This window comes from Chlorocebus sabaeus, chromosome 27 (genome assembly GCF_047675955.1).
Source record: "Chlorocebus sabaeus isolate Y175 chromosome 27, mChlSab1.0.hap1, whole genome shotgun sequence".
Classification (NCBI taxonomy): domain Eukaryota; kingdom Metazoa; phylum Chordata; class Mammalia; order Primates; family Cercopithecidae; genus Chlorocebus; species Chlorocebus sabaeus.
This window is the reverse complement of record NC_132930.1, coordinates 1463477-1524424: the sequence shown is the minus strand read 5'-3', so window position 1 is coordinate 1524424 and position 60948 is coordinate 1463477. Positions and strand designations below refer to the sequence as shown.

General features: G+C 41.5%; 1 protein-coding gene, 1 non-coding gene and 1 pseudogene across 3 annotated transcripts; 1 reads left to right on the top strand and 2 right to left on the bottom strand.

Annotated features, from left to right (window-relative positions):
- Positions 1-10097: 10097 nt before the first annotated feature.
- On the bottom strand, positions 10098-27057 carry OCIAD2 (OCIA domain containing 2). Of its 2 annotated transcripts, XM_008017431.3 has the most exons (7): positions 26713-27057; positions 24466-24602; positions 20105-20201; positions 18107-18160; positions 14291-14338; positions 13066-13183; positions 10098-10282 (listed from the first exon to the last, which is right to left on the bottom strand). In XM_008017431.3, exons 2-7 carry the CDS (start codon positions 24529-24531, stop codon positions 10201-10203), a joined length of 465 nt encoding a protein of 154 aa, XP_008015622.1. In that variant the 5' UTR covers positions 24532-24602; positions 26713-27057; the 3' UTR covers positions 10098-10200. The 2 variants fall into 2 exon arrangements, with proteins under 2 accessions (XP_008015622.1, XP_008015623.1); XM_008017432.3 differs by lacking the exon at positions 13066-13183.
- Positions 27058-48270: 21213 nt separating this feature from the next.
- LOC119627824 (U6 spliceosomal RNA) lies at positions 48271-48373 on the bottom strand. The gene has a single exon (XR_005244047.2). It is a non-coding gene; the product is annotated as a U6 spliceosomal RNA (small nuclear RNA).
- Positions 48374-51671: 3298 nt separating this feature from the next.
- Positions 51672-51813, top strand: LOC119627762 (small nucleolar RNA SNORA70; annotated as a pseudogene).
- Positions 51814-60948: the final 9135 nt, after the last annotated feature.

Genomic DNA, 60948 nt, shown 5'->3' with positions numbered 1-60948 from the left:
TCTGACTCTTGCTCTGCAAGCTTCGTCTCAGGGGTGTATACTGCCATGTGAGGTGTGAGGTATCGGTCTGCAGCTAGTGGCAGATGTCTCCCATTTAGGCTACTCAGGGATCAGGGACCCACTTTAGCAGGCAGTCTGTCCGTTCTCAGATCTCAACCTCCGTGCTGGGACATCCACTGATCTCTTCAAAGCTGTCAGACAGGGGCATTTACCTCTGCCAAGGTTTCTGCTGCTTTTTGTTTAGTTATGCCCTGTCCCCAGAGGAGTAGTCTACAGAGGCAGGCTGGCCTCCTTGAGCTGTGGTGGGCTCCACCCAATTAGAGCTTCCCGGGGGCTTTGTTTACCTACTTAAGCCTCAGCAATGGTGGGCGCCCCTCCCCTAGCCTTGCTGCCACCTTGCAGTTAGATCTCAGACTGCTGTGCTAGCAATGAGGCAGGCTCTGTGGGCATGCGACCCTCTGGGCCATGTGTGGGATATAATCTCCTGGTGTGCCATTGGCTAAGACCTTTAGTAAAGCGCAGTATTAGGGTGGGAGTTACCCGATTTTCCAGGTGTTGTGTGTCTCAATTTCCTTTGGCTAGGAAAAGGAATTCCCTTCCCCCTTGCACTTCCCAGGTGAGGCGATGCCTCACCCTGCTTCAGCTGTCACTGGTAGGGCTGCACCTGCAGACTAGCGCCAACTGTCTGACATGCCCCAGTGAGATGAACCCGGTACCTCAGTTTCAAATGCAGAGATCACCCATCTTCTGTGTCGCTCACGCTGGGAGCTGGAGGCTGGAGCTGTTCCTATTTGACCATCTTGGGCTAACCCCCCCCAGATGATTTCTTATTGCTCATTAACATCCTTTTCTTTCTAATTGAAGTACTACCTCTAACATTTCTTGTAGGGCAGGTCTGGTTTTGATGAAATACCTCAGCTTTTGTTTGTTGGGGAAAGTGTTTATTTCTTTTTAATTTTGAAGGATATTCTCACCAAACATACTAATCTAGGCTAAAATATTTTTCCTTCAGCTCTTTAAATATGTCATGCCACTGTCTCTTGGCCTGTATGTTTTACACTGAAAAGTCTGCTTCTAGACGTGTTGGAGCTTCATTGTATGTTATTTGTTTCTTTTCTCTTGCTGCTTTTAGGATCCTTTATCCTTGACCCTTGAAAGTTTGATTATTAAATGCCTTGAGATAGTCTTCTTTGGGTTAAATCTGCTTGTTGTTCTATAGCCTCCTTGTACTTGGATATTGATCTCTTTCTTTAGGTTTGGGAAATTCTCTGTTATTACGTCTTCAAATAAACTTTCTACTTCTATCTTTTTCTCCACCTCCTCTTTAAGAACAATACCTCATAGATTTGCCCTTTTGAGGCTGTTTTCTAGATCTTGTAGGCATGTTTCATTTTTTTTTTAAATTCTTTTTTCTTGTCTCCTTTCACTATGTGTTTTCAAATAACCTGTCTTCATGCTTACTAATTCTTCTGCTTGATTACTTCTGGTATCAAGAGACTCTGATGCGTTCTTTAGTATGTCAAAATTTGCATTTTTCACTGCCAGAATTTCTGCTTGATTCTTTTAAATTATTTTTATCTCTTTGTTAAATTTATCTGATAGAATTCTGAATTCCTTCTCTGGGTTGTCTTGAATTTCATTGTGTTTCCTCAAATCAGCTATTTTGTATTATCTCTGTGAAAGATCACATATCTCTGTTTCTCCAGCATTGGTCATTAGTGCCTTATTTAGTTCATTTGGATGGTGTTGATGCTTGTGGATATTCACTGGTCTCTGGGTGTTGATGAGTTATGTATTTATTGTAGTCTTTGCAGCCTGGGTTTGTTTGTACCCGTTCTTCTTGGAAAGGCTTTCTAGGTATTCAAAAAGACTTGGGTGTTGTGATCTAAGTTGTATCTGCATTAGAGGGCACCCCAAGCCCAGTTATGCTATGGTTCTTGCAGACTCATAAAGGTATTTCTTTGGTGGTCTTAGATAAGATCCTGAAGAATTCTCTGGATTACCATGTAGATACTCTTGTTCCTTCCCCTTACTTTATCCCAAACAGAGTCTCTCTATCTGTGCTGAACCTCCTGGGGCTGGGGATGAGATGATACAAGCACTCCTGTGGCCACCACCACTGAGTCTGTGGGTTATACCTAAAGCCAGCACAGCCCTAGGTGTAATCTAAGGCTTGTTGTAGTCACTACTTGGCTATTGCCTATGTTTGCTCAAGGCATTAGGACTCTACAATCATGCAGATGGTGAAGCCAGCCAGATGTGTATCCTTCCCTTCAGGGTGGCAAATCCCCCGAGGCCCTAGGCAGGTCCAGAGATGCTGTCCAGGAACCAGGGACTACAGTTAAAAATGAAAAGTCTACCTGTGTTCTACTGCAGCTGAGCTGGCCCTCAAACCATGAGACACAATCCTTTCCACTTTTCCCTCCCATTTCCACAGGCAGAGGACCCTCACCTCATGGCCACCACCACCATGTGCACACAAAAGATACTGCCAGACTACCACCAATGGTTCTCATTCAGCTTGTGGTGAATGCTGCCTGGCCTGGGAGTCACTCTTCAGGGCAGTGGGCTCCCCTATGGCCCAGGAAAGGTCCAGAAATTTTGTCCAAGAGCCAAATCCTGGAATTGGGGATCCCAAGAACCTGCTCAGTACTCTTTTCCACTGTGGCCGAGCTAGTACTAACATGCAAGACAAAGTCCCCATTACTTTTCCTTCTGCTTTCCTCAAGCAGAAGGAGTCTCTCACTGTAACCACTCTGGCTGAGAATATGCTGAGTATCACCTAAAGCCAACATGTCTCAGAGTCTCACCAAAGCCCCATGACGTAATATTTGGGTATCACTGCTGGTTATTCAGGGCCCAAGGGCTCTTTAGTCAGCAAGTGATGGATCGTGCCAGGACTGGGTCCTTCCCTTCAAGGCAATGGGTTCTCGTATGTCGCAGGGTGTGTCTAGAAATGTAGGCCAGGAGGTAGGTGTTGGAATAGGGACCTCCTGACTCTGAGTGGTGCTCTATTCTACTGTGGCTGAGCTGGTATCCAAGATGCAAGACAAAAGTCCTCTTTACTCCTGCCTCTCCTCTCCTCAAGCAGAAGAAAGGTGTCTCTTTTGGAGCTACTAGCTGTGCTACCTGGCGTTGGGGAGAGGTAGCGTAAGCACTCTTTTAGCTGCTCTGTTGGTATCTCAGTAGTTGCACTCCCCTGACAACTGCTGGCTCCAAACACAGCCTAGCACTAAGACTTGCCTTGGAGTTGCAGTCCTTGTGGCCTATGCTGTCTTTCAAGTTTACTTACGGTTTCAGAGCACTTCAGCCCATGGTGGGAAGGCTTGCTGGAACTCCACGGGGATGGATGATTCCCTTCTGGCTAGGGATGGTCTATGCTGCCTCCGTGGGCAGGCATCAGCTGAGTTCAGCCAATTCCCACTGTGACAGAACAGCTCTGAGTTTAATACAAAGTCTCACAGTTGTGCTCTCCCTCTCCCAAGCACACAGATTCTCTCTCTTTGCCACGCAGGTGGTTCAGGGGTATAGGAGAAGGGTGGCGTTGGAAATTCAAGACTATCTTTCATCCTTCTTCAGTGCCTCTTTCAGTGATACGAAGTTAAAACTAGGTATTATGAGTGCTCACTTGATTTTTAGTTCTTATGAAGGTGCTTATTTTTGTGTAGATAGTTATTACATTTGGTGTTCCTGTGATGAGAGGATGATCAGTGGAGCCTTCTATTCTGCCATCTTGCTCTGCCCTTCTACCAAATTTTTGAATTAAGATTTTATAGAACAGCAGAACTGCTGTCAATGATATAGAGTAAGGGATTTATTACAGGGATTAGAACTTAGGCAACAGGTGATGGATCATCATTCAGGCTATTGCTTTTGTATCTAGTATTGGGCATGTTTTTCTTATGGCCATGATGGAGACAGAAATGGAAACAGAAAAGGTCTCTTTAAGCCTAAGTCTGGAACTTCAGCACACCTTCATTTTGGGCCTATATTTTGCCTAAAGTCATATCCACAAGCTGAAGGTCAGGAATATAGGTAAGTATGCCCCTGTTCACAGTAGAAAAGTAATGCAAAATTGCATGGCAAAAGGCATGGGTATAGGAGAGATAAGTATTAATAATTAGGGCCAGTAACAATCTACTATGCAATCTAATTACATATTCTTAAATTTCATTAATAGTAGTAGTAGTAATAACTAACATCCATTGAGTGGTTACTCTGAGCCAGGCACTATTCTAAGTAATTTGTAAGTATCAGCACATTTAATTCTCGTGAGAAACCTATCAGGTAAGTCTAATATTATTTCCATTTTACAGAGGAGGAAAGTGAGTCCTGGAGCAGGTAAATAACAACCCAAAGTCAAGTAGGTAGTAAGTGGTGACGTCCGGATTTGAAGCACAGGGCCTGATTTAGAGCCTCTTTTGCTAACAGTTCTGGTGCCTAAAGCAAAAATTATAATAATCCTGCCCTTTTCTGAACTGGTCAATCCATTTATGGAGTTTTTGTGTATGAGGACACCATAGACCAAAAGCTGTCCCAAGACCAGGTTGTGACAGGGCTGGAAACCCACTCCAATGGTGAATAAAACTAGGGCCCTTTAGCCAAATTCCAGGAAGCATGCTTTCCAGTATTTCAATGCTGTTTTGTAAAAGAGGAATGAGAATTGTGTTTTGTAGCCATAGGCAAATTACAGGTTTAAGTTGACAAGCATTTATGAAATGCCCATCTCTGCAAGTATGCTGCTTGAGGATTCAGAGATAAGAAAAAATGAGTACACTTTCTATCTTGGAGGAATTTCCAGTTTAGAACAGGAAGGAAGCAAACTTGGGCTCTCCGTAAGACTTTCTGAAGAATTTAACAGCTGGGCAGCGTACTGGGTTGCATTGTTGAGCAGTAGGTGTCCTTTCCTTGGAATTACATATGTGGGTCCTGAAATCTCACCTCCTGGGACAAAACAGAGGAGACTACCACAGTGAGTGCTGCCGATTGTGGGGGTCGGGGTTGGGGTTGGATTGGATCCCAAGCCACGAACTGGTGATGAGAATATAAGTTCCAGGAGGATGAGATTTTGTTGGTCGTATTCACTGCATATTCCTAGGACCTAGGACAGTTCCTAGTACAGAATAAGTGCTCAATATTTAAATATATGAAATAATGTGAATATTTTAAAAACGGGAGGTTTCACATAAAAACTTGCATTTGCTTGCATTGAATATTGAACAAGTGGAAGATTTGGCAACAGTGGGCTTATCTATTTTTGTGTATGGAAGTGAAGAATACACCTTTGTTTAATATGCACTAGCTCAGCTTCACTCAATTACATTGTCCATCTGGTCCTGTTCTTTGCAGCCTCTGAGTTAATCACTGAAATCTCTGCCAACTCCAAGTGTCTAACAAAACTGAATTTTATAGTTGAAATTTGGGAGCAGAGTTCCAAAATGGAGAGGTTTTCTGTCAATTAACAGGTTGCATTGTTTGAATATCAAGAAAATTGCCTACACAACATTTACATTACATTTCGTTACTTAATCAAATCATTCAAGATACATTTTTATTACTGTTACTAAATCACTCAATATATTTTTATTACTTTCATAATGTTAAACTAGATGAACTATTCAACAGCAAAGGAAGAGAATATCTTTGTTTAAATGAGAATTTTAAAATATATAATAAGCATTATATATAGTATATTATATGCTACATATATTATTTATACATGTAATAATATATAGTATAATATCGATAACATACGAATCTTTCTGGAAACACTGATCTATTTTGATAAGAGAAACAAACACAAAATGATTATGCTAGTATTTTTTAAATTATAAAACATACATTTCATTAGAATACAGTTTATAGTAATAACTTTTGAATTCCAGGATCACACAAACTGAGGCAAAATTTAGAACAAATGATCACCATAGCTAATGGTGGGATGTTTGGTTAATGCCTTTGAAACTAAAAATATCTTGAAAGCATCCTTTCTAGTTATCCACTTGTATGTAAGCCAAGAAAGAAACACATTTCTAGGTGTCACAGGAGTGCCACAGGGGTGCATGGAGTCAAGGAAATCATTTTGGTGTTTTCTGGTTGAATCTTATTTTCATTAGTGTCATTACCCTCTGTTAAAAACATTTTATTATGTTATCTAGAGGAACTACAATGTGTTAGACAAGGTTTGCTGATTTCAGATATCAAGTTTGTCTCTTCTTATAAGTGCATCCATGGACAAAGTAATGTTACATTTTAAATTCCATTCATCAAATTCAAAATAAGGGGATGGTTTGCATTTTCTTCACTGTAGAATGTCAGTCCATATCATCCTAGGGAAAGTTTGCCAATAAAATTGGTTAGACATCCAACTTTTACTACCGTGTAGTCTCATCATTCTTTCCTTCACGTGAGTTTATCTACAATTTTATTTTGCTGTTCTTTTCCAAGGCTTTTTTTTTTTTAAATCATGAAGATACTGCTTTCATAAGCTTGTGACCAGCATTGTGATGAGTGTTGGTAATGGTGAAATGTCAAAAGGCAGGTGCTGTTCCTTTAACACAAGAAACAGACATTCTCCACCAGGTACTAGCTTTCCAATATGCACAATACATAGGCAGCTGGGCGTGGTGCCTCATGCCTGTGAGGTCAGGAGTTGGAGACCAACCTGGCCAACATGGTGAAACCCTGTCTCCACTAAAAATGCCAAAAATTTAGCCGGCCGTGGTGGTGCGTGCTTGTAATCTCAGCTACTGAGGAGGCTGAGGCAGGAGAATCACTTGAACCTGGGAGGCAGAGGTTGCAGTGAGTCGAGATTGTGCCACTGAACTGCAGCCTGGGCGACAGAGTGAGATTCTGTCCCCCTTAGCAAAACAAAACAAAACAAAACAAAAACCCCCCAAAAAATAGGCAGCAGAATAATCAAAGCCTCTTGGATGAACTTCCGGTTTTTTCCTTATTGATTTTCTTTCACTGTAAGATAGATTGCCATGATAAAATGCTTCAATGAATAACTTCTGTACGTAGGAAAAGTAGAAAGCCCAAGCAATAAACCCAATTTGATTGAGAAGAAATACGAAGATGTCAGCAGTAAAAACAATGCTCCTTTAAACAATAATAAATGTGTCAGCTGGGCGCAGTGGCTCACCCCTGTATTCCCAGCACTTTGGGAGGCTGAGGCGGGTGGATCACGAGGTCAGGAGATCGAGACTATGCTGGCTAATACGATGAAACCCCATCTCTACTACAAATACAAAAAATTAGCCGGGCTTGGTGGCAGGTGTCTGTAGTCCCACCTACTTGGGAGGCTGAGGTAGGAGAATGGCATGAACCCGGGAGGCAGAGCTTGCAGTGGGCTGAGATTGCACCACTGCACTCCAGCCTGGGCGACAGAGCAAGACTCCGTCTCAAAAATAAATAAATAAATAAATAAATAAATAAATAAATAATAAATAAATAAAAATAAATAAAATACATGTATCTTTCCCGAGTACCTTGGAATAGATTTTTTACATTGATTTGCTGTGCTAAGCAACGTGAAATGTTCTGATCCCTGGGAAATCATTTTCTGGCAAGTAGGAAATAAATGTGCCCAATTCTGAATTTTTGACAGTAGCTGAGATGACAAAGAGTCACCAACTGCTAGTTATCAGAGCCAAGAGTTAAACTTGCATTTAAGATACTAGGATATTGGCTTTGCATTCCGATTTACAGAAATAAAACTTAATGGACTGAAAAAAATAGGATACGTAATATAAAAAGAGGCTTACACTTAATGTTCATGTAAAAATTAAAACTTCTGTATAATTTGAGGTTTAAAAAAAAATATTTCATGTAAACAATTAACTTTTAATAAAGTTTCTCTTTTAACTTCCAAAATACATGTTCAAGATGTATTAAGTAAAACCCAAACGTGTACATACACGCACCCCTTATATATATCCCAAACATGTACGTACACACACCCCTTATGTATATAAGTGTGTATATAAATATATTTATTTATTTATTTATTTATTTTGAGATAGAGTCTTGCTCTGTCACCCAGGCTGGAGTGCAGTGGCACTATCTGCTCTCTGCAACTTCTGCCTCGTGGGTTCAAGCAATTCTCCTGCCTTAGCCTCCTGAGTACCTGGAACTACAGGCATGTGCCACCACACCCGGCTAATTTTTGTATTTTTAGTAGAGGTGGGGTTTCATCATGTTGGCCAGGCTGCTCTCAAACTCCTGACCTCAAGTGATCCACTTGGCCTCCCAAAGTGCTGGGGTTACAGGCGTGAGCCACTGCACCTTGCCTATATATTGATATAAATGGTGACACATGTATAAAGTATTCTTCTGAGAAGTTGCAAAGAAGCAAGAGTAGTGTTTCTGTAGGGCTCAGACAACCTGTCACATCTAAAACAAAAGGTTCCCACATGGAAGAATTTCTTTTTTTTCCTAATTTTTTTTTTTTTTTTTAGACAGTCTCACTCTGTTGCCCAGAGTGGAGTGCAGTGGCACTATCTTGGCTCACTGCAACCTCTGCTTCTCTAATTCAAGAGATTCTCATGCCTCAGCCTCCCCAGTAGCTGGGATTACAGGCATGCACCACCACGCCTGACTGATTTTTTGTATTTTTAGTAGAGACAGTGTTTTACTATGTTGGCCAGGCTGGTCTCAGACTCCTCTGGTGATCTGCCTGCCTTGCCTCCCAAAGTGTTAGGATTACAGGTGTGAGCCACCACACCCTGCCGGATTTTGTTGTTGTTATTTTCATGCAACAAATCTGACAGGAGAATAGGAGTCCAACTCCTGGAGTTGCACTGGCTACCTCTGAACTCCCTAGAATTCTAAATTTATCATTCCATGTATTAATTATTCCAGTGATTCCTCCCATAAATAAGCTGTTCCTTGGGCGCAATGAGAAACAGTTTGGGAAGCTGTGTTTTTTGTTTCAGGCAACTAGTAGTATATAAAAGAACCCCATTCTTGAGGGCTGCCCATGAGCATGTGCCCATTAGCTAAGCAGATAACCTAAAGACAATGAGGCCAGGCATGGTGGTTCACACCTGTAATTCCAGCACTTTGGGAGGCAGAGATAGGTGGGTTGCTTGAGCTCAGGAGTTCAATACCAGTCTGGGAAACATGGCAAAACCCCATCTCTACAAAACTACAAAAATAGAGGGCATGGTGGCACACACCTGTAGTCCTAGCTACTTGGGAGGCTGAGGTGGGAGGGTGGCTTGAACCTGGGAGGTCGAGGCTGCAGTGAGCTATGATCATGCCACTGCACTCCAGTCTGGGTGACAGAGCAAGACCCTGTCTCAAAAAAAAAAGATAACAGTCACTTCCAAACTCCACTGCTGAACCATACTGTCAAACCATAAGGTCACCTGGAGCACTGAAAGGATAGTTGATTCATATTATGACACTTTCCAATGAAACACTTTTCACTAAGTTAAAAATGTTGCCCCTACATTTTAGGAAGCACTCCTCATAGCTGTAAGACTGTCTTGACCTGTTTCTATCTCCATACACATTAATTTTCTTGGGGTCATGACTTCCTAACTTCTTCAACATTAATTCCAGTTCTCTATCAGAGAACTTAAAACACTGGGAAAAAAAAGCAGAGTAAAAGAAAGGATAGAGGCTAATCTGAGAAGACTTAATTATCTTATTTAGCTGTAAGCAAGTTGGTGGGGGGGCAATGTCATTTGTATGTGTGAGGATTTCTAACATGTTTTGCGTGTGTGTGTGTGTGTGTGTGTGTATGAGATGGAGTCTAGCTCTGCCACCCAGGCTGGTGTGCAGTGGCACAATCTCTGCTTACTGCAACTTCTACCTCCCAGGTTCAAGCGATTCTCCTGCCTCAGCCTCCATCTCAGTAGCTGAGATTACAGGCATGTGCCACCACGCCTGGCTAATTTTTATATTTTTAGCAGAGACAGGGTTTCACCATGTTGGCCAAGCTGGTCATGAACTCCTGACCTCAAATGATCTGTCTGCCTCGGCCTCTGCGCCATGCCCCAACATGTTCTTAAAGAGTAGAAAAACATGTAATGTTTAGTTCACTTCAGAGCCTTCCATGGAATACATTTCAGTGAGTGACAGACACGATATTTTTGTTCCATTAGAAGTATTTTATTTTAAAGTACACTTGAAATTTTAAATGTTTACAAATTCAGAGGTTTAAAAAAACTTCGAAAGTCACAGACACAGAGTTTAGGAAGCTGAAGGCTGAGAGTCTCCCTTCTCACTTAATCCATGCTTTATTTTGCATTCCTCACAGGTAAGCAGGCAGTGCCTAGAAGAGAAGCAAAAATAGACAGTGGTTTGTACTTTGACACTGGAAGCTCTAGTCTTTACATAATATTATTATTCTTATTATTTTAACATAATTTTTAAAATAGAGATGGGGGAATAGTCTGTCTATGTTGCCCAGGTTGGTCTCGAGGGCTCAAGGGATCCTCTCACCCACCCCTCTTGAGTAGCTGAGACTACAGGCATGAACCACTGCACCTGCCTTTAAAACAATATTAGATATATAGTCTATGCTAAAGTTCACTAGTCTTGTTTTTTCAGAAATAATAGGAGTTGCTTGGTTTATGGCCCCCAATATTTCACCCCCCAAAAAGCCAATAATGAGCTTTATGTTGAAACAGATGGTTGTATTTGTGGTCAGGGTCAGGCAGGGTTTGAACATCTTGATTCTTTTTGAATTCAAGTAATTTCTAACAATAGCATAAAAATTATAAACACAGTGCGTTGATCCAGGATTAAACTATATGCCTATGGAGTTAGGTTTGGACACACATGTGCACATATATATACACACACATAATTTTTTAAATTAAAAAAATGATACTTCCAGAATTTCTGGTTTATAGTTTGCCGAACTTGTCCCAGTTTCCTTAGGATACCAAGGAAAATGCACAACTTCATTCTAGAATAATATTCACATTTGAATATGGAATAGATGTCGAGTCCCTTCTTGCATTAAAGTTTTATAATCTTACAAATTCAACAAACATTTACTCCTATGAGGAGTTGGCAACAGGATAACTTTATGCAGGACAGTGATAGGATGTGTTTTGAATGATAGAAAACTCATTCAATCTGGCCTGGGTGGGAAGGATTACTTCGAAGGTAGCAAGGCCAGAAACTGCTACTGTAAAACCCTGAAGAGATGGATGAGGAACCCCTTTCTCTCACTTATTTCCCCCCATTGCTTTGAGAATGAAGTGAAAATCCTTAGCATGGCATAAATTCCTTCAGGGGCTGACTTCTACCTGCCTGGACTTCCAGCTTGTTCTCTGCCTTTCCCAATAGCTCTTTATGCTCCAACCGTAGGATGTATTTATGGTTCCCTTTAAAAATGAAAATTTCTCTTCTCTACATACTATTCCTGGCCTGGAATCCCCTTCTTCAACCCTGCTATAGCTCCTACTATAGCCATAGCTCCTGCTATAGCTCCTACTATAGCCATAGCTCCTGCTATATCTCCTCTTGTCATAGCTTCTGCTGTAGCTACTACTACTTGAATCTATTAAGATTCAAGTCAAGCATCATCACCTACTCCAAGAAGTCCTTAATGCCTATTCCTTAACGCTCCCCTCCACCTCAACTTAGTTAAGTGCCCCACTCTACTTTCCCTTAATTAAGAAATCAAATAGCTTTGTGAATTATTGCCTCTCAGATTTGCTGGTAATGGCCCTTCACATAGGGCATAGCAATTGGTTATCAGCTATGAATGCAAGCCCAGAGTGGGGCTGCTGTGGCTGGCAGTGGGAAGGCAAAATGAAACCACAGAACGCAGAGCTTAAAGGAGCCCTGGAAACTAGTTACTTCAGTCACCTCCTTTCACAATGGACATTGTCTGAAAAATGTAGATTTCAGTCTTGTGTTCATAATTATTCTGAAATCCAAAGTTGGTTAACTGCAAAAGACACTCCTGAAATTGAAGAGGAAGAGGAAGCAGTCAACAAAATTCTCTCCTTTACTTGTGATACTTTTTCTTTCTTTTCCTACACAGACCAGAATCATGTGGTCAATTCCTCCTCAGCAAGCTGACTCTAAAACACAACTTAGCAAGGATGGACTTAAGTTGGTGTTGTCTGTAAAAATGGAATTAATGATTCTCTGGTGGCCTTGCTTCTGCAATGGGAAGAGTAAGGGTTTGGAAAACAGATGATCTGAGGTGAAAGACCCTTTTCCACCCACTGCTAATGATGTCACCTTCAGAAGGTCTCTACAGCTCTTTGGGTCTCATGCAGCTCATCAGAAAGAGACAGTATTGAAGGGCCCATCTATTACTACAGGACTAGGGAACATGGCTTTCCAAAGTCACATAGTTAGAAAAAGAACTTGAGTGTTTTGACTTCTAGTCCAGTTTGTTTTCATCATATTGTGCTGCTTCTCAGATAGAACCCACTGTGACCAGTGAGGGGTCTTTAGAGAAATGTGTTCCCAACACTAATCTGGTAACTACTATAGTAAAAATAGCTAATGTTTACTGAGCACTTACTGAGTGTCACGAATAATCATTTCTATTCTTTACATCTCATAAAAACTATCCTGATCACTATTTTATACAGATAAGGAAATTGAAGATCAGAGAGCTTAAGAAACTTGCAGGGTCACACAACTTATTTAAGCGGTAGAACTGGTTTTCAACCCAAGTACTATAACAGCAGAGGTGATGCCATTAACTCCAAAGTCATACTGCCTATTTCCCCTATAGAGAATCATGATATATGCAGTATTAACATAGAAAAAGCTCTGAGAAGCCCTGCAGTAAAGAAACCTGTTAAAGTTTTGTGTAACTCTGTGATGGTGGAAGCCATAACTGCTCATTGAGGAATTCTTTAGAAACTTGTACAATGTTTGAACACAGTAGGTTCCCGTTAAATATTTATCAAACAAATGAAATTGGTAAGTGTAGTAACAAAGTCAATGCTAAACTTGAGGATTAAAACTTTTTTAACATGTGAATTTTAAAAAGTGTGTTTAATATTCTAAATAATGAATAATCTTTCATTTAATTTCTTATAATTACATTACAATCCCTCAACCAAACAGATTACAAACCTGTTATGCTGTGGACCAAAACCAGCCCCACGAAGCTGATCTTCAAAAAAATAGAATTTACTCTGGCATACTCCTATGTATGATACCTTTCCAAGGCCAAATCCCAAGAGACCAGCAACTGTAAAAGCAGGTTGGGAGAGGTCATTTAAAGGTTGAGAATCTTCTCCATTAGTTATCTTCCAGAGTTTTAAAAATTAACGCTGGTAATTTTAAAATTAAAAGGACCATGCTAAATCAATGAATGAAGACTCTGAGAAGGAAGTCTCTATTAGAAAAGAACAGGATTGGGAACTGGAGACTTCCCCATCTCAACTTTGAACTGGTGGTGGAAGGGGCAGGACAGAGCAAGCCACAGTGCTGTCCTGGAGACAGATGGCCAGAGAGGGCCTACCTGTCAAGCAAATGGTTGAGGCCACTGGGGCAGGGGAAGGTGGCTGGGTTGTGGCTATAGGCAGCTTCCAAATCACTGGGTAGAAATGCCCCTAATCTTCCTTATGGCCTTGGAGTAGTGGAGAGTTTCAGTCTATCTTGCCTACGAGGGAGAGGGACCCTCCTATGGAAGAGATCTCAAATCTGTTCCTCCTGCTAGGAATGAATGCGGTTTCAGACTATCAACTAAAATGTGTCCTTTTTGTACATAAAACATCTGTTGAAACTAGGTGAAGGAAGATGAAACCCCAAGTTTGTGGTTACTCTATTATTAGAAATCCCCTGATTCTTAAAAATTACTCATTTTTTATATCCATTGTAGAAAACATTTTGAAAAGACTGGCCAGGGCAAAAGAGGAAAATAAAAATCCATAAAGGATCTATCATTCAGAGGCTCTGCTACTAATAATCTCATTATATATCCTTCCAGTCCTTCTTAGTCCATGCTTTAAGGATGGTCTAAGAAGAAGTCCCTACTGCTAAGCTGTATATCAGAAAGTGTTGAGGGAACTAAGAAATGCAGAGTAGCAGAAAATAGAGGTTGATTTTTTAAAAAGTCAATATAGGCAGTTTAGTTAAGCTGGACATTCATATCTCCAGTTGCTAGTAATGTCTTTTTTTTTTTTTCAAAATTTTATTTATTATTTTTTAAAATAGATACAAGGTTTCACCATGTTGCCCAGGCTGGTCTGGAACTCCTGGACTCAAGCAATCCACCCGCCTCAGCCTCCCAAATTCCTGGGATTACAGATGTGAGCCACCACACTTGGCTTGCTTTTTTATTTCTGTGACTTACGTGCAACTTTGGGCAATGATCCAAATCTAGGATTAGCTGCCAAATAACCTAAGGAGTAATACAGAAATACATTATTATTTCATTTTATAACTTAAATTATAAGTTATTCTTAAAGTATAAAGAAGCCTCCAAAATTTAAGACATATAATTTCTTAAATGTATACATATTCTGACTTTAGAAAGATGATCTTGGCCGGGCACAGTCACTCACACCTGTAATCCAGCACTTTGGAGGCTGAGGCGGGCAGATCACCTGAGGTCAGGAGTTCGAAACCAGCCTGGCCAACATGGTGAAACCCCGTCTCCACTAAAAAAATACAAAAATTAGCCAGCCATGATGGTGGGTGCCTGTAATCCCAGCTGCTTGGGAGGCTGAGGCAGGAGAATCGCTTGAACCCAGGAGGCAGAAGTTGCAGTGAGCTGAGATGGCACCAATGCACTCCAGCCTGGGTGACAGAGCGAGACTCCATCTCAAAAAAAAAAAAAAAAAAAAAAAAAAAGGAAAAACGAAAAAAAAAAGGATCTTAAAGGAGTTATGATTCAACTCTCAGTTGAATTTAACTGCCAGATAGTCATTTTAGGCAAATTATAAATATTAGCTGTAATGTGTAGAAAAATAATATGAAACAGACAATTCAAGACTGATTCAAAGACATCAAGCAAAGGTAGGGCTGACAACAGTGTTCAAAGAGATTAGTCATCATCCTCTTTTTTTAAAAAATTATACTTTAAGTTAGGGTACATGTGCACCCTCTTTTCTTTTTAAGTAACTCAACATAGAGAGTTTCCATTTGGAGATTCACAGTGTATATCATTATTTTACAATGCAAACAGTACAACTCGTGGTAGTTAGAATAATGGCCTTTTAGAGATACCCACATCTGAATTCCTGGAAAAGGTGAATGTATTAGGTCCCAAAAGGGGGATTAAGGTAGAAAATGGAACTGATGTTGCTAATCAGATGACTTTAAAAGAGAGAGATGCTCAACGTGGGCCCAATGTGATCCTTCGGTGTGGAAGAGGAAACGTGACAGGACAGAGAGATGGCAGCAAGAGAAGAACATGGCTCAATGTTGCTGACTTTACGGTCATAGGAAGGGGCCACCGGTTGAGAAATATGCATGGTTCTAGAAGCTGGAAAGGAAAAGGATGCCCACGAGCCTCCAGAAGGAACACAGCTGCGGTGATGCCTTGATTTTAGCCCAGTGAGACCCATTTCAGAATTTTGATTTCCAAGAACTATAAGATAATACATTTGTGTTGTTTTATGTCACTCTGTTTGTGGTAATTTGTTAGAGATGTTATAGAAAACTGATATTAAACTCCGAAAAAATATGTTAGCATAGACGCAAAAAATGGTAGATGTCTTGGTCTGTTTTCTGCTCCTATAACAGAATATCACAGGCTGGATAATTTATAAAGAACAGAAGTTCACTTGGCTCACACTTCTGGAGGCTGAGAAATCTAAGAGCATAGAGCTGGCATTTATGAGGGTTATCCATGGCAAGGAAGTGTAGGAAACAGAGAGCAAGAGGAGAGGCTGAACATATCCTTTTTATCAGGAACTCACTCCCATGATAATGGTATTAATCTGTTCATGAGGGTGGAGCCCTCATAACCTCTTAAAGGCTGCACCTCTTGATACTGTTACAATGGCGGATAAATTTCACCCTGAATTTTGAAGGGGACATTCACACCACAAGCAGTAGATTTGGAGTAGTTTAATAGTTATAAAACATAATCTGGGCCGGGTGTGGTGGCTCTTGCCTGCAATCTCAGCACTTTGGGAGGCTGAGGTGGGCAGATCACTTGAGGTCAGGAGTTTGAGACCATCCTGCCCAACATGGTGAAACCCTGTCTCTACTAAAAATACAAAAATCAGCAGGATGTGGTAGCACAGGCCTGCAATCCCAGCTACTATGGAGGCTGAGGCAGGAAAATTGCTTGAACCCAGCAGGTAGAGGTTGTAGTGAGCCCAGATCATGCCACTGCACTCCAGCCTGAGTGACAAAGTGAGACTCCGTCTCAAAAACAAACAGACAAACAAAAAACTCATAATCCCCATAGATGTCCCAGCCCCAATATTTTTATCTGTGTCAAAAATGATCTGAAAAATGCTATCTTCAAATTGTAAAAATACAATCATATTTAATACATGACCTTTATGGACAAGAATGATACTGGTCAAAGTGGGATTCTCCTAGCTATGTGACATGTGGTTTTTGGGACTCAGAAAAGAACTAGGACTTCTTCCCTCATATTTACTGGTACAAATGTTCCTTTTAAGATCCTGGTAATCAAGCCTGGGTGTGATGGCTCACACCTGTAATCCCAGCACTTTGGGAGGCTGAGGTGGGAGGATCACTTGAGCTCAGGAGTTTGAGACCAGCCTGGGCAATATAGTGAGACACTGTCTCTGCAAAAATTAAAAAAAAAAAAAAAATTAGCTGGGTGTGGTGGCATGTGTCTATAGACCCAGCTACTTGGGAAGCTGAGATGGGAGCGTCACTTGAGCCCAGGAAGTTGAGACAGCAGGGAGCCATTATTATATCACTGCAGTGGATGAAGGCGAGACCCTGTCTCAAAAACAAACAAATAAACAAAAAACCAACAAAACAAAACCCCAAGACCCCCATAAAATCCTGATAATCAGAAGCCAGGCATGGTGACACGTGCCTATAATCCCAGGTACTCAGGAGGTCTAGAGGGGAGGATTGCTTGAGCCCAGTAGTTTGAGGACAGCCTGGGCAACATAGCAAGACCTTGTCTCATTAAAAAAAATAATAATAAAAATAAAGCAAAATGGTGTTAATCAACAGTGTTTGATAAAATGGGCTTAAACAGGATAAGGTGCCTTCTTGCCACCTGTGGACTAAGGAATGTCTCTGGGTTCTCTGGTCAGGTGGAGACAGGGAGGAGATGAAGAAGAAAGAACAGAGAGGAAAACAGGAAAATGCTAAGAGGCAGAGAGAGGTTATGAGGGGAGATGCAAGGCAGCTGCTGGCCCTTACGGTCTCTTGTATGGAGGAGACAGGGTGCCCTCCTCAGGCAGATGCAGCCTCTTGCCAAAAGAAATGGCATGGTGGACACAGCTTAGGGTGGATTTCAGTTTCCCCCACCTTCTCCCTGGAACATCCTTATTTGTGCAGGGAACCGTCTGTCTAACCATATACAGAGGCCCTGGGAGACACTGGACTCCGGCACAGAGAAAGGCACAGGATTGCTTCTCTGTTGTTCCTGTAAATGAAGCAAATTTATTATCTTACAGTTCTTGAGGTCAAAATGGGTCTCGCCGGATGAAAACCAAGGTTTTAACTGTGTTCCTTAAATGGGCTGCATTCCTATCTGGAGGCTCGAGGGTTTCTTGCCTTTCTAGCTTCTTGAGGCTGCCCACATTCCTCCACTAATGGTCCCTTCCTCCATCTTCAAGGCCAACAATGTTGAGCTGAGGCCTCAAATTGCCACCTCTCTGATTCTACCTTCAGATCCTGCCTTTCACTTTTAAGGACCCTTTCAATTGCACTGGGCCCACTTGGATCACCCAGGATACTCTCCCTATTTTAAGGTCAGGTGATTAACAACCTTAATTCCATCTGCAACTTTAATTTCCTTTTGCCATGTAACCTAATATATTCACTAATTCTGGGGATTAGGATGCTTTCTGGGGAGATAGGAACTTAGGCTGAAAATAGACAGAAGTCTGTGGAAAAACATCCTTCACCAAAAAATAAATGTCAAGAGCCAAAAAGCTTCCAGGAGGGTCACAGAAAACTGGGCTCTCTGAAATTAGATTATTTAACAAATATAGAATCTTACCTTGGTAGACTAGTCCCTGGGTGACAAGCATGCTTACAAGAGAAAAAGGCAGAGCTGTAAAGCAAAAATGTCCTTCAATATTGGTATTTTAAAAATTGGCACCTCACCGAGAAGTTAGGGAGAATGATTCTGAGTTTTTTCTCTTACTTTCCTTGGCAGTGAATTTTTGTTCATTTGTTATTTTACTTATTCAACAAATATTTATTAAGTGCAGTATGGAGAATTTTCTTGGAATCTTCCCCAGTCACTTACCCTGAGGCACAGCATTAATTTGAACCCTATTCTACTTCATGTCTAACATCCACTTGTACTGAATGCCATCATGCACAAGATTCTAAGCACTACATATAATAAAGGCATCTTAGGATATATGTACATTTACCTGTTGAATTTGGGAGTTGCCTTTAGCTATGTGTGTATTTTGAAATTTTCAATCCTACACAAATGTTAAAAAGCAATACAATAAACTCCTACATACCTTTCATCTAGATTCATTAATTGTGAACATTTTGCCAAATTTGCTTTATCTAATTTTTCCTTTTTTGTCTGAGTCATTTGAGATTTGCAAACATTATGACTCTGTCACTAAATACTTCAGCAGGTGTCTTCTAAAAACTAGAATGTTTCCCTACGTAATTACACCACCATTAGCATGGTCAAAACATTTATATTTCTTGAACACTCGTACTCAAAAAATTATATTAACTTATACACAATCATTATTCAAATCTCTCCAACTGGCCCAATAGCTGTGGGCTTTTTCCAACTCAGAAATTCAGGGATCATACATTACACATATTCTCCTATTTGATTTAGTCTAGGACAGTTCCTTGTCTTTCTTTTTCTTTTTCATGACATTTTGTCTTACAATTTGTATTTGCCTGAAGATCCAAATTAAAGATCACAAGATGACTATGTTCATGTTAAACATGTGTAATGTTTAGCTATAATTTTAAAACAGGAAATTTAGTCTGGGAAAGGCAGTTTCTAGTTCTGTCCATCAATATGTGTCAAATAACTTCTTTCAAAAGCAGAGAGTAGTGATAAACATGTAGCTCTTTCTAGTTCAACCAAGACAGATCAAATAGCAACCAATTTTTCCACTCATAGCTACCCTATAGTGGGCAAATGGGTCATACTGAAGTGTTAGTCTACTAGGGCCCAATTAAATTTTCTGACAACTCATAGGTTGTCAGAAAACACATGAATTTCTAGAAGCACAGTCAGTAATCCTATAATGTATAATGAATATCAACTTCTAGTGTTATTTCCAAAACAGGTGATACTAAATTTGAATGACTTAAGAAATCAAAATGAGTATTTCAAAGTATACATTATCCACACATCAGCAATGTTGCAAAATATCAAGACTGTATCTACAGGTTCTACTATGCCATTTTCAAATACTGAATTACACATTTTTTTAATTGGAAGAGACCTTAATGCACAGCCTGATTGTCTTATGTGAGGCAGGCTCAGAAAGAGGAAGTGACTCAGCTGAAAATGTTATTTCAGAGACAGTGTAAGAGAAGTATTAATGGAACGTGGCCATTTTTCATTCATTTGAAAAATATCGATTAGGTATTTCTATGAACAGGGCACTGTGCTAGGCTATAGAATGAAGTTCCAGATGAACTTGACATTATTTCTGAACCCTGTGAAACTTAGAGTCCAGCAGAATGTAGGAAGGTCTACTCTTTGGGAATCAACAAATTCTAAATAATTGTCTTGGTACACATTCTTGGTCACATATTCTTGGTAAAGGGAAGAATTACGTGTGCATCATTTTTTGCTAAGTGAGGTAAAGTGCTCCTTAATCAGATATTATCTCTGCCTTAAAAAAGGTCTGAACTTGGATTTAAACTGTAAACATCCCTGAATATCAGAGTTCATCAGATATTTATGCAAAGTCTCTGCTCAAACGTAAGTCATTACCACAATTCTAATATGAATATTTAGGCAGTTTACTGCCGCAAATACAATGTTAAGTACAATTACCTCTCTTCCAGAAACTTTCTTCCTGACATTCTCGCATAATCTTTGAGATCTCTGCTCTGTGGATGTGCAGTTTTGATTTTGGACAAAACAACAGGCTCTGTAAGGAAAGTTATATGGTGAGCTAACTGAGATCATCCGAAAATCACCCATTTGTTTTCTCCAGAAGTGAACAGGGAGGTCTCTTCACTTGTAACACAATGTGTGTTCTGTACCAGAGGCAGCCCAAAGCAATGATAAATTTCCAAGAGTGCTTTCTCACTGGGAACACTGATGGACTTAGACAGCAGAAGAATTCTAGTTGGAGAGTGGGAGTGATTCACTGACTGGCGCAGGCAGCAAATTTGTGGTCAGGTTGAATCCCTGCTGAGGCCACATTTCCTTCCCTACCTCCATGCCTCTATGTGGTTTACTGTACCTAGAATGCTGTTCACTCTCGTCACCTGACTGGTCTTAACACCCAGCTGAACATTGTCTCCTGGGTGAGGAAAGAGATTTTCCCTATAGCACACAGTATTTAGACATCGAGCATCACACTCAGAGAACCTATGTACACGAACTTCTGTATGCATTTTTAGACTGTGGACTGCTTTTTATTATTTGACATAGTTTACTTTTAGTCTGGAGGCATTTTTTTTACACATTTATAAGTGGTGTGCACATAATTTATGGTGCAACTATTGACATGATTGACATAACTATTTTTATTAGTTCTGTAGTATTTTTTGGAATTTGTTTATTAAAAAATTTTAAAATATTTTAATTGCTGTGGGTACATAGTAGGTTCTGCAGTGTTTTTTTGGTTTGTTTTTTGGACAGGGTCTCATTTGTCACCTGGGCTGGGGTGCAAGGGCGTGATCTTGGCTCACTGCAGACTCCACCTCCCAGGTTCAAGCAATCCTGTTGTCTCAGCTCCCCTAGTAGCTAGGACTATAGCGACAATGGGGTTTTGCCGTGTTGCCCAGGCTGGTCTCGAACTCCTGAGCTCAAGTAATCTGCCCTCATCGGCCTCCCAAAGTGTTAGGATTACAAGCGTAAGCCACTGCGCCCAGACTTGCAGTGTTTTTTCAATCAAGTTCATATGCTATCATCTAGACCAACTCCCATCTTTTACCATTCCTTTCGCTTTGTAGGTACATAGCTTTAATCACTCGCTCTTGTCCACATTCTCCACTCCTTCCCCTCTGCCCATCACAACCATTCTGAGTGTTTAATGTTTTATTTCTATCCATTCTTGCAAAATGTTCATTATTTTGGGTGACTATATCTTTTTAATGTAAATAGCACTGTTTTATATATTTTATTCTTAAAACATTCTCAACTCAGCTCTTTGCTTTTAAGATCCACCCATGTTGCTGTATTCATCTAGTCTGCCGCTTCTAACTGCTACATAACTGTGCACAATGCCTCCAAGTTCCCACCACCTCATGCTCCTCTATGGACCCATGAGAGAACATTTTTCAGACTTGAATCTAGAAGTAAAGCTCAGGGTGTGCATATTCTCACTGTGACAGAGTCTTGCTGACCACTCTCTTCAATGACTGCAGTCTCCACTCCTACCTGCAGGGCCTGCACATTCCCTTATGGCTACGTAGCCTGTGTAAGAGCTAGGTATGGGTAAAGAAGATTCCAAGCAAGTTAAAGAAAGAATTTTCTAACACTTGGAATTATCCAGTTTTCTAAGCTGATAGGTATAAAGTAATATTTATTATCTTGTTTGTACTTCTTTGATAATGAATGTGTTTGACTATCTCTACATATTTTTCAGCTACACTGCCCTTCTCCTCTGGTTGTCAGGCAATTCCTGTAATTGGATCTGGGTTGTAATCTTTTCTTATACATTGGCTCATTAATTTTTTTTGTGGAAAAATACATACATATATAACATTTATATATGTTATAACATATTGTAACACTTGCTGTTTTGACCATTTTATTTTTATTTTTATTTTTATTTTTATTTTTTTTAGAGACAGGGTCTTGCTCTGTCACCCAGACTGGAGTATAGTGGTGCCATCATAGCTCACTGCAGCCTCGAACTCCTGGGCTCAAGTTAACCTCCCACTTCAGCCTCCTGAGTAGCTGGGACTATGGGTGCACACCATCATGCCTGGCTAATTAAAAAAAATGTTTTTTAAATAGGTTAGGGGTTCTCACTATGTTTCTCAGGCTGGTCTTGAACTCCTGGCCTCAAGTGATTGTGATTGTCCCGCTTTGGCTTCCCAAAGTGCTGGGGTTATAGGTATGAGTCACCATGCCTAGCCCCATTAATTTTTTTTTTTTTAATTTAACTTGTTCCTTACTATAGAAGTCACACTTGTGTTTCCTTGTTTGTGAATTATTTATGTGGGTTATTTGCCATTTATCTCCAGGGTTTTAGTGTTTTTCTGGTTGAGGTGCAGCTCCTTAACTCTTGAAGCGTAGTTTGATTGTGCTGATCTTGCCACTGTCTTTTTTAGACTCTTTCTGTGAAATAGATGTCAATATACAAGATGGTCACCATTTCTTGAGCACTTTGTATGTGCCTGGTCCTGTGCCAAGCACTTTACACGCATGATGTCAATGAAAGGGGTGGAGAAACCCTCTGGCACCAGTGTCTGTGGAGCTCTACAAGCAGCCCAAGTGGGCAACCTCCCTCTTCTCTCCCTGCAATTCCCCAAGGCACAGTGCAAAGGTGCTGTAAGTCACAGGGTGAGTCACAGCAGCAGGAGAAGGAGTTGCTCTCAGTCTCTACCTACCTTCCTTCCTCAGCACAGGCATGCCTCCAGATGCCCAGGGTGAATATTTGCTCTTGCTCTTGGCAGTGCCTGGGGCAGAAATAAGGACTGCCCCCCCTAAATAAACAAATGCACACACCCTGGCTATCACAATTGCTTCCAGTCCTGCAGTCAACCTGTAATCCCAGGCTTTGGGAGGCTGAGGCGGCCAGATCACTTGAGGTCAGGAGTTCAAGACCAGTCTGGCCAACATGGTGAAACTTCATCTCTACTAAAAATACAACAATTAGCTGGGCATGGTGGCAGGTGCCTGTAATCCCAGCTACTCAAGAGGCTGAGATAGGAGATTCGCTTGAACCCGGGAGGTGGAGGTTGCAGTGAGCCAAGATTGTGCCACAGCACTCCAGCCTAGATGACAGAGTGAGACTCCATCTCAAAACAAAAACAAAAACGAAAGGAGCTCTGGTTATCATTTTCTGTATAGCCATGAATGTTTGATGACTCCCCATTTCACAGAGGCAACTCAGGTGTCCAAATAATTCTCCTTGTGACTTTCTATCATTTTTCTGTTTGCCTCGCTTAAACTTTGCTCCTTGAAAATTACTGCCTCCATACACTATTTTTAGCTTGAACATGAATGTCATTGACCCATCAAATGCTTTCTCTTTTCTTCATTGACGTATTCCTGAAATACACAGTATCCATTCCTAACAAATTGAAAAATTATTTCCATGTTAACACTTCAGTTCTCAATCTGCTAGCTAATTAGTAATTAAGGACTCTGCCACCCTGAACAGGAACACCTGTCAGCAGCATAGGATTAGCGTGATTACTCACAGTAATAAAAATGTAAAAAATAAGCAAAATATCACCTGTAATCCTGGCACTTTGGGAGGCTGAGGTGGGAGGATCATTTGAGCTCAGGATTTTGAGACCAGCCTGGGCAATATAATGGAACCTCCATCTCTAAAAAATAAATGAATGAATAAATATAAATAAATAAGCAACATATATAATTCTGTTAGAGTCTATTAAGAGTTTTGCTCTGCTCTCAGAAACCTCTTCAGTTACTGACAGTTCATCTAAGAGTTAGTAAGGCTGGATTCCAAACAGGAAAGAGTATAGAAAGGATTTTGTAAATAAAATTTTAAATTTTAAATGTCAGCTTCTTTTCAAAGCAGCTGAAAACACACTTTCCTTCCCCATCCTATTTTCCCTGAGCCCATCCAACAAAGTGCCAGACTGAAAAAAATAAGATGACTGGTTAAAGATGAAATTTAATAAAAATCCTCTATGATACATATTTTTTCAGATGGCAGGTCCTGCAATTAAAAGTATACCTGACCAGGCATGGTGGCTCACGCCTGTAATCCCAGCACTTTGGCAGGCCTAGATGGAGGATTAATTGAGGCCAGGTATTTGAGACCAGCCTGGGCAATACAGTGAGACCTCATGTCTAACCACAAAAAAAATTAGCCAGGCATGGGGGCCTGTACCTCTCATCCCAGTTAAGTGAGAAGCTCAAGTAGGAGGATCACTTAATCCAGCAGTTCGAGACTGCAGTGAGCCATGATTGCTCTCAAGTCTGGGTGACAGTGTGAGATCATGTCTTAATCAATGAATTGATCAATAAAGATGAAAGTATACCTGCTTGCTTGGTGGTGGCAAATGGGTATCTTTATCTTGGTTTCCACGAGTAGACGCTGAAGCCATGATGACTTTGTATTTGCTCTCCTTCCAGTTGTTTATCCTCTGCTTACTCCTTGACCCAGTGTCTAAGGAACCTAGAAGAGAATCACTATGCCATGACTGAATGTTTGTATCAAGCTTAAAAGCATCCTGAGGATCCACTGGAGTTATCTGGAAAACTTGTTTTTCCTTTTGTCATTAGTCCATCTGCAAACTCAGTTTCTAGTGCTCCTCTTCCACCAGCACACACACATTCACTCACTAATGGGGACAGATCAGATTTAGAATAGAGTGAAATACCACACTGTGCACTGAGTGTTGATTATGTGCCAGGCCAGGGGATATGAAGAAGGATAAGACAAGATCACCACTGAAGGAATTCACAGTCCAAAAGGGGAGATAGACAAGTCAACAGTTACACAACATGAAAAGGGTTCCCTCGAGGTGTGCACAGGATGCTAGGGAAGAAAAAAAAGCAGGGTTCATTCCATCTAGTCAGGTCACAAAAGGAACTAGGACTCCTAAGCTTTCAGGAGGATCTGTGGAGGGTAGATGGACTCTGGGGCAGGAGGACGAGGTTGGAAGGTGGTGCACTAGTGCAGGCAAGGAGTTACAGGAACCTGAACCTTGGTGGGAATTTAGCGTCTTTGATAGAGATGTTAAATTTGGGTTTGGAAATGTTGGATTTGGGTGCCTGTGGGGGAAAACAGTGGAATTAGCCACTGTTAATATATGACAATTTGGGTCTGGAGTTCCAGAACAGGGGTAGGCTTGAGAAATGAAGTTGGGAGCTGCCATCATAGAGATGAAAGTTAAAGCAGGGAACTTGAACAAGTGTGTCTAAAAACAGTATTGGAGAATATGAACATTGAGCCCAAGGGAATATCGAAAAGAGAAGAAAGAAATATTAGAAAAAAAAAAAGCAGGCCAAGGAAATGACTGAGAAGGAATAGCTGATACAGAGGGGAGGGAATTTCTGAAGGAGGCAGTGAATCATCAACATCATTACATGGCTTAGAAAAGTGGACCCTGGATCTGGCAATTATGGACATAATCCAGGTGGACTTTGAGCCTCCTCCTGCCCCCGGTGGCCACTGCATTCTGCAGCCCTGAACTCCACCACTACCTCTGCTTTTCTTCTGCGAAATGAACCTCTTATACACAATTCTGTTTCCTACATCAGTTACTAAACTTCCAGGCATTTGAGCCAGGGGGACCCGTACTCACACCAAGTTTCATGGCAGGTGCCTAATGTGATTACAGGGGCACCACAATGCCCTGCATGGGAAAGTACTGGGGTCAGAGAGACCAGAGTTCAAATCGCGACTCTTTCCCCCTGCCATCCCTGTGCTTTGGTGCAAATGACTTAATCCGTCTGTGCCTCAGCTTTCTCCACTGTTAAGTGGGCATTATGGACCAACAATGGTGAGGGGCCGTTGCAGGAATGAAGATGAGGATGAGGATGAGGGATGCTCCATAAAGCCCCCCGCTCAGCACCCAGCAGGCTGAGTCTGAACACACGAAGGGGCGGCTGTCAGAGTTGCCCTGCACGCCTTCCATTTCCTAAGCATTCCCAGGAAGTCTTTGCTGACCAGACCAAATTAGATTATCTTTGCTTAGCCATTAGGTCGCTGCCCTATATTGGGAGGCAAAGATACCTCTCAGCTTCGGTGGCCAGGTCCCCTGGCACCCACTTAGTCCTCAGTCTACACCTAAAAGCAAGCCTTCTGAGGGTCTTGCCTTGCAGGTGTAGCTCCCATCCCCCACGCCGGGGTGGTCCGGGGACCCTCTGTTTCTTCAGTGGTGGGGAAGGGACCCATGGGTTCGTGGGTTCGTGGGTGCTGACCGGCGGACGTGCGGAGAAAAGAGCGCCGCAGCAAGGGGGGCGGGGGTGCTTCTTAGTGGAGTGGGGCGCCTGCCCGGCTGGGGCCGGGCGGCGGGCGGGCGACACCGCACTTTCTGGTCCAGTCGGGGGAGCCGGGAGTCAGCCTACTGGAGTCCGCCGCCATCTCTGGCCAGAAGCAGCCAGCGCCACCCCACGCTCCCCAGCCCCTAGCCCCCGCCGGGGCCGCCAGGGTCAGAGCAAAGGGAGAGTGGGGGGCGGCCAACGTTGCGCCGCGCCGCCTTCAAAGGACTGCCCTGCGGAGCTGCGTTCCCCCAAGGCCACTCCCTCCCGCCGTTAACACCCCCGGGGCGGGGGCTCACCTGTGTGGTCAGGGTCGCCTCCGAGGCCGAGTCCCTCGCGGCCGAGCACTGCAGGCCTCGCTCCTCCGCGACTGCACGGCCGGCCAGCTCCAGCCTCCCGAGTAACCCACCTGTTTCCCGGGCTTCCTCCCCGTCCTTTGTGTTTTCTTCTTTTGCTCCGCCTCCTCGCCTGCCCGCTAAGCACTTAAGCTGGTGAAGTCACCCTACTGCCACCTGGCAGTCACTTTCGCTGTTGGTGGCAACCCAGGCTGGAACCTAGCTCTGGCCGGAATCCCCGCCCCGTCCTTAAGGCTTGTCCCGACACCAAGTAGGTTATAGTTCCTTTGTGCCTTCCAAATGACTCCCTTCCTGCGGCAATCATAGCAGCAACAGCCATGTATTGCGTCCCCGCCCTGGGCCGGCGTGGGCATCACCTTTGCACTCCTTTCTGCAGCCCTGTGGGGCGCCCACTGTGACCTGCACTTCACAGACGGGTCATCTGAGTCGTGCAGGCCACTAAGGGAGCCCGGAGTCAACCCCAGGCCTGCTTGGCTCCCAGGCCTTCTCTTTCCATTGCTCTTTGTCGTTCCCTCCTGCCTCCTGTCCCTCCCCAACTCTGACTTGTGGAGGGAAGCCGTTGACATGTGGGGGTACCTTTAATACCGACATTACTTGTTACCAGAGAGGGGTCCCGATCCAGACGCCAAGCGAGGGTTCTTGGACTTCGCGCAAGAAAGAATCTGGGGTGAGTCCCTAAAGTGAGAGCAAGTTTATTAAGGAAGTAAAGAAAGAGGCCGGGGACGGTGGCACACCCCCATAATCCCAACACTTTGGGAGGGAAAGGCAGGCAGATCACATGAGCTCAGGAGTTCAGACCAGCCTGGTCAACATGTTGAAACGCCCTCTCTACTAAAAATACAAAAAGTTAGCCAGGCGTGGTGGGGTACGCCTGTAATCCCAGCTACTCAGGAGGCTGAGGCAGGAGAATCGCTTGAACCTGGGAGGTGGAGGTTGCAGTGAGCCGAGATTGCGCCATTGCACTTCAGCCTGGGTGACAAAGCCAGACTCTGTCTCAAAAAAAAATCCCAAAAAACAAAAAACAAGAACAACAACAAAAAAGAATGGCTACTCCATTGGCAGAGCAGCTGTGTGGGCTGCTCAGCTGATTATACTTGTAGTTATTTCTTGATTATATGCTAAACAAGTGGTGGATTATTCATGAGTTTTCCAGGAAAGGGGTGGTCAATTCCTGGAACTGAGGGTTTCTTCACTTTTTAGACCATATAGGGTAACTTTCTGACATTGCCATGGCATTTGGCATTTGTAAACTGTCATGGCCCTGGTGGGAGTGTCTTTTATCATGCTATTGCATTAAAATTAGCATTTAATGAGTAATGAGGACGACCAGAGGTCACTTTCATGACCATCTAGATTTTGGTGGGTTTTGGTCGGCCTCTTTACTGAGTCCTATTTCATCAGCAGTCTTTGTGACCTGTACCTTGTGCCAACTTCTATCTCATCCTGTGACTAAGAATGCCAAACCACCTGGGAAGGCAGCCCAGTAGGTTTCAGCCTTATATTACTCAGTCCCTGTTCAAGATGGAGTGGCTCTGGTTCAAATACCTTTGGACACAGTTACGGCTGCCGTGGCTGACAATGTTTTCTGGCCTGAGCTGCCAGGACTGACTAAGTGTGTTGACTGGTAGAGAGACTGTGGACCTCCACTGAAGGCCCACTTCATTTCTCACTCTTTCCTATTGCACGAATTGGTCCTTGTACCTGTGGCCCCTTCCTCCTCATGCCTCCAGGATCCACACCTCCAACTTGTTGTTCCTCACATTCACACAGCTCTTTTCCACCTGAGGCCCTCCCCTGCCTGCAGCCTCTCCCAATCCGTCCTGTCCTGGCTTTTTCCTACTCCTGATTTTTGACTGTTCCTCAGGAAAATCTTCCTTGACACCAGCCTAAGGCAGGCCTTTCTTCTTTTTCATAGCACAGGACACTATTGTTTTCCTTCATAGCACTTATCACAACTCATTATGTACTTATTAGTGTGTTCATTTTTATAAAGCCTATTTTTCCTGCTTCAGTGTAATCTTCATGAGGTTCAGAACAAGATGGTGTCAGTTTTGTTCGCCGTTGTGTAGCATCTTGAATATAGAAGGGGCTCAATAAATATTTGTTGAATGAATGAATAAGTGAGCATGCGTTCAATGACTGTCAAGATACTGTTGTTTTGGAGGGTTCATTTCCCTAGCAGATCCTCCAGACCACATTCCTCCATGGATTCACTGGTTCTTCTCCCCACCAAAATGTGTCTTATTTTGTTTTCACTCCTTTTTTCACCTCCAAATTAAAGGGAATATAATTCTATTGCTAATTCTACATTGTATTACCAGAAATCAGAAAAAATCAACTGGTCTGAACAGAACAGCTTTCTAATAGGTTTTGTGATTTAAATGAACAGCCCTCCATTACACTGAAGTCAACCTTCTAACAAATACCCTAAGTGGCATTTGTCCTTTAACATCTTGCTATGGTATAGTCCAGCCCTCTACCCTCATCTCTACTTTCCACCAAAGAGGCCGTTAACTACCTTAAATAGCAAAAAGTCATCATATGTAATGTGCATAGGTTATGACCAATTGGTATTTGTTGGGCAAATCTCATGTGTCCATGTATTGTTCTAGTACTTTCAAAGATAATAGGAAAAGAGATGAGTCTTTTCCACAAAGAAAGGATTTATCACTTCCCAAAGAATTATAATAAATATACGTTGCCATAGAAGTCTATGACCCTCAACAGAGTCTTTCTTTTTTTTTTTTTTTTTTTTTTTTTATTATACTTTAAGTTCTAGGGTACATGTGGATAACGTGCAGGTTTGTTACATATGTATACCTGTGCCATGTTGGTGTGCTGCACCCATCAACTCGTCATTTACATCAGGTATAACTCCCAATGCAATCCCTCCCCCCTCCCCCCTCCCCCCTCCCCATGATAGGCCCCGGTGTGTGATGTTCCCCTTCCCGAGTCCAAGTGATCTCATTGTTCAGTTCCCACCTATGAGTGAGAACATGCGGTGTTTGGTTTTCTGTTCCTGCGATAGTTTGCTGAGAATGATGGTTTCCAGCTGCATCCATGTCCCTACAAAGGACACAAACTCATCCTTTTTTATGTCTGCATAGTATTCCATGGTGTATATGTGCCACATTTTCTTAATCCAGTCTGTCACTGATGGACATTTGGGTTGATTCCAAGTCTTTGCTATTGTGAATAGTGCCGCAATAAACATCCGTGTGCATGTGTCTTTATAGCAGCATGATTTATAATCCTTTGGGTATATACCCAGTAATGGGATGACTGGGTCATATGGTACATCTAGTTCTAGATCCTTGAGGAATCGCCATACTGTTTTCCGTAACGGTTGAACTAGTTTAGCATCCTACAGGGCCTCTGGATCATGACCTGATCCGAAAGTGGTTATCACTGGCTAATACTATGAAAGATGTGGTTGATTTAGAAAGTGCCAAACCATCCATGGCAGGTTTCAGCTTAAACTGTTTCCATAGCCCTACACCGACCTGAGGCAAGGTCTGAATTCATTAGCAGGGCCCTGAGTGATTCAGCTCCTGCCTGCCTCTCCAATGCATTTATCAGAGGCCCTCCCAGGGCCCTCTGGAGTGACTCATGTTCTCTCCTTTCATGTTTTTATGTGCACTGGGGAGTCAGCCTGAATCAGTCTTCCTCTGCTTTTCCACCTCTCTCTTACTCATTCTTGAAGGTTGGGCTCTGAGGTCATCTCTTCATGGAAGCCTTGTAGACTCAAGTTTAGTTTCTCACCTTCTGTGCTCCCATTGCACTCTGCAGTGGATACCTGTTATGCATATGTGTGTGCATATATATGTATCTATTATGCATATATATGTACATAAATGTAATATTCATAACTAATATGCATTAAATACTATGTGTCAGTTGCGCTTCTGGTCTCCCATGACCTTATTATTTTTTTTCTTTTTAGAGATGGGAGTCTTGCTATGTTGCTCAGGCTGGAGTGCAGTGGCTATTCACAGGCCCAATCATGGCACACTACAGCCTGGAACTCCTGGGCTCAAGTAATCCTCCTGCCTCAGCCTCTTGAGTAGCTGAAACTGTAGGTGTGTACCACCATGCCTGGCTCTCCTTTCCTTCCTTCTCTCCCTTCCTTCTTTCCTTCCTTCCTTCCTTCCTTCCTTCCTTCCTTCCTTCCTTCCTTCCTTCCTTCCCTCCTTCCTTCCTCTCTCTCTCTTTTCCCTCCCCTCCCCTCCCCTCCATTCCCTTCCTTTACCTTCCCTTCCCTTCCCTTCCCTTCCCTTCCCTTCCCTTCCCTTCCCTTCCCTTCCCTTTCTTTTTGCAGGATCTCTGTCTGTTGCCTAGGCTGGAGTGCAGTGATGTAATCTTGGCTCACTGCAGCTTCTACTTCCAGGCTGAAGCAATCCTCCTGCCTCAGTCTCCTATGTAGATGAGACTACCGGCATGCACCACCACACCAGCTAATTATTTATTTATTTATTTTGTAGAGACAGGGTTTTGCTATGTTACCCAGGCTCTCATCTTTTGACTTCATCTCCACAGTAGTCCCATGGGTGGTGCTAATAACTTACTCAGTCATGCAGCCAGGAAGTGAGAGTAGAATTTTAACCTGGGCTCCAGAGTGATGAGCTTCAGAGCAGTGTGGCCCTGCTGTCCTTTGGCTGTTCTCACACTGTTACAACAACTGATGTCATTCATTGGCATTCTGTCTTGACTGTAAGCTCCTTGATGGTGAGGGCAGTCAAGCACTGATCTTCTTCAGTAACTGGTATATTGTATGAACTCACAAATGGCAATGATGATGAATGAATTTAATGAGGCACAAAATAAAAAGTGAGTAATACATGGTCATTTATTTCAAGAGGCTCACTGTCTTTCTTTCCCTTCTCTCCATCCCTCCTGTGACCCTCCCTCCCTCACTTCCTTTGTCTTTTCTTTCTTTTTGTTTTTCCAGATAAAAGCGTTTAATAGGAAAGTTAAATATTAAAATGGCATTTTAAAATTTTGTTTTATTTATTTATTTATTTTTAATTTTACTTTAAGTTCTGGGATACATGTGCTGAACATGCAGATTTGTTACATAGGTGTACATGTACCATGGTGGTTTGCTGCATCTATCAACTCATCATCTAGGTTTTAAGCTCCTTATGCATTAGGTATTTATCCTAATGCTCTGCCTCCCCTTTCCCCCCACCCCCCAACAGGCCCCAGTGTGTGATGTTCCCCTTCCTGTGTGGAAGTCATTGGCAAAGCCTTCATAACTAAAACACCAAAAACAATTGCAACAAAAGCCATAATTGACAAACGAGATCTAATTAAACTAAAGAGCTTCTGCTCAGCGAAATAAAGTATTATCAGAGTGAATAGTCAATCTACAGAATGGGAGAAAATTTCTGCAATGAATCCATCTGACAAAGGCCTAATATCCAGAATCTACAAGGAACTTAAGCAAATTTACAAGAAGAAAAAAAAACCCCATCAAAAAGTGGACAAAGGATATGAACAGACATTTCTCAAAAGAAGACATTTATGAGACCAACAAACATATGAAAAAAAGCTCATTGTTGCTGGTCATTAGAGAAATGCAAATCAAATCCACAATGAGATATCATCTCATGCCAGTTATAATGGTGATCATTGGCTGGGCACAGTGGCTCATGCCTGTAATCCCAACACTTTGGGAGGCCGAGGCAGATGGATCAGAAGGTCAGGAGTTCAAGTCCAGCCTGATCAAGATGGTGAAACCCTGTCTCTACTAAAAATACAAAAGTTAGCAGGACACGGAGGTAGGAGCCTGTAATCCCAGCTACTTGGGAGGCTGAGGCAGGAGAATTGCTTGAACCCGGGTGGCAGAGGTTGCAATGAGCTGAGATCATACCACTGCACTCCAGCCTGGGCGACAGAGTGAGACTCCATCTCAAAAAAAAAAAAAAAAAAAAAAAAGAAAAAAAGAAAAAAGTCTGGAAACAACAGATGCTGGAGAGGTTGCAGAAAAATAGGAAAGCTTTTACACTGTTGGTGGGAGTGTAAATTAGTTCAATCATTGTGGGAGACAGTGTGGTGACTCCTCAAGGATCTAGAACCAGAAATATCATTTGACCCAGCAATCCCATTACTGGGTATATACCCAAAGGATTATAAACCATTCTACCATAAAGATACATGCACACGTATGTTTATTGCAGCACTATTTACAATAGCAAAGACTTGGAACCAACCCAAATGTCCATCAAGGATAGACTGGATTAAGAAAATGTGGCACATATACACCATGGAATACTATGGAGCCATAAAAAGGAATGAGTTCACATCCTTTCAGGGACATGGATGAAGCTGAAAACCATCATCCTCAGCAAACTAACACAGGAACAGAAAACCAAACACCGCATGTTCTCACTTGTAAGAGGGAGCTGAACAATTTCCTTTCTTTCTTAACAGATTAGTTGTAAGGCCTTTTAAGCAACCCTAAAAATATGTACTATTATCCCAACATTATAGGTAGGAAAAATGAGGCAGAGAAAAGTTAAATAACATGGCCAAGGTCATAGCTGGGAAGGGGCACAGCCATGATTCAGACTGCAGTGGCCTGGTCCCAGAGCTCATGTTCTTAACCTCTACAATATGTTATGCCTCCAGTGCCTTATTGGGCAGAGGACACACATAGACTGATGCATACCAAGAGATAGTTACAGACACCTGGAGAGACCTGGACAAGCAGCTTCGTGGGGTAGGAGAGAGTGCTGTGCAGTGTGGTTGGCAGAATAGCAAGCCCTAGTAGGGGAGGGATGGGGATGGATTAAAAACAAAATGAGGCAGCTCATACCTGTAATCCCAGCACCTTGGGAGGCTGAGGCGGGAGAATCATGTGGGGCCAGCAGTTCAAGACCAGTCTGGGCAACACATTCATGAGACCCTATCTGTACAAAATACTAAAAAAATTTTTAAAAATCAGCCAGCTGTATTGGCACACACCTGTAATCCCAGCTACTCAGGAGGCTGAGGCAGGAGGTTTGCCCAAACCCAGGAGGTTGAGGCTGCAGCGAGTCATGATCGCTCCACTGCACTCCAGCCTGGTGACAGGGAGATCCTGTCTAAAAAAAAAAAAAAAAAAAAAAAAAAAAAGCAAGTGGAAATCTAGATTGATGCCTGCAGGAGCCCAGAGCTCACCCACAACCACCTCTTCCTGCTCTCTAAAAGGGGATCTGGCTGGATTCCTGATGTGGAGAGGTTTCATGTGTGTGTCGGGGGCATCTTGGGTGTTCATGGGGTAGCAAGAGCAGCCCTCGGCATCCTGCCATTCTTTTTCTTATTCCAGCTCAACTTGCCATCTGCGTACCTCTGTGAGAGGCTCTGTGAATCACAGGATCTCATGAGTCACTCATTCCCTCTCTGAGGAATAAATTATATCAAGTCTCACAAAAGCAGAGCAGTTGGGTTTAAATGAGGTGTCACACAAAGATGGACTGCAGGTTCTGCTTTCCCTTATGAACTGGCATGGCTGTTGGGCGAGGCATGTTGCCAGTTCTCAGCTTGAGCTTTTGGGCCGTCAACCCAGAGTTCTGGCTGCTTCAGCTTCATCTGGATTTGATGTTCAGAATGCCAGACTCAGTAAGAGGTGAAACAGACCCCAGTGATCATAATTTTGACTCACATGGGGAAAGGCTGAAGAATGAAGATGAGTGAATATTTGATTTGCTTGTGTCTCCAGTCTGCATTGCATCAGGCCTTCCTTTGTTATCACTTTTTTTTTGAGAAGGAGTCTCACTCTGTTGCCCAGGCTGGAGTGCAGTGGCGCAATCTTGGCTCACTGCAACCTCTGCCTCCTGGGTTCAAGCAATTCTACAGCCCTAGCCTCCACAGTAGCTGGGACTACAGGCGTGCACCACCACACCTGGCCAATTTTTGTATTTTTAGTAAAGACTGGAATTTCACCATATTGGCCAGGCTGGTCTTGAACTCCTGACCTCAGGTGATCTGCTGGCTTCGGCCTCCCAGAGGCTATCCTTTATTTAACTCACAACTGCTGATAATAGACATTCTGAAAGTAAATTTACTACTTTAATATTCCAAAACTGCTTTCCATAGTCCATGATATGCAAAACCTTTGAATGCAAAAAACAGAATGTTCCTAGTGTAGCAGAGAGAATATGTGGTTAAGCAGAGGCCAGTGATATTCTGTGGCAAATTTGTTCAGCCCATCACAAGTGTGCATTGTCAGTTTTGTGTCCTGGTATCTGTCCTGAGCCTTTCTTTAGATACCAAGCTTCTTACCTGGCTATGGTGAGGATGGGAGAAAAGCAATTTGATTTGCTGGTGAAAATGACTCACAGCAGGATGTAAATGAGAACCACAGGTTTAGCTCCTTACAGTGCATAATTCCATTTTAGATGAGAGGTTTAGTAATCAAAATCTAATAAGCTTAGTAATCAAGATCTTGATAGAATGTTGGAGGAAGCTTTGCTTTCACAGAGGAATTTTTGAGAATCCCCTTGTTACCCAAGTCAGCCCACTTTTTCTGATTCACTTTTCTGAGCATTAGGGAAACAAACTTCAGTATCCTGGCAGTCCACTTGGGGAGGGGCCTAAGCTGCAACTCCTTCAGGCAGTTCAATTCCAGCTTCCCTCTTCACAGTGCCTCTCAGGGCATCTTCGCACTGTGTCCACCCTATACCCTCTGCCAGGCACCTACATGCTCTGCCATGGCAAGCTTATGCCTTTTCTTTGGGTCCCATTGAAGATATCCCTAAAGCCTAGGAATTGAAGCAGGGACCCAGACTACCTGGGCTCAATTATAGCCCCACTCCATATCTTTATATAAATAATTGCTTGGCACAGTGCCTGGCACATAGGAAGTGTTGTTTAAGTGTTCATAACCATTTCCTCCAGGGAAACTCTCCCTCCCTGGCTCCTGAGGCAGGAATCTCTCCTGTGTGCTGTATTTTGATTACCTCTTTACTTGCCTCTATTCTAGGATGTAGATAACTGAAGGCAGGGGCTGTCTTTCTTACCTTCACTTCTGTGACTAGAAAACCACATTGAGATTTTAATTTGAGTTATGTACTCTTTCAGCAGCCTGAAAGAATGGTAAGGATTCTCTCTTCTCTATTCCAAGAAAGTCACCAAGTGTCCTTAACTTCAGGATTAATGACTTTGGCACTATAGGGATAAACAAAGAGTTCAGGGACAAAGTGTGAAACAGGGATCTGGAATGTCACCCCTATATAGAATTTTGTTGTAAAAAAGAAGCCTCAACAGAGAGAGGAAGTGGGCCAACTCTGGAGGGAAGATTGTGAAAGCTTTTTGAGAGACTGGGAGTGGGACAGAGGTGTGCAGATCCTGTAGTACTGGAGACCACCACTTCCCTCCCACAGCTGGTCTGTGGCAGGACCTCACGGCAGAAAAGCTGCATGGTCCCCTGAGAGAGAAGATTCACTAAATCTTTAATTTCCCAGCCATCAAAAGATCTGGGACTGGGCCACTGCTTCAAGGTACCATGTGGATTTTGACACTGAATACGTCAACCAGTTCAGTGTGATCAGAAGAGGTCAGAGGATCTTCTAGAATGTTCCAGAGTGTGCCAGATCCCCTCACTTGACCCTAGGAATAAGGGTTCCTGCTCTCCATCCCCATCAAATTCTTGAGATTGAACTTCCTGAGTGAAAGGGGACTCTGAACAAATGTAACTTTATTTAGAGACACAAAAGAACACGGCCTTTTGGAAACCCTCAAGAAGTGAACTAAAATTCACATCTACAGCGTGTCCATGGTCCTGGCTGAGGTAGGTCACGTAGAATATTTGGTGAGTCAGTAAATAATGGAAGTACCCTGAAATTTCTCCAGACTATTTTCATAATCCCATAGCAACATTTTTTATTTGCCTACCTTTAATAAAGGTTTTCCATGGCCATTTCCTGAGCATTTAAAGCACATGCGAATGAATTGTCTTTGAACAAGGATTCAAAAGACTTTTATCACTGCAAGCTAGCAACAAACTGAATTTATATCTCCCCAGTATTACATTGCTGGTTGCTAACGTGACTAAGCCTTGCTACTTTACACTTTGTCTATGAATAGATTGAAGTCCCCAATGAGAACTTGCATCACAAAGCCCCACCTAAAACGATAAAGCCTTGAAGGCAAAAACCCAAAATCTTATTTTGTATATTGGTATCCATGTCACAAAGCTGCCTTGTATCTACAATTCCTAATTCTTGCTCAGAATGTAAGTTATTTGGGCTATTACTTTTTTTCTAGTCTCAATTACTTGTGGTTATTCATACAGGGATCACTTAAATGAATGAAATCTAGAGATAATTGAACAACATTCTTTTAGTCCTTAGTTTCTGCTCATTCTCCCCTCTAGTCTTCAGACGTTTTTTCTAGGCTGCTATACCAGCTGCAGATTCAATTTATTATCTTTCCCCCCCCACCAGAATTCTCAAGAATTCACTCTTGACTTCTTTCAGCGTTCTTTTATCTAGGTTTTGTTGTGTTTGTTTTGTTTTTGCTTTCAATAGATTTTTGTTTTAGAGCAGTCTTAGGTTCACAGAAAATCTAGCGGAAGGTATAGAGATATCCCATAAAACCCTGCCCTAAAACATGCATAGCCTCCTGCATTATCGACATACCTCACCAGAACAGTACACTTGTGACAACTGATGGACCTAAACTGGACCTACATTGACACATTTTTGGCCAGAGTCCATAGTCTACATTAGAGTTCACTCACAGTGTTGTACTTCTATGGTTTTGGAAAAATGTATGACATGGTTCACCATTGTAGAATCATACGGAGTAGTTTCACTGCCCTAAAAATCCCCTGTGCTCTCCCTATTTGTCCCTTCTTTCTCCCAACCCCTCGAAACCACTGATCTTTTTACTGTAGCCTTTTCCAGAATGTCATATAGTTGGAACTGTACAGTATGTAGCCTTTTGAGATTGACTTCTTTCGTTTGCTAATATGCATTTAAATTTCCTCCGTGTCTTTTCATGGCTTGATAGAGCTGATAGTGCTTTTTCATTTCTTTTTAGTGCTGAATAATATTCTCTTATCTGGTTGGACCACAGTTTATTTATCCATCCACCTATTGAAGGACATCTTGGTTGCTTCCAGGTTTTGGAAATTATAAATTAAACTGCTATAAACATCCTTGTGCAGGTTTTTGTGTGAACATAAGTTTTCACTTTTTTGGGTAAATGCCAAGGAGCATGATTGCTGAATCATATGATAAGAGTGTCTTCAGCTTCCTAGAAAATCTCCAAACTATTTTCCAAAGCGGCCGTACTATTGTGCATTTTCATCGGCAGTGAATGAGACGTTCTGTGACTCCACATCCTCACCAGCATTTGGTGTTGTCAGTGTTCTAGATTTTGGCCATCCTAATAGGTGTATAGTGATAGCTCATTTGTTCTTTTGATTTGCAATTCCCTGAAAACATATGAAGTTCAGTATCTTTATATATATATGTATGTGTGTATATATGTGTGTGTGTGTATACACACACACACAGATTTGTATATATATTTGTTTGTGTATATATATATACACACACATACACAAAGATGTCATCTACATTTCATCTTTGGTAAGGTATCTGTTAGGGTCTTTAGTCCATTTTTTAATTGGGTTGTTTTCTTCTTGTTAAGTTTTAAGAGTTCTTTGTATATTTTTAAAGTAGTCTTTCATCAGATTGTCTTGCAAATATTTTCTCCCAGTTTGTGGCTTGTCTTTTCATTTTCTTGCCAGTGTCTTCTGTAGAATAAGTTGGTTTTGTTTTGTTTTGTTTTGTTTTAGAGGGAGTCTTGCTCTGTTGCCAGGCTGGAGTGCAGTGGCACAATCTTGGCTCACTGAAACCTCCGACTTCCTGGTTCAAGCCATTCTCCGCCTCAGCTTCACGAGTAGCTGGGATTATAGGCATGCCTCACCATGCCTAGGTAATTTTTTTGTATTTTTTAGTAGAGACGGGGTTTCACCATGTTTGGCCAGAGTGGTCTCAATCTCCTGACCTTGTGATCCACCCGCCTCAGTCTCCCAAAGTGCTGGGATTACAGGCATGAGCCACCATGCCAAGGCAGGCTTTTTTTTTGGATAAGGTCTTGCTCTGTCACCCAGGCTGATGTGCAGTATTATAGCTCACTGTAGCATCAACCTGGGCTCAAGTGATCCTACTGCCTGGGCCTTCCAAAGCAGTAGGATTACAGACAGGCATGAGTCACTGTGCCTGGCCTTGACATTTTAAATTTTAGTGAAGTTTGATTTATCGGTTTTTCATAGTTCAGAGCTTTGGTGTTGTAGATTTATTTTCTTTACCTTGTAACTATCAGAAGGGTATTTAAAAGATAGGTAATAACTGGAAAAGTAGGAACAAGCTAAACAACACCATGATTAAGCAATCAGGTAAATCCTGAAGGTGAGATATTCCACTGAACAACTGTCCTGGCCTCTTAGCAAATCAACATCATAGAAACAGTGAATTTATAGAGTAAAAGCAATTTAAGTGACCCAACCATCAGATGTGTAACATGTGGTCCTAGATTAGATTCCAGTTTATGCAGATTTAAATAGCTATAAAAATGATTTTGGGAAACATTATGGAAACTGGAATATGGCTTGGGTCGTAAATGATATTAAAACTCATTAAGATTATTATTACGGCTCGTTAGGCATGATAGTCTCGATTTTGGTTATAGAGGCTGTCCTTATTTTTTAGAGCTGCATACTAAAGTATTTAGGGATGAAATGTCATGATGTCTGTAGTTTACAGTATTTCAGCATAAAAAAATAAAGCAAATGTAAAGGAATAAAATCTGAAAGAATAGAATTATTTCACACGTTAGATCCTTATTGACTGACCCAACCAACCCAAAGCCTGCTTTACTACAGTATACGAGTAAAGAGAGCACTTGGGTGGGGAAAGGGCATGAAATCTGGATTATGTCTTTCCCTTTGCTAGCTGTGTGATCATGGTAAAGTACTTCTCCTCTCTGTGCCTCAGTTTCTTCAACCATAAGATAGGTATATTCGTTGTATTAGTCCATTTTCATGCTGCCGATAAGGATATACCTGAGACTGGGTAATTAATAAAGAAAAAGAGGTTTAATGGATTCACAGTTCCACGTGGCTGGAGAGGCTACACAATCATGGTGGAAGGTGACAGGCACATCTTACATGGCAGCGGACAAGAGGGAACTTGTGTAGGGAAATTCCCCCGAATAAAACCATCAGATCTTGCAAGACTTATTCACTACTACGAGAACAGTATGGGGGAAACCACCACTATGATTCAATTACCCAGTCCCTTCCAAAATATGTAGGAATTATGGGAGCTACAATTCAAGATGAGATTTGGGTAAGGATAAGCCAAATCATATCTTTAGACCTACCACACAGGATGATTGTGAGGATAAATGACTTAATATACACAAGGCCATTAAATCAGTTCCTGGCACATAGTAATACATAAGACTTACCTATTATCATTGTTTTTGTTTTAGTTATTCAGGTATATGATCCTAGTAGGGTTGGCATAGACTGATAAAATCAGTGCAGCTTCTTGGGTTTTCTGGTACATTGCTAGTAGCCATGGGAACTCCTTATTTCTGGGAACTCATTTTTGAGTCTTCTCTTACACTACATTGAGAAGTGTTCCACTCCATGTTTTAGGGGCTGGTGAAGAGTGGTAAGACATAAAGGCATCTTCTCTAATTGTTTGTAATGGGGCTTTTGGCTTAGTGCTCCATCAAAAATCTAAAGTTTTAAGTGTGATTAAACAATAGGTAGTTGAAGATACCCCTAGATCTAGAATATTCTGGCAGAAGATTTAACATCTTCATTAGGAATACTGGTCTAGAATCCATCTTTTCCTTTAAAAAATCAACAAACACAGTATAAGACGTCTTTATAAATATATTCCTTCAAGCAAATCTGATACATGATGATTTAGGACTAAAATTTATCTTTGTCACCAACAAAATAGAAAGAGGGTAAATATGATTTTACAACTGTGTCTTAGGTTTTTAGTTGGAGAAATGCTGTACTCTAATTAAAATTACAAACGACTTTATCTTTTAGTGCTCCATGTAATTTTTCAATGTTAGATTTTTAGTACAGATTAATAATATTTTTTCTATTTCTTTCTTTCCCTTACATAAGCACAGGGAGTTCTTTGACCTCTAGAAGTTGCAAGCACTTTTCGGCTGGTTATAACAGCACAATTTATTATCAATTGATTTTAGAGTGAACTGAAATTTTCAAGATTAGATGGTGTGTATTACAGCAAATTCTAAAGGGCTGAGTTAAAGTTTACAGTTATAAAAAGTTATGAGAACCATTTATCTTATAAGGTCTGCAGTACCAAAATCACAACTTCAGAAATTAGAACATTATCTGTTATGATGCTACTACAATATAATTTCTTTCTTTTTTTTTTCTGAGTTGGAGTTTTGCACTATTACCCAGGCTGCAGTGCAGTGGTGTGATCTTGGCTCACTGCAACCCCTGCCTCGTGGGTTCAAGTGATTCTCCTGCCTCAGCCTCCCAAGTAGCTGGGATTACAGGCATATGCCACCATACCTGGCTGATTTTTTGTATTTTTAGTAGAGATGAGGTTTCACTATGTTGGCCAGGCTGGTCTCGAACTCCTGACCTCGTGGTCCACCAGCTTCAGCCTCCCAAAGTGCTGGGATTACAGGCGTGAGTCGCTGCACCTGGCTTACATTATAATTTTGTTAAAGCTAAACATTATTTCAAATAACATATAAATAATTTTTAAAATCTGACATTGAATGCAAGTACTGTGCTAAAGTGCTTTACATGAAATGTCTCTCATCTACTTCTCACAACTACCTAGGGCCTGCTCAAGCTTTCGTTTCTCTTGAGAGAACTGAAATGGACAGGACAAATGACTGGCTCAAGGTCACACTGCAGCTGTGATAAGGCGAGGTTGAAATTTAGAATCAATGATGACTTCTTCATCCAGCCAATATTTACTGAGCATTTATTAGGCAACAGGATCTGTTCTAGGTGTGGAGATAGTAATGTGAAGAAAACATCAAAATCTTTGCTCTGAATATTATGAAATACTGACACACAGTTGAGGCTAGCGGTTAGAATTGGTTAATACTTTTTCCACTATTAGGCAGTGTTCTAGCCCCTCTACTTAGAAATTTAACCCTATAAACTGATTTGTTTTTCCAGAAGAAACAAAGGTCTCAAAGCTGATCATAAGTCCCCTGGAGAGTAGAAGTTTGGCTCTAAATCTGGACTCATCCAGAAAAAAAAGCTAGTCCACATGGTGGCTCATGCCTGTAGTCCTAGCTACTGGGGAGGCTGAGGCAGGAGGATTGCTTGAGCACAGGAGTTTGAGGTTGCAGTGATTGCACCACTGCACTCCAGCCTGGTGACAGAGTAAGACCCTGTCTCTAGTAAAAAACAAAACAAAAACCCCCCACACTCTCTTTGAAGCAACCATTTCCTTAAATTCCCCCAATACACACACACACACACACACACACACACACACACACACACACACACACACACATTTCTTGATATCTTTTCGAAGCATCATTAATCCTAGGCAAACTTTATAAACATGGGGCCATACCTTTTACAATTCAGAATCACCAGGCCACTGGACTTTGTTGTTGTTGTTGTTGTTATAGATATGTGCAATAATTGCCACACAAAGGAACACCACAGTGCATTTCCATAATAAAATAAACTGTATTTGCTAGTAGAGCCTGTAGTTCATCAGGTAAGGCTTTTACTCCTTTAGCAACCAAATTGCTCTCTTCCCTCAGTGAATGACAGTCTCTGCAATGGTCTGACCTATTTGGGCAGTTCAGAGCAAGCACACAGAGGCACCCTCATCTTCTTACATCACAGCCATGGGTACATCAAACCCACAATTCATGGGTTGGATGTAACTTATTAAGTTACAGGCAAGAGTTCAATAAGAAATTTTAAAACAGTTGAGATTTATCTTTAGTTTCTGTATCTATGTAAACTTTCTATAATTTGAAATATAGCACTAGCTTTTCATAATTGAAAAGTATGGGGATAAACAAAGAAATGAAATACCTTCAGCAGTAACCATGGATATATAAAATCAAAACCATTACTATTATCATACTGTATAGTTCTACTGAATTCCTTATTTTAATTTTCAAACCCAGTTATTCCTGATCTTTATATTTGTGCCTTATTTTATTTTATTTTTTTGAGACAGAATCTTGCTCTGTTGTCCTGGCTGAAGTGCAGTATCACCATCTTGGTTTGCTGCAACCTCTGCCTCCCGGGTTCAAGCAATTCTCATGCCTCCACCTCTGGAGAAGCTGGGATTACAGGCATGTACTACCACACCTGGCTAATTTTTGTATTTTAGTAGAGACAGAGTTTCACCATGTTGACCAGGCTGGTCTCAAACTCCTGACCTCAGGCGATCCACCCTCTTCCACCTCCCAAACTGCTGGAATTACAGGCATGAGCCACCATGCCCGGCCATTGTGCCCTATTTTAAAGCTCTTATGCATACATATTGCATTATAGAAAGTGAAATAATCTTTTTATTTTTATTATTTTTTTTTTATGGAGTCTTGCTCTATCGTCCAGGCTGAAGTGCAGTGGCACAATCTCGGCTCACTGCAACCTTCGCCTCCTGGGTTCGTGCAATGCTCCTGCCTCAGCCTCCCGAGTAGCTGGGATTACAGCCGCACATCACCACCTCTGGCTAATTTTTGTATTTTTAGTAGTAGAGATGGGGCTTCACCATGTTGGCCAGGCTGGTCTCGAACTCCTGACCTCAAGTGATCCACCCGCCTAGGCCTCCCAGAGTGCTGGGATAACAGGCATGAGCCACCGTGCCTGGCCTAGAAAGTGAAAGAATCTTGAAATAAGATTTCCCTCTCCTCTGAGATACTGAGACTAGCACTAAATTCTTCTATCATTCATTGGGAAAAAAGCTACAATATGATTCATATGTAGGAGTTAAAAAATTGCCCAGGATGTTTGAGCTATGTGTAAATAATATAACACAAAAATCATTAGGATACTGTAGTTTATGTTTATGTAGAGAACTATCTAGTTTTCTTGACTTCAATGAAAATAAAAAGCAAGTTCTCCCAAAACAGAGAGACTTAGCTAGCTACAGCACATGAACTTAGACTGACGGGAAATTTTAGTGCAAGGTATCAAATCATGAAAAGTACAGTGAAAGCTAATGAAGCCCTTATTTTACATCATTTAGAGAAATGATTTCTGTATTCTTGAACACCTCATCTTCTTAGCGCCACCCTGTCATCTTGGCTGTGAAATAGACATGTATGCTATGTTTTTGCTTTCTGTTAGTGAAAGGTTTCCTTTTCCTCTCTTTCTTGACACTAGAGACAATTTGATAACAAGCTGAAAACAGCCATTGGATGGATAAAAGATTTGGGCTGAGAATAAACAGGGATGTAGTTCTGGTTCTGACCTGCCTAGATTTTTGTTATGGGACAAACCCTTCTGTTTTGCCATCTGCATTAAGGAGAGCAGTTGACTGATTATCTTTGAAGTTTTACCCCTAACTGTATAATGCTACAGTTTCAATACAGCTTTAGCTCTGATAACTAAGAAACAAAGCGGTAATCATAAGAATCTAACTATTAGATATTTGGTGACACCACATTCATAAAGTAAAAATGTAACTTTAGTTCCTTTAGTAGTCCAACTGCCCATTTTGCTGTGAAATAAAATGCCCACTATTGACGATTCCTTTCATTTGAAGGAGTATCCGTAAGTGTGACATGCCTAGCATTGCTCTTTCTTTTTTGCTCCTCTTCTTTGTTTTTTGGGAATATGCAGTGACCTGTCTAACTGGTGAGTGCATAGGAGAAGTTGGATAGAATGGCAGCCCTTTCCTCTCAATTCCTCTTGAGAGCTGTTGACCTGAAGATAAAATGTGTCCTCTTGAGTCCTCGTGGGAGCTGGAAACCTGTAGAAAAGATGTGTCTGCTTTTACTCCTCCATGCTGTAGATTTACAGGGTCAGGGCCTTCCCTGGGGAGGTCTGTGGCCATCCATAGGCAAGTTTGTCTAGTTTGGGGGTTCAGTGTTAGCAAACCCAGTTGGCTCTTAAATCTAAGCCATTTTCTGCAGTATCAGCTTTCTTAGTAGTAAACATGATATTTTGATTTCCATGCATCTTATTTTTTGAGCCTATTTCTCAGGTGGTTCAGAACTTGGATGTGATGCTATTTTGGGAGTTCCCTGAAGTCCCAACAAACAGTACTAGACTGTGTGAATAAATGACTTTGGCCATGAACTTTCTGCTTAGATTCACACAGGTCTTCTCTCAGTTTCGATTGTCTCTGGTAAAAAAACTTGACAACATCACTGCAAACTCTGGTAATCAGAATGCTAGAGATCGTTATCTCAGCCAGCAATAACATGGCTGCATGGCACTCATGGTTATACAATGGAAGCCAGATATTTAAACATTATCACTGTGAGTCATGAAATATTGCATCCAATTTGTTACAGAGCTCAATCAAGATGGGAAGGAAGAGGTTCTTATTTTATCAATCTGAACATTGGCTAAAAGTAGAAGAACCAATCCACTTTATAATAATTTGTTTTCTCTCTTGAATCCAGAAAGAAGAAGGGCTTGAGGACACAGAAGGTACACAGTTTAATAAATATTTGAGGGCTGAGTATGGTACCCAGACTTCTCTAGGTGCTGTGGGACACAGCAGTGGACCAAGAAGACAAAAATCTGTATCCTCAAGGAGCTTATATTTTAGTGGAAGGAGATACACATTAATCAACACAAATAAGTAAATAAGCAAATAAATAAATAAAGTCAGTGAATGTGATAGTGCAGTGTAGTGACACAGTGTTGGAGCCAGACAGCCTGGGGTCAAAGCCTGGCACCATCACTTACAAGCTTTATGGCCTTTGAGGAAGTTCTTAACCTCTCTGTGCCTCGGTTTCCTCATCAGTAAATTTGGGTTAATAAAATCTTTTGAGATTTTTCGTGAGGATTACATTTAATCAGTGTTAAACACTTAGAACTGTGACCGGCACACTTTAAGCACTACATAAGTACTTGCTGTTATTATACTAAATGGTACAAGAACAAGAAAGGGATAAAGGAGTGTTGGATGGGTTTGTAGTTTTAAATGAGTTGTTAAAAAAACATCCAAAACAAGATCTTGATGAAAAACTAGCATTTAAGTAAAGATCTGAAGGAGCTGAGGGAGTCAGTCACTCAGATATTTGGTGGAAAGCTTTGCCAGGCAGAAGGAATGGCAAGTGCAAAGGCCCTGAGGTTGGCACATGCCTCGCTTCTAGGACTGGCAAGTGGGCAGTGTGGCTGGGGAGGAGAATACAATAGAGAGGGATCGTAGATTGGGACTCCTTAGAAGTAGAACCTAAGACAGGAATTCAGATACCATTGATTTCCTGAGGATGTGTTCTCAGGAAAAAACGAGGGAAGAAAGGAAGAGAGAGCAGAAGAGCTAAGTAAGGATGTGGCCCCGGCAGGTACAGCCTAGCCCCAGGAGGAGCACTGGAGTGTGGACTGCACCACAGTGAGTTCCCCCTTGAGGGCTTCTTGTTTCCACACATCAGCCAGTCATTGGCAGGGGTCTCTTGGGGGAGGTGGCTCCCATTGGCCAAGGGCAGTTCTCATTAGCAGGGGCAGTTGTGAGTCACTGGCAGTAGCTGGAGGTGGCCTGGGGAAGGGAATCAGGGCAGGACATAGCAGTACACACTACAGGAGATGAAGCTGCTGCTTCTAGGGACTTGTAGACATTTCAAGTCATAGTTCCAGAAGATTCAAATCTGAATTTAATGAGTCCATCTGGCTACATTCCAGGAACAGAAGCTTAGCCATGACGAGGGCTGGAGTGTTTTCAGTCTATACTTGCGCATCTGAAAAATGTTAAAGAAAAACTACACAATGGGGGCATGCTGGTGCCTCTATGGCTTGCTAAACTCTGACTTTTATTTTTTTCTTGAGACAGAGTCTTACTCCATTGCTCAGGCTAGAGTTGCAGTGGCATGATTCTCGGCTCACTGCAACCTCTACCTGCTAGCAACCTCTGCCTTCTGGATTCAAGTGATTCTCCTGTCTCAGCCTCCCAAGTAGCTGAGATTACAGGTACCCACCACCATGCCTGGCTCATTTTTGTATTTTTAGTAGAGACGGGGTTTTACCACGTTGGTCAGGCTAGTCTCGAACTCCTGACCTCAGGTGATCCACCCACCCTGGTCTCCCAAAGTGCTGGGATTACAGGTGTGAGCCACCACACCCAGCCTCTAAGTTTACTTTCTGCAAATGATTCTAGGTTTATTTCTAGCAAAACTGAGCCCTCTGCCAGCAAAAGCAACATTGAGCTGCTGGGGGCACCTTGCTGCCTCTCCTCCACAGTCCTCAGCAATTCAGGTCTAGCTCCAAACCTGCATATTTCACCCACAGAGCCGAAGCCGTGAAGGCAGACAGCCCCACATCCTTAGAAGGAAGTGTAGTCATTGTTAATTGAAGCTGGAGCTGGAGTCTTGAATGTCTTACACTCCATCCCAAGCAGCTTATCAAAGTTGCTTTTAGCCACACTGCATTTGTCCCTGTGATGAGCCATGGGGTCTTTGTACAATGTCAAGGTAGCTAAATTGGAATTACATTTCCCAGATAACTTAGATACAGAGATACCTCGTATGGTTCAAAGTTATAGTTGCCACAAGAGAAACTTGTGTGATTTTGTTTGTTTGTCACCCACGCTGGAGTGCAGTGGCACGATCTCCGCTCACTGCAACCTCCATGCCACCCAAGTAGCTGGGATTATAGGCACGTGTGCTACCACATCCAACTATTTTTTGTATTTTTAATGGAGATGGTGTTTCACCATGTTGGCCTGGCTGGCCTCGAACTCCTGGCCTCAAGCGATTTGCTTGCCTTGGCCTCCCAAGTTGCTGGGATTACAGGCCACTGGGCCTGGCCTGTTTGTTTAACATTCTAAACATGTATAATCAATTAACATGGCCTAGGATTTTAACGGTATTCACTTCAGTAACTTGAATCCACAGATCTAAGGAGTATATAACCAGAAAATTGTGTATAAACACAGATTGGACATGGCAATTTCTGTTCACAAAGGTCACATGTGTAGGTACATAAATTAGTAGCATGTATCTAGAATTTTGACGAAACTGTTTTTAAGATGCAGAAATGTAAAATCACATCTTGAAAATGTGATGAAAAAATGAAGAAGAGCTGGTCTACACACATCAAAAATCAAATGTTGCTTATAAAAGAGATGAATGACAGCTACAGGATTCAAGTGACAATATGATTTCAAGAAATTAATACTGATCAAAGAGAACAGGAATATTTTTACATTTCACTGAAAATACATTGACTACTAGAATGTAAAGATCTAGTGGAAACTCAGGGAGAAAATTACAAAATCTAAAGCTAATTACTTAGTATTTCTTATTACCTAAATAACCGCATGATATTAAAAGGAAGCTGAAAATATGGAATGCTTCATAAATTTGTGCATCACCCCATGCGGGGGCCATGCTAATGTTCTCTATATCATTCCAATTTTGAAGTGAGTGCCTTGTGTGAAATTTGAGATCAGGAATGAAGCAGCAGCCATTGCACTTTGAAGGCCATGATTGGTAGGTGTGGTTAACAGTGCTTGTGGGGGCCAGAAGAGGTGGTTCACGCCTGTAATCCCAGCACTTTGGGAGTCCAAGGCAAGGCGCCTGTAATCCCAGCTACTTCAGAGGCTGAGGCACTAGAATTGCTTGAACACGGGAGGCAGATGTTGCCGTGAGCCAAGATCATAGCATTGCACTCCAGCCTGGTGACAAGAGCGAAACTCCGTCTCAAAACAACAACAACAATAACAACAACAAAACCAAAACAGTGCCTGTGGGTGCCACCTTGTCTTCAATTTTTCCCACTCAATGTCCAGCTCTTCCTGACTGCTGGCCCTACTGATCAGCCATGAACCAGGCCCACCATAAGATGCTCTGCTGTGAACTCACAGAGGTGGAAGCCACAAAGAGCCTTCCATAGACTTGTATGCCAGCGCCTTCATGGCTGCCCTCCAGCAGTCAGTTGCACCTCACATCCAGCAAGCCTCGACTTGTTCACCAGCTCCAGGGTTGATTAGTGACTTTTTTCTGGTGCTTTTCAGACCTTTCTTCCTCAGCTTTTCCCCAGATTGTGGAAAGTTTAACTCCATAATAAATAACTTACCCCATAGTGCTCATAATGGTCTTGCTTCCCTGATTGAACTTTACCAGTACAGGAGGGAACTATAATTGCCTTCATCTTATTACGTTTCCAGGAACATTTTATCATTTCTTACAGGTCGCCACACCAGACATCTTCCTGGCTGACTGTTCTTGAATATAATCAATATATATCAATATAATCAATGTAGCCCTGAATATAATATATTAGTCAATTCTCACACTGCTATAAAGGAATACCTGAGACTGGGTAATTTATGAAGAAAAGAGGTTTAATTGGCTCATGACCCTGCATGGCTTGAGAGGCCTCAGACACATTACAATCGTGGCAGAAGGCTAAGGGGAAGCCAGCACATCCTCATGGCTGGAGCAGGAGGAAAAGAGAGTGAAGGGGAAAGGGCTACATGCTTTTAAACAACCAGAAATTGGGAGAACTCACGATCACAAGAACAGCATAGGGGAAGCTGCCTCCATGATCCAATCACCTCCCATTAGGTCCCTCCTCCAACATTGGGGATTACAATTCGACATGAGATTTGGGCAGGGACACAAATCCAAACCATATTAATAATATCCTTGAACTTCTGGTAGAGAAGGCACGCATAACTCTGTTCAGAAGAACCTTCTAAAGGTTCTTCTATCTGAATATCCTTTTCAGTGAGACATACAGCTAGAGATACAATGGGAGGCAAACCATGACCTTTATAAATACCTTTCTATAGGTAATACACTAGCCTGGCTCAAAAATCAGAGCTAGGCTGGGTGCAGAGGCTCGCGCATGAAATCCCTGCACTTTGAGGGGACGAGGCGGGTGGATCACTTGAGTTCAGGAGTTCTAGATAAGCCTGGCCAACATGGTGAAACCCCATCTCTACTAAAAATACAAAAATTAGCCAGACATGGTGGAGTGCACCTGTAATCCCAGCTACTCAGGAGGTTGAAATGGGAGAGTTGCTTGAACCCTGGAAGTGGAGGTTGTAGTGAGTGGAGATTGTACCACTGCACTCCAGCCTGGGCAACAGAGCAAGATTCCCTCTACAAAAAAAAAAAAAAAAAAAAAAAAAAGAAAAGAAAAAAGAAATTAGAGCTATATATAAGGTATGAACTGTGAAGTCTGGTCCCCAGCCCTATTTTTGTCCACTACCTTCCTGCCACCCTCACCCCACTCCTAAAGGTAACCACTTCTAGTAGTTTCTTGTATTCTTTCAATGTTTTCTTATAAATAAATATCTTTTCTTTATAATTATCTTGGAGGGAACTAAAAATCCTCATCCAGGGCTGGACCTGTTACCTCCTGGCTTCTCCCTGTTCTTGGCTTGTGTCTTTCCCCCTCATCACAGGGCACAGCATGCTGAAGGGAGGCCAGCAGGACTTAATTCGGTCATGAAATTTCTAAGTTCACTCATTCATAATCTCATGGTGTAATGGAAAGTGTGTTGGCCCGAGACTCAGACTATCTGGTTTCTGGTCCCAGTTTCCAAAAACCGTCTATGGGATTAGGCTTTCTGGCTTCAGTTTCTTTGTAATTTGTTTTGTAATGGCAACATTATTAGAATAGATTTTGCCACATACCTAAACTGATTGCTCATGTAAAAGCCTTTTTAGAAACTTGCATTTCAGATACTTATTTTTTTCTTTCTTCTTACTTTATTTTATTTTTTTGGAAACAGGTTCTTGTTCTGTTGCCCAGGCTGGAGTGCAGTGGCACAATCACAGCTCACTGCAGCCTGGACCTCTCAGGCTGAAGTGATCCTCTCGCTTCTGCCTCCTGAGGAGCTGGGACTACAGGCGTGCGCCACTATGCCCAGCTAATTTTTTTTTTTTTTTTTTTTTTTTTTTTTTTTTTGTAGAGATGGAGTTTCTCTACAAAAAACATGAAACCATGTCGCCCAGGCTGGGCTCAAACTCCTGGACTCAAGCAATCCACCTGTTTCAGCCTCCCAAACAGATGGGATTACAGGCGTGAGCCACTGCGCCTGGCCTCAGCTACTTATATTAGAGTTCTACAGAGTATGGCACATGCTTCCCAGAAGCATTATGAAAGTCAATATATGGATCGACAATGACACCCTCCCTTTATCCAGATGTCACCTGGCTTTGTGTGGTGGTTGTACCATACACAGAGGCACCCGAGGGAAGAGTGGGAGTTCCAGAAAAGATGGGTTGATGGTGGTTTCCTCACTCTTTCTTTCAGCACAGTGTGATGCATTACAGTTTATGTATGGTCAGCTATATTGTCATAACTGTTTTTTCGACAACAGTCTCTAATTTTAATTAAATTAACTCTTATAAAAACAGACAAATGACTCAAAAAGATTTCCTGCAAAGAAACCATGGATTGAGGTAAAAACAATAACATGAGTACAAACAAATAAACAACTACAACAGCAACAACAAAAAGATAGAGCAGACAGTGCTACTCCTAGAAAAAACTCTTTGATACCCACATTGAAAGGCAAAAACAGTAAGGGTCAAATGAGATTTGAGGAAAAGTCTGACAAAATTATTTAGTCAGTCAAAATTATCAAGGAGATGGCTTGCAAGTTGTATTCACATCCATTATCATTAATGAGGAACCGCAACTTAAGGGCATATTTTGCCTTGAAATATTAATGATTGTAGCATGATGCTGCCATGATTAGAAAGATATTTAAAAATATTATTTTCTATAGTCAGTTAAGCCGATCATGTTCCTTTCCTTGTAAGGGCCCGGTGTGCCATGGCTGTGAAGAGCAGCCTTCTCGGTAGTGTGTGCACCCTGTTGCTTGTATGTTGTATGCGTTGCCCTAAGGAGCCTTGGAGACAGCCCTTTCCAATGGACATTCATGTCCCTGACCTGATGATGTTTCCAGTCTAGGCTCTAGACAGGTATGCAGGGTGCCTTTGAAAGCCCCAGGGCATGGGAGGAAAGGTCCACATTGGCCAAGTCATTCATGTTCATCTGCACCAAGCTGCAGAACAAGGAGTATGTGATTAAGACCCCACACAGGACCAAGTTCAAGTTCCCTAGCAGCTAGAAGATCCATATTTCAAAGAAGCAAGGTTTTATCAAGATTAATGTGGATGAATTTGAAGACATGGTAACTGTGAAGCAGCTCATCCTAGACAGCTATCAGGTCAAACACTCCCCAGTCATGGCCCCCTGGACAAGTGGCAGGCCCTGTACTTATGGGGGCTCCCACTGGTTTGCCCTTCCTTATTCACACCCACCAATAAAACCTGCTTCCTACCCCCCCAAAATGAATAAATAATAATATTATTGATCTCACTTTTATATCATCTTTTAGTGTCTTTTTTGTGCATGTATTGTAATGCTTGTAATATGTTGGGGTCCGTGCCGGGGGTGGTGGAGAATGAAAGAACACACAAGAGACAAAGACACACAGAGAACATGGCGGCCGCACCCAGAGCCTCCGCCTCACTTTATTTATACTCCATAAACCCCACGTCAGCAGAAAGAATGCAATGCAAAACAAACTTTCTTTTCCCAGATGTAACCTTCTACTCAGTTCTTTGTTTCTATGCTCTTCTTTATCTGCCCGCCTTCTTGGCGCCTATGGGAGTTCATTAAAAGTTCAATTGGAGATACTGTCCTTGGCCCTATCTATTCTCAGCATACTGTTTTCAAAGGCCCCTGCATTTCCCCCCCCTTTTTTTTTGTTTTGCCTCAATCCTAAAAAGGTAGCCCATATTTGTTCTTGTGTTTTCTTTTGTTTTTGGAGGCGACGGAGGGAGCATCGAATCACCAAAAGAAGTAGACCCAATCCAAGTGCCCAAAGCTATATACTTCCAGAGATCGTAGAAATCCATGTCTTCATCTGGGTCCATGGGTTAAAGGCAGTAAGGCGCTGACCCAGCTCCTGAAGGGTTACAGTTCCAGACAACACATGTAATTGTTGTCAAAATGCTTCGGAAATGTTCTGAGTGAGCTCTTGGATGTCCAAACTAATATTTTTATGGCCTATCAATAATTTTTGGATTACGGTCCAATTTTGAGAGATGTTAAAAAGCATAGGCGTTACACAAAATTGAGTGGAGTTCCAATCACATTGTAATGTTATCCGAGTACTGAGGACAGTGAGCTGATCTCCAAGCCATGTCAAGGCTTGTTCCATGTTGTCCAATCTTTCAGCAAGTTGAGAATCAATGTTTCATTGTTGAAGCCATAACCGGTGAGATTGTTCATGCCATTGCTGCACAAATTCAGCATTTTGTATGCTTTGATGAAGAGCGAGCCCTGCTACGGCCGCAGTGGAGACGATGGCGACAAGGCTCATCACTGAGGCAATTATAAGTCCAAGGGCACGGAGGGTTCGCTGGAGAGAAGTCCAAATATAAGTCTCAAGAGGTGATGCCCCCCATGGTCGCGTAAGGTTAACAGGTAGCCAAATTTCCTTACGAGCCCTGAGGATATAAATATCCTCAGTAAAGTTGTGCCACCAGGAATGATTGAGGCAAGACAAAAATGTACACATATCTGTACAATTAACAATCCCCATATCATTATCCCATGTCAAATTCCCTGCTAATAATAGGTAGGGCTTACAGACACAAACAATAATATATCAACAGGTATTTCGATATAACTGAATATGAAAGGAGTTATTCGGGTTAGAAAGATTAAGGGGCATATTCCCCACAAAAATGCTAATGGCATCGCCTGCAGCTAACAACTTCCAAAGATGACTCTGTACTTAGGCCTCCTTCACGCCATACCAAGGTTTCATTATTGTTAGCAGCAATACTTTTATTTACCTGGTGCCATTTCAAAGGTATGTGACTAAATTTTGTTTGAAAATCACCGTGCACACTTCAATCAGTTATTTGCATCCCACTGTATTCTAATAAAATCCGGGGTTTATTTCCCCGACATTGTTGCCACTCCAGCACCTCAATATTAGGAGAAACCTCTGGAATAGGACAAAAAGGTGAAGAACTAGGAATAGTTTCATTACTATATACAGTATGATTATATTAAAAGCTTCTAGTTACAATAATAACAGTATTAGCAGCCACATGACTATGATTATAGCGAACAGCCCAGGCTTCATGCGATTTTCAGAGACAATGAGAACTATTTCCCATGCATATTGGAAGTTCTTCCACTCCAAATTGGTATGTGTTGTTTATAATTCCCGTTTTCCGTTCTATATTGTCCTTGTCTATATAGGGGGACAGCATCCAAGTAGTGTCATTGGTGAAAACCTTAATTTCCACCTCTCCCCAGGCGACTCCCTGATAAAAGGGTGGAAAGGGAATATAAGTGCAATATTCATACAAAGCCTCACTAAGGGAAATAAGTCCCCCGCCAAGGCACATCCAACAAAGGAAGAAACGCATGCTAAATCCAGTTTTCTTTTCAACAGGGTTTCAATCATCTTGTAGGAAACCACTCAGGTTTGCTCCCTGTAAGGACAAGAGCATAGCCCCGTCCCCGTTTTAGAACTTGCCCTTGAACATACTTACCTTCTTCATTAGGATACCAAATCTTTAAATTGTCAGCGGGGACTATCACCAAGGGAGGTGAGGAAAGATGGGTTACGACAGCGGAGTCTTGCAATTGTCTCCATTGATTCAAAAAATAATTAAGGTAAAAAGAACCTTCAAAATCAAAAAAATTAAGGTAGAAAGGTTAACCTTCAAAAAAATCTGTTTTTTTGGGGGGCTCATTTTTCCCTTTTTGTTTTAGCAGTTGAGTTTTTAAGGTTAAATTTGCGCGCTTAATGATGGCTTGACCTTGACTGTTGCCCGGGATACCGGTGATATGTTGAATATTGTATTGCTGTAAGAAAATTTGTAATTTATGAGAGACATAAGCAGGGGCATTATCAGTTTTAAGTATAAGAGGAATGCCCATGATGGCGAAACAAACTAAGAGATGAGTAATAACAGAAATGAGAAAAGGTATCAATGGTATGATGAACATTTTAATCGTCCAAAAGAAGGGACATCTCATGGATTAACCCCAGGATGGAAGGATGGAATGCTCAAAGGAGCACAGGAACGACAAGCTCGAATAAGAGAACGAGCTTGTTTATGAGTTAAATGAAACCGTCGTTGAAGGCCAGAACTATTAGTGTGATGTAGAGTATATTTTTGTTCTGCAGCATGTAGGTGGCCGATTAAAAGCAAATCAATCTGAGTATTACCATGAACTAATGGTCCAGAAAGTTGAGAATGAGAACGAAGATGAGTGATGAATAAAGGAGCTCGACGTTGGCTCAAAGTAAAGGATAACAAAGAAAAGAATTTCTGAAGAGAAGAAGTAGCACAAAGAGGTAAAGTGGCCTGAGAAATATAAGAAGTAACATAAACGGCGTATTGAGAATCACTAACAATGTTACAACCAGTAGTAGGGAAATCAAGTAAGACCATGAGAATAGCAAACAATTCTCCCTGTTGCACCGAGGGATAAGGATAAACTGTAACTCAAGATTGATGAAGCTTCTTGCCAAGAATCAGAAGTTGCAAGAAGATAAGTGATCTGACTATGAGTGAATTGAGAGATAATTAAGGAAGGATTTCCTCCCCAAAGTTATCGACAGTGATGCCGTCCTGAGTTCAGCTAAACGATCGATATAAGTAGCCAAGCGTTTAGATGTTTTATTGAACAAAAAGATCCATTCCAGCGGCCGATTGGTCTGATGAATCATTCCTGTAGGAGAATGTAAAGTATGAAATAAACAAAAAGAAAAGGAAACATTAGGAAGGGGCCTTTTAAAGTTGCTCTTCTACAAGCTGGAGTTCCTGTAAAGCCAAAGGAGTTAAATGGCGTGAGTTGTCCAAGTGACTGTCTCCTTCTAGAATAGAAAAAAGATGTTATATTCCTAAAACGGGACGCATCGTTTGACAGTCATTTAATATTTTGAAATGATCACGTCGACTTTGAATTTTTTGAGGTCGAATATTTTGTGCTCCTAAGGTATAACCTAAATATTGAACAGGAAAATCCAGTTGAATTTTTTCTGGGGCAATTTTAGGTGAATAGAAAGAAAGCTGAGTTTGTAATGATGCAAAAGGACAAGTTCTTGACATAAGGTAGGGCTGTTTAACATACCTTGAGGTAAAACTTTCCATTGATATCGAGAAAGTGGCTGAGAATTATTAAAAACAGGGACAGAGAAGATCCATACAATGATAAATTAACATAGTTGTAAACTGATTTTTTACAGGATTTAAAGTCCTATGTATGAATTTTTGACATATAGTAGGGCTATTAAGTATACCCTGAGGAAGAAGCTTCTGCTGATATATTTGAATGGGTTGTCCATTATTATATTTAGGAATAATAAAGGCAAACTTTTTACAATCTTGAGGTTGTAACTGAATAGAGAAAAAACAATTTTTGAGATCTATGACCATTAATTTTTAACTTTGTGGGATAAGGGCAGGATTAGGAAGACCAGGCTGTAAACTTTCCCTAGGTTTAATGTAAACATTTATAGTTTTAAGACAAGACAAAGACGGGAATTCCATGCAGAAATACATGGCTTTATATTCCTTTCGGCCATTTGTTTTTTGACTTACTCTTTTAGAGTCCTAAGTATTTCTTTAGATAATGGTCACTGTTTCACCTAAATAGGAGTGGTGGCTATGAGTTTAAAGGATTGTAGCCCATTTTGAACATCATATTTTTGGCAGCTGAGGAAATATGAGGAATGTTTTAAAAAGCAGCAAATTGTTGTGAAAGATCTTGTTCCCAAAAATTAATATTGATAGGAACAATATAAAAATAAAAAAAACCACTTGACCTTGTTGACCTTTAGGACCGACATAGGTTAAAGGTTCTACGTCCTGATAAACCATAGAAGCAGCACCCAAGCCAGTGAGTATAACTGAAACTTGTCTTTTTTCCCATTGTATAGGCCACTAATTTAAACAAATAATAGACATATTTACCCCCGTATCAATTAACCCTTTAAAAACTATTTCATTAATGTGCAATGAATATAAGGGCTTTTGATTAGAAACTAAAGTTTCCCCAAAAACAGTTTTTTCTGTGCTATTAAACCCTCCCTATTGAGAATACGTTCCCCTGCCTCTAGGTATATAAATTTTGAGACTTGAACCATAATAAGAATTTTATTAGTAACATCATGTCCTTTTGGCAAAGGGCCACACACTCTAATAGCTAATTTATATACTCCTCTATTAGGAGACAAAGTATAAGGCTGAGTAATAGTTAAGTCAGCAGCGGCGCTCTGCTTGGTTGCCGCATAAGGCTGAAAAACTGGGGTAAGGTGTGGGATCCTTAAGGAGAACTTGAATTTATTCCTTGATGTTGTAGGCCATTGCTCACTGGGTATTGTATGCAGATTCAGTCAATAACAAATATTTGTAAGCAAATAAGGTGATTATAGGTACAGAAATTCAGTTCATAACTTATTATTCAATAGAGTATCTGCTTTGTAAAAGATGGTGGACCACAAAATACTCAACGGATTTTGGTTTTCAAAACACAGTGATGCTATCCAAGGCTAAATGGATACTTGAAATTGGGATTGGATCTGGTGCTGAGATACAACTTTTACTTAGTTATTGATTTTTCTTTCCTCCGATTATTCCAAGGAGGGTGACTACCATTTTTGTACTTTATAGAGCAGTCTAGAGGAAAGGGTTAAGCATGTAAGCTCTGGGGACAGAAAGTCATATTTTCAAAATATAATAGCTATATGACCTTGGATACATTTATAAAACTGTCTTAACTCTGTTTTCCTGTCTACAAAATGGTAATAATTATAAAATTTGTCAGTCTTAAAGGGATGTTGGAAGAACTAAATGCAAGTGAAGATTTTTTCACAGTAGTGGACACATAGTAAGTACTCAGTATACTATGACTATTATTACTGTTATTATTGTTAATATTACGTCTATTTATTTTAGGTCTTTAATGTAACAAGTGCAGAACCATAATCTCACATCCTTCAGAGTCACGCTGATCTTGTATTTTTTGGTCCTTTGACTAGTTTAGTGATTTATTACAAGAAACCTAGTTAGTTTGTGCATTCTTTTCCTTTCTTATATTTCTCATTTGTAAAGACTGATAAACCAACTACACTTTCAGACCTGGTGACATAAATTGTTGGGGCCTCAAGCCTGTGGGCCCTGGCTCCCATTTCCCAGGAGAGGAGACAGTAAATTTCCACTTTTATCAGTTTTGAAATGACGTTTATTTGTCCAATGTCGACCTTTACCACAACATTTGTACACCTCTGAAGGCAGCTTTCTGCCTTGAGGGATAAAAGTGTTCAATTTTTATGACATTCTTTTTTGAAATGTCTAGGTTTACCACACTGAAAGCAAACACCTCGTTTGTTATTTCCTTTTAAGGCTTTAGACAAAGTTCCAGCAAATAATTGAGCATTATAAATAGCCCCTCCAACACTAACATAAGTTTTAATATATTTATCTAAATTGGCCCCATTGGCCTTTAACGATTTTAACAATTTTTGACAGTCAGCATAAGCATTTTTAAAAGACAACGTTTGTAACAAAATTTGTGAAGCAAGGTTAGCACCCACAATTTTCAAGACAGCATCCTGAAGACGGGCTACGAAATCTGGATATTGTTCATTTGTGCCCTGTAAAATCTTCACAGAGGAAAGGGAAGATTTTCCTGTTATCTCTACCTTATTTTAGGCCCTTAAAAACAAAGTCTTGATTTGAGTAAGGGCAACATCATCTAGACCAGCCTGAGCATTAAGAGTAGCATATTGGCCCGTGCCTGTGAGTTGTTCCTCAGTGGCTCCTGGGGGATTACACATAACATTTTTTTCTAGCCTGTACATGCGCCTTGTTCATTTACCAGCTGTGCAATTGTAACCACTGAGAATGATCAAGAAAAGCCTTCCCCAAAGTCTTCCAGTCTATAGGAATTATCAAATTTTCTGATGAAAAAATATCAAGAAGACCAAGGATAGAGGTTCATAGTTAGAAATGGCAGCTTTCATTTCTTATAAAAATTTAATTTGTAAAGCATTAAATTGGACATTATTGCCACCATTTGAAAACTGAGCATTAGGAGCAAAAGAAGCACAAATAATTGGAAACAGATCCAGCTCCTTAAATTTTTTTTTTAATCTTTTCCTTTTTTCCCTCCCCCAATGGCGGGCAAGGCACCGAGAAAACTTTGCCAAACAAAGGTAAAGATAAGGAAGCCGGGGGTTGGAGGCACTGGAAAATCCTCTTTTAACAGGGCAGAAGGAAAAGAAACAGGGAAAGCTCACAAAGGTGAATTAGAAGAATGTATCTGTAATATTTGTTGAAGCATTTCCATAATACACTGCATGTCAGAATTTCCCTTAGAAGAAGGAAGAGCTGGCTTTTTCTCTTTTCCCCCTTTTGCTACCCTGGCACAAATGGGCTCCATTTCAGATTTATTTTATTTTATTTTATTTTTCCAAATCCTCAGATACCTTTCCTCCTGTGACTACATTACCACACTCCAAATCAGTCTCAAGTAACTCTAATATCTGAGTGATAGAGTTACACAAGGTCCACAATTTTAGAGGCATAATATCCCCTAACTAGAGAGCTCTAAGCAGAGCTTTTACTACCTGTAACCATTTTTTCCGATTCAGCTGCACTTTAGTCTGATACTGAAACCAGTAACAATGTTGTTCAACATGGGCAAACAATCGCTTCAAAGTCTTTTTCTTTCACTTCTACTTCCATAGACAGCAACAGTCCTTGAAACAGCCATAAATATTCTGAGGCCAGAGAGATGGAATTCCCATAGTGAAAGCTTAAGAAGGTTCCCCTTAACAATATCCGAGACTTACCCGCTCCTAGGGGGTTCCCCTTCTTGTTTTCCCCTACTCACCCGTGCTGACCCTGCTTGCTGCCCCACTTGTTGGGGTCCGTGCCGGGGGTGGTGGAGAATGAAAGAACACACAAAAGACAAAGACACACAGAGAACATGGCGGCCGCACCCAGAGCCTCCGCCTCACTTTATTTATACTCCATAAACCCCACGTCAGCAGAAAGAATGCAATGCAAAACAAACTTTCTTTTCCCAGATGTAACCTTCTACTCAGTGCTTTGTTTCTATGCTCTTCTTTATCTGCCCGCCTTCTTGGCGCCTACGGGAGTTCATTAAAAGTTCAATTGGAGATACTGTCCTTGGCCCTATCTATTCTCAGCATACTGTTTTCAAAGGCCCCTGCAGTAATACATTGGTAAGTATTCATAGTGGAAGTATGGGCTGAACATGTTTTGCTGATTAGAGGGGCACAATCAAAAAGCTGGTGACCACTGGTTTGTACTGAGACTGACATGTCCAGAAGTCCATCCAACTTATGAAGAAGACATGTGGGTGGTGGCACAGCTTGGATTCTGTAATTCAAGACTGTAAAACATTTCTCACTCTATGTTTTATGACCTATAACACACAATTACATGAACTAGGGAAAGGGTTGTGCTTTAGAAAGTCAGATAAATGTATTTGCATTTCCATTATCAGGAAAAACTCCCTCCATCCTCACCCCTCAACTTCTAGGAAAAACAGGACTAGATTTAACAATCTTCCAATCAAGTTTGTTTTCTTTGTTACTTTTACCTGGTTCAGCATCTAAGTAACTCAACATTGCTAACCTATTAGTTGTGTTTTTTTGTTTGTTTGTTTTGTTTTGTTTTGTTTTTTTGAGACGAAGTCTCGCTATATCTCCAGGCTGGAGTACAGTGGTGCGATCTCAGCTCACTGCAACCTCAGCCTCCTGGGTTCAAGCGATTCTCTTGCCTCAGCCTCCGGAGTAGCTGGGATTACAGGCAGGCACTACCACGCTCAGCTAATTTTTTTTTTTTATTTTTAGTAGAGATGGGGTTTCACTATGTTGGCCAGGATGGTTTCCACCTCCTGACCTTGTGATCTGCCCGCCTCGGCCTCCTGAAGTGCTGGGATTACAGGCATGAGCAACTGTGCCCGGCCACCTGTTAGTTTTTTTG

Coding starts and splice junctions, on each gene's coding strand:
- OCIAD2 (XM_008017431.3), bottom strand. CDS start 24,531: ATGGCTTCAGCGTCTACTCGTGGAAACCAAGATAAAGATACCCATTTG. Junction 14,339..18,106: donor CCAGGGACTAGTCTACCAAG/GTAAGATTCTAT, acceptor ATTACTCCTTAG/GTTATTTGGCAGCTAATCCT. Junction 10,283..13,065: donor TTTGGTCCACAGCATAACAG/GTTTGTAATCTG, acceptor CTTCTCTTCTAG/GCACTGCCTGCTTACCTGTG.